This window comes from Prunus dulcis, chromosome 7, assembly GCF_902201215.1.
Source record: "Prunus dulcis chromosome 7, ALMONDv2, whole genome shotgun sequence".
NCBI classification, from domain to species: Eukaryota; Viridiplantae; Streptophyta; class Magnoliopsida; order Rosales; family Rosaceae; genus Prunus; species Prunus dulcis.
In genome coordinates, this window is record NC_047656.1 from 8456763 (window position 1) to 8528334 (window position 71572).

At 37.3% G+C, this 71572-nt stretch overlaps 6 protein-coding genes across 9 annotated transcripts; 2 read left to right on the plus strand and 4 right to left on the minus strand.

Annotated features, from left to right (window-relative positions):
* Positions 1 to 7548: 7548 nt before the first annotated feature.
* On the minus strand, positions 7549 to 10107 carry LOC117635309 (receptor-like protein EIX2). Its single transcript, XM_034369649.1, has one exon. The coding sequence runs from the start codon at positions 10105 to 10107 to the stop codon at positions 7549 to 7551; it is 2559 nt and encodes an 852-aa protein (XP_034225540.1).
* Positions 10108 to 29525: 19418 nt separating this feature from the next.
* On the plus strand, positions 29526 to 32277 carry LOC117634471 (quinone oxidoreductase PIG3-like). Its single transcript, XM_034368604.1, has 2 exons — positions 29526 to 29831; positions 31021 to 32277. The coding sequence occupies exon 2, from the start codon at positions 31106 to 31108 to the stop codon at positions 32081 to 32083; it is 978 nt and encodes a 325-aa protein (XP_034224495.1). The 5' UTR covers positions 29526 to 29831; positions 31021 to 31105; the 3' UTR covers positions 32084 to 32277.
* Positions 32278 to 33434: 1157 nt separating this feature from the next.
* On the minus strand, positions 33435 to 48137 carry LOC117635954 (villin-3-like). Of its 4 annotated transcripts, XM_034370350.1 has the most exons (25): positions 47678 to 48108; positions 47240 to 47306; positions 45115 to 45255; positions 44689 to 44788; positions 44162 to 44230; positions 43793 to 44029; positions 43512 to 43689; positions 43188 to 43320; positions 42087 to 42246; positions 41850 to 42000; positions 41668 to 41768; positions 41418 to 41576; positions 40976 to 41044; positions 40836 to 40904; positions 40591 to 40728; positions 39442 to 39570; positions 38038 to 38185; positions 37864 to 37874; positions 37621 to 37761; positions 37419 to 37544; positions 36233 to 36295; positions 35494 to 35595; positions 35043 to 35295; positions 34111 to 34346; positions 33435 to 34031 (listed from the first exon to the last, which is right to left on the minus strand). In XM_034370350.1, the coding sequence occupies exons 3-25, from the start codon at positions 45168 to 45170 to the stop codon at positions 33918 to 33920; spliced, it is 2943 nt and encodes a 980-aa protein (XP_034226241.1). In that variant the 5' UTR covers positions 45171 to 45255; positions 47240 to 47306; positions 47678 to 48108; the 3' UTR covers positions 33435 to 33917. The 4 variants fall into 4 exon arrangements, with proteins under 4 accessions (XP_034226241.1, XP_034226240.1, XP_034226243.1 ...); XM_034370349.1 differs by lacking the exon at positions 47240 to 47306 and having other exon boundaries at positions 47678 to 48137; XM_034370352.1 differs by lacking the exon at positions 47240 to 47306 and having other exon boundaries at positions 34111 to 34310; positions 45115 to 45173.
* Positions 48138 to 57676: 9539 nt separating this feature from the next.
* Positions 57677 to 58625, minus strand: LOC117634144 (DTW domain-containing protein 2). The gene has a single exon (XM_034368080.1). The coding sequence runs from the start codon at positions 58570 to 58572 to the stop codon at positions 57763 to 57765; it is 810 nt and encodes a 269-aa protein (XP_034223971.1). The 5' UTR covers positions 58573 to 58625; the 3' UTR covers positions 57677 to 57762.
* LOC117634145 (protein N-terminal glutamine amidohydrolase) lies at positions 58571 to 60440 on the plus strand. Its single transcript, XM_034368081.1, has 5 exons — positions 58571 to 58874; positions 58987 to 59092; positions 59236 to 59450; positions 59584 to 59708; positions 60039 to 60440. The coding sequence occupies exons 1-5, from the start codon at positions 58801 to 58803 to the stop codon at positions 60194 to 60196; spliced, it is 678 nt and encodes a 225-aa protein (XP_034223972.1). The 5' UTR covers positions 58571 to 58800; the 3' UTR covers positions 60197 to 60440.
* A 220-nt stretch (positions 60441 to 60660) lies between these two features.
* LOC117634143 lies at positions 60661 to 64576 on the minus strand. The gene is made up of 3 exons (XM_034368079.1): positions 64064 to 64576; positions 63630 to 63845; positions 60661 to 63526 (listed from the first exon to the last, which is right to left on the minus strand). Exons 1-3 carry the CDS (start codon positions 64502 to 64504, stop codon positions 61013 to 61015), a joined length of 3171 nt encoding a protein of 1056 aa, XP_034223970.1. The 5' UTR covers positions 64505 to 64576; the 3' UTR covers positions 60661 to 61012.
* Between the last annotated feature and the right edge of the window lie 6996 nt (positions 64577 to 71572).

Here is a 71572-nt window from a genome sequence, read left to right on the forward strand (position 1 = left end):
CGAACAAGTGTACTACTCCATTTACGTTAATTCATTCTGATGTCCGGGGACCTTCTCCTATCACTGCTCCTTCTGGTGTTCGATGGTTTGTCACATTCATCGATGATTGTACACGGATGACATGGCTTTATTTGCTGAAGAATAAAAACGAAGTGTTTTCCTGTTTTCAGTCCTTCCACAAACAGATGAAAACTCAGTTTAATGCTCAAATCCAGATTCTTCGCTCAGACAATGGTGGAGAATTTGTCAATCATGACTTTCAGACTTACTTCCAACAACATGGAATTATCCATGAACGACTTGTCCTCAGACACCACAACAAAATGGTGTTGCTGAACGAAAGAATCGACATCTTCTTGAAACCGCCCGAGCACTTCTGATTGGCGCTCATGTTCCTCGCCATCACTGGGATGATGCTATTGTCACCGCAGTTCATCTGATCAACCGCATGCCTTCTGGTGTACTGACCTTTAAAACTCCCTTACAGGTGCTTGCACAACACAGACCTCTGCCTTCTGTTTTGGTACTCACACCCCGAATCTTTGGATGTGTGGCTTTCGTTCATCTCCACAAAAATCAACGTAGCAAACTTGATCCATGTGCGCTTAGTTGTGTTTTTGTGGGTTATGCCACTCATTAGAAAGGCTACCGCTGTTATCACCCTCCTACCCAACGAACCTATGTCACTTTGGATGTGACCTTTCTGGAATCTGAGCTGTTCTTCCATGACCCATCATCCAATTCTACACTTCAGGGGGAGATACGAAGTGAAGAGCAGAATTGGAACAACTTGGAAAATAAAGAAATTCTCCTTTGTACAGAAATGATTGATCATTCCGAGTCTGGAGCACGAGATTACTCTCTGTCGAAAAGCGACCAATCGCCCATTCATAGCGATCAATTGCCTGACCCACCTGATCCATGCGAAGATATTTCTGATCCGAGTCTCACACCTACAGACAATACAGAACAACAAGATGAAGACCCCCCTCTAACTCAACAGTACCAACAGACCAATCTCCTGAGAATATCCTTGAGGTAACTACTCCTACTAGACTTGTGCATTTAGATGATAAAACTATTGGATATCAATTACCTTTCAGGAAAAATCGTGGGAAACCACCAAACCGTTATTCACCTGATATTGGCAAGACATCCAAGTATCCAATTGCAAATCATGTATCCACTTGAGAAGCTGTCTGAACCACTCAAGGCTTTTGTGCATCAGTTGTCTGCTATCCATATTCCAACCAAGGTCTCTGAAGCATTGAAAGATCCTAAGTGGGTCCAAGCTATAAAAGAGGAGATGAAAGCCCTTGAGAAAAATCAGACTTGGACATTGGAGACTATACCCCGAGGAAAAAAAGACTATCGGATGTAGATGGGTGTTTACTATAAAACACAATGCAGATGGATCTATCGAGCGATACAAGGCAAGACTTGTGGCAAAAGGATACACACAGACCTATGGTATAGACTATGAAGAAACCTTTGCTCCAGTTGCAAAGTTAAACACCGTCAGAGTCTTATTGTCCCTTGCAGCTAATTTGGATTGGCCACTACACCAGTTTGATGTAAAGAATGCTTTTCTACATGGCGAACTCACGGAGGAGGTGTACATGGACATTCCTCCTGGATATAATACTACTCAGACTGGAACAGTTTGCAGGTTACGAAAAGCATTGTATGGATTGAAACAATCACCACGTGCATGGTTTGGACGGTTCACCATGGCAATGAAGAACAATGGTTTCAAACAGTGCAACTCAGATCATACTCTGTTCTTGAAACATCGAAAAGGGAAGGTAACAGCATTAATAATCTATGTTGATGATATGATTATTACTGGGAATGATAAACAGGAAATATCACAGCTACAAGACTATCTGGCTACGGAGTTTGAGATGAAGGATCTAGGTGGACTCAAGTATTTCTTGGGAATTGAGGTGGCTCGATCGCAGCAAGGCATATTTCTCTCTCAAAGGAAATATGTCTTAGACTTGTTGACAGACACAGGAATGCTAGATTGTAAACCTGCGGACACTCCTATTGTTCAGAATCATCATCTTGGAGAATATCCGGATCAAGTTCTAACTAACAAAGAAAGATACCAAAGGTTAGTGGGAAGATTGATCTATTTGTCACATACTCGACCAGACATTGCTTATGCGGTGAGCGTTGTCAGTCAATTTATGCACTCTCCAAGTGAAGACCATATGAATGCAGTTCTTCGGATACTTAGATATTTGAAGTCTGCACCTGAAAAAGGACTTATGTTCTCAAAGCATGGTCATCTAAATATTGATGGTTATTCAGATGCAGATTGGGCAGGTAATGTAACAGATAGAAAATCCACATCGGGTTACTTCACATTCGTGGGAGGTAATTTGGTGACATGGAGAAGCAAGAAACAGAATGTAGTAGCTTTATCCAGTGCAGAAGCCGAGTTCAGAGGCATGACTAAAGGGATTTGTGAACTTCTTTGGTTAAGAAAGTTGCTTACTGAACTTGGGTATAAACCTACATCCACAATGAATCTCTTTTGTGACAACAAGGCTGCTATAGCCATTGCACAGAATCCGGTTCAGCATGATCGTACTAAACATGTTGAGGTGGATCGACACTTCATCAAACAAAAGCTTGAGGCTAAAGTGTTTCAGTTTCCTTTTGTGAAATCCGAGGATCAATTGGCGGATATTTTGACAAAGCGATTTCCAGTAAAGCATTCCACAATTCACTAGATCAGTTGGGCATTGGCGACATCTATGCACCAACGTGAGGGGGAGTGTTGGCGTGACTTGTGGATATTGACTTACTTTCCTTACACACCAAGAATTCCTATTATAATTGTAATTGATTTACTTTAATTTCTGATTTCCTACTGCAAATAGATTTAGGAATTTATTATTTACTTGCCCATTCAGGTTTCGTTGTATTATAAATATGACCTCCTACAAGGAGAAGAATACACAGAAAATTCCCACAAACAAATATTCTCTCATAGTTTTCATATTTTAGCACATGGGTGTGTCAATTATAGGGTGTATGGGTTCAGGAGGTGATAGTTGCATGAAGGGTGGTGACGACATGGTGTTATTTGGTGAAGATGTAGTAGTAAGGTTGGGCTGGAGGTTGTCATGGATTTGGTTGGGCTGAGTGTGGGATAATGTTGTAATATTTGGTGATGGAGGTATTGGTGTTGGGTGAGTTGGTGCATGCGACATGTGTGAAGGATTGATAAGTGTGGGTTGATATGTGACATCTGGTAAAGGCAAAGGTAGGACTGAGGGGTCTGGGTAGTCAGTTTGTGTGTCTTGGGTTTGAGTAGAAAATGGGAATATTGTTTCATGGAATGTGACATCTCGGCTGGAAAAGAAAGTTTTGGTAGAGAGATCATATAGGCGATAAGCCTTTTGGCCAAGAGGGTAACCCACAAAAATACATCGACGTGCCCTAGAATCAAACTTGTGTGAGGGTTTAGTGCTGGTGGCATAACATAAACAGCCAAAAACTCTCATATGATTGTAGTGAGGTGTGGTGTTGTGGAGCTTTTCATATGGTGTGCTTTTGGAGAGAACGGGTGTGGGTAGTCTGTTTATGATATAGGCAGCAGTAAGAATGCTTTCCCCCCAAAAACTAAGTGGTAGGTGGGCTTGGAATCATAAAGCACGAGCAACATTTAAGAGATGACGATGTTTGCGCTCTACGACTCCGTTTTGTTGTGGTGTTGCGGGGCAAGAATGTTGAAAAAGAATTCCCATGTCGTTAAAAAGAGGTCGCATTGAAATGAACTCACTTCCATTGTCTGCCCTAACTTGTTTAACACTACATTGGAATTGTGTTTTGACAAAGGCGATGAAGGATTTTAGTAGTCCTTGTGTTTCTAATTTAAATGTCATAAGATGTATCCAAGTGTAGCGTGAGAAATCATCTACAATAGTTAAAAAATAACGAGCACCGGAATGTGAATGAGTGCGATGGGGACCCCAAATGTCACAATGTATGAGATCAAAAGGCGCACGTGATGAAATTGAACTTAAATTGAAAGGCAATCTAGTTTGTTTTGCCATGGGGCAAATTCACAATGCTTATTAGGATGAAAAGAAATATTAGGAACTATCTTGGATAAAAATTGTAATGGTGGAGTAGAAGGGTGTCCTAGGCGGCAGTGCCATAAATATGGAATGATAGAGGTGGTGTTGGCTCGAATTTCTGGTGGTGGCTTGATGGCTGTGTGTTTGAACAGGTAGTAGATACCATTATGCTCCTTCCCCAGGCCAATCACCTTCATCGTTTTCAGGTCCTGTAATATACAAAAGTTAGGATGAAAAATGACGATACAACTCAAATCACGAGTAATTTTACTGACTGAGAGTAAATTGACCGGAAAGGAAGGTACATGAAGGACATTTTGTATGAATAAATTTGGATTAACTTGTACTGAACCAACAGATAGGATATCTATGTGTGAGCCATTAGGTAAACCAACAATGTCATGGTAAGGTGTTTGATGCAACAGATGAGAGGAGGAAGATATATGATCACTTGCACCACTATCAATAATCCAAGCTGTATAACATTTGGGATTGGGTTTACCTGTTACATTTCCACAAAACTGGGTTTTACCGAGTAAGGCCCTTATCTGATTGTACTCCTCCTCTGTGAATTGAGGAAAGTTCTGATGCGCATTCTCTGCAGTGGTGGGTTTGGTCGTGCCGTGAGCATTATTGGCTGTGAAGCGCTTGTTCCTGTTTGGTGGCTTAATTGCTTTGCCATGGAACTTGTGCCCTGGAGGAAAGCCGATGATGCAGTACCAGCGATCAACTGTGTGTATCACCTTCATAGTGTGTGCAATACAAGGATTTCCCTTTGTTGTCTTGTGATTTTGCAGGCTGCCTATTCTCTGTGTTCTTTGTGCTTTTCTTCACGTTCATGGCATGAATAGGGCCGTCACGAGTATCAGCAAACTGCCTCTGTTTTTCTTCTTGGAGTAAGAGTGAGTAGATTTTTCTAATATTGGGAAGTGGCTGCATCAAAAGGATTTGTCCACGAATGGCAGAATATGTGTCATTCAACCCCATGAGGAATTGGAGGATCTGCTCCTGCTCTTCCCTTTCAGCAATCTGCTTCAAACCTGCGCAGTTACATGAAGGTGGATCGTTGTACGATCCCAGTTCATCCCAAAAGGATTTGAGCGTTGTATAGTAGACAGCTATGGACTGTTGTTGTTGACGGTGCTCAACGATCCCTCGTTTGAGTTCAAAAATACGAGAAAAATTCCCTTGTGAGAATCGTTCATTGAGATCTGCCCAGACTTCAGCGGCTGTGTCGGAAAAGATCACCGTATTGGTCAAGGTTGGGCTAATTGAATTGAGGATCCACGACTTCACGATCTGATTGCATTTTCTCCAAGCTCCATATTTGGGATCCCCTCGCTGAAGGTGCTTTGATTGTGCCATCGACAAAGCCAAGCTTATTCTTAGCTTCCAAAGACATTCTCATGGCGCGACTCCACGTCGCATAGTTGTCACCCTCCAAAGGTCGAGTGACGATAGCGTGCCCAGTGTGATCTGAAGGGTGAAGATAATAGGGATCGTTGAAATCCGTAACCTCTGTCAACTTCTTCTATGATAAAGTTTCAGTCATGGTGGTCAATGATATTGGCGGAAGCAAAGTGAGCAATATCAGGCACCAGGATGGTGCTCTGATACCATAAAGAAACTGATAATGGAGAAAAGAATGAGAAAGGTTTCTCTGTATTTTCTTGCATCTCTGTACAACTCATATACATGGTTATAAAGGAGTACGTCTAGTCTAAAAGAGGTAAACTGTCAGACAAACATCTAAACTTTAGGACCTAATTACAGCAATTACAATTTGATTTATTCACTGAGATTCGATCCACAAATCAAGCTTTGATTGGCGTTGACTCTGATGACTGTGATTTCCAACATCCATGTGTTTCCGGCGAGGAGAGAGGTTGTGGAGGCAGACAGAGAATAGGACGTCTGGGTTGGGGGTGGGCCGGGAAGGGGAGAGAGAAGGAAATAGTTTTTTTAATTTTATAAATGTTATTTTATTATTATTATTATTATTATTATTTATTTATTTTGTTTTAAATACTTTTAAAAATTTTAAAATAAATAATTAATCACGGTTATATCCGCTTATGGACATGTGTCAAGTTTTTAAAAGGACGGTGAGGGTTCACCTTGGGTTAAAATGGTGAGAAAAAAGGCTCCCGTGAAAAATATATACAGAAAATCAAATAATATAACATTCCTATTCTATTATACAATCCCTAAACGATAGGATAATCTTTGATTCTCAACACATTAGCATTGCAAAGGGTTTAATGACCATTAAGTGCTTATTTCTGAATTGACAAATAGACGACAATGGTTGAAGCTTTAAAAATAGTCTTAGAAAATGCACTTCACACATCCGTTTTCAATAATAAAAAAATAGATGTAGTAAGGCACATACCGCGTCTATTTTTGCAAAGCAATCGACTTAGTAAGAGTAATACCACGTCTATTAGTTAAAAAAACGACGTGTTATAGCACTTACTACGTCGCTTTTTAAGAAAGTTGTTTCAAACTTTGATTTTTCTTCCAATTGAACTCGAACAACGTTGCTTTTGGGAATAAAGCAACGTGGATTATCTCAAACCACGACGGTGAATCACCACTGTGGTTTGAATTTCTAAAGTACGTTGGTGGAATAGACGTGGATTTTTTTACCTAGAGCCATGACAGTTTCCTCCGTCCTTTTTTTGGCATAGTGAAGGCTTTAAATCATGATAGTGTTGATATCTATCTTTAACTAAGGAAGTAAAAGTTAGAACATGTATAACACCAAATCAATATCAATTTGATATCTTCAACTAAGAACTAAGTGAAAATAAACCAAATCAAAATCAAAATCAAAATCAGTTGGAAAAAAATAAAAAATAAAAAAATATTTTACTCTTTTCTTTGCGAGTGGGTTCAAACCACCTCCTGATTTATAAGTGAGATAATATTCCCACGTGGTACTTTTGAACACTTCTTAACTAAATCCTTAATTCACCAAACCAAATTTGATATATCAAATCCATATTCTTAAACAAACATCCCCAACAAATCTGAAACTACATCATGAATCAAATTCTTAACCAGATTTTAAGAATGGCAGTAAATTGTATGCAGGCTCAAAGTCAAACTGAGGGTCAAAGCTCACCATGAATGTTTAATATATACATGCTCTGCTACGTACTGCATGTATTACTTCTCCTGTTCATGAATCTGGATTTGAGGTATCTAAAATCATGAAGAATCACTGAAACTAATATAAATAAAGTTTTATGTGCTCCTACTGAACCCCAAAAAGACAGTCGTCAAAGGGGCTTTTGCTTTGTACCCCGTCCAAAAAATGATTGATCGGCTGTTATTTTGTCAAAAGTACAAGACCAAATTGGTATTTTATTTAAATTTTCCCAAGAAAATATACACACATATATATAGAATGCATTACACTGTTTTACTTGGTCAAAATTATAGTACACTGCTAAACATGACAAAACTTTCTTTGCAAACGAGTCACTTTCAACTCGATTGCTAGTGTTACTTTATCTTTGGTGTCATCAAAAAATCGAAAAAAAGCATACCTCAATGATTTCTTCACGACTAATGTGCCAACAACACCCCAAAAGCCTACGATAAAGCCAAGTCCCATGCCCACATAGAACCACATCTTATCATTTCCATCTTCCTTACTGTGTTTCGCATTCGTAATGGTCAAAGTGTCATCTCCAGGGCACTTAGTTGGAAGAGGAAAGCCACAAAGTGATGGATTGCCCATATAAATGGAACAATCAGTGAACGTTTGAAGTTGGCTGCCCAAGGGAATTCTCCCCACCAAGTTGTTATTAGCCAAATTCAAGTGCGACAAGAATGTTAAAGATTCAAGGCTTTGAGGAATTTGTCCTGAAAGATGGTTGTTTGAAAGATCAAGAGTTTCGAGCCCATGCATATTTCCAACAATCGAGGGGATGTTACCAGTCAAATGATTCCTCGACAAGTTCAAGGTACCCAATAAAGTGAGGCCACCAATTTCTTGAGGGATTTCACCTTCCAAAATATTTGATGAAAGATCAATGCTCTTTACCAGCATTAGAGTGGTGTTATACACGCGTTCTTGTCCTTTTAATATCACCATGGTTTGTGGAAGATAGTAGTTGTTGTATATATCGGAAACATTATGGATGAGAGAAGTCAAATTATTGAAGCATGTGGGAATAGTACCTGAAAAGTTGTTGTCGCTGAGGTCGAGGATGTGAAGGTAGCCAAGATTGCACAATTGTCGGGGAATATGTCCAGTGAAAAAGTTGGATTGCAATCGTAGCATGCACAACATGGATACATTTGATCCTCCTATCCATGGAGGTATGCTCCCAGATAATTTGTTGCCTCCAAGATCGATAATTTTCAAAACAGAGCAATTGTGCAAAGAATCGGGAATCTTATCGCCAAAATTGTTGTTGTTGAGCTTCAATATTTCAAGAGAACTTAATATTCCCATTGAAGTAGGAATATTACCAGAGAGATTGTTGTAGGCAGCATCTACAATGGTTATCTGGCTCCACGAACTCCAAGTGTGGGGGAATTCTCCAGAAAAATAATTGCTCCTCAGGGAAAGGACTGCCAAGTTTTGCATGTTGCAAATAGAAGGTGGAATTGTACCATTCAAATGATTTTCCGAAATATACAATTCTTCCAATTTGGGCATCAGTTTGTCAAAATTGGAGGGAATTGGCGCGTAAAATAAATTGCTTTCGAGATCAAAGTAAGATGCATTAGTGGACCAAAGTGGGAGTGGGCCCTCAAATTGATTATGAGCCAAATTTAATAAACGTAACTTTGGAAATCTCATCAATTGGTTGGATGAAAGCCTTCCTCGGAATTGGTTATGAGATAAATCCAGGTATTCTAGTTGGGAAGATAGCTTCAACAACCATTCCCCTGGTATAGAATCTGATATTCCAGTTCTATGAAGGACGACTTGTACTAGTTCAGTCTGAGATTGAAGCCATACAGGAAAACCAGGACCTACTTTGTAGTTTCTAATCACAATTGTGTGGAGCTTGAAAGAAGGAACCCAATCATGAGACAAGTTGAAAACGAGGGACATGGGCTTCTCTATGTCATCAAGATTGTTACCTATTGAAAGACTTTTCAATTTGGTGAGATTAATGAAATGGGCTTCCGTTAGAATACCTTCCCATGAATTGAAAGACAGATTGAGTTCAACTAGCTCGGAGAGTTGTCCTAGACTTTGTGGAATGGACCCGTTCATGTGATTAAAAGAGAGGTCCAAGTACTGCAAACTTTTTAACATTCCGAAGGAGGCCGGCAATTGGCCTTCCAACTCACAACCAGACAAATCTAGTGACTCTAAGGAAGGAAGCATGTTAACAGCATGCAGCCAACCTGTGCTGCTACTAAGATTCACTTCATTGAGATTGAGGTATTTTAGGGAAGAGAGATGAGAAAGCCAATTCAAGTTTTTGGAATATATTTTGGATGAAGAAAAACCGACATCAAGATAGTTCAAGTTTGACAAGTTACCAAGAGAAGAGGGAATCTCTCCTGTTAGCTGTGCAAAGGAGATATTGAGATACCTCAGAGATTTAAGCTCCCCAAAGAACTTAGGAATTTGGATCCCTTCAAAATTATTCAAACTTAAGTCCAGGTAATGCAAGTGTTTCAAGCTAAGCAAAGAAGGATTTATCTTACCCCCCAAGCGAGACTGGCTATAAGCCAACTCGTCCCACTCTTCAACAGCCGTGGACTTGTCATATGTATTCCGGAGATCCATCTCGGCAACATGACTGGTGCGGTTGTTGCATGAAATCCCTTCCCAGCGGCAACAATCATGACCCACCCAAGAAGAAAGCCTACCAGACGTATCATTAAGATCTTGTTTAAAGCTCAAAAGTGCTTTCCTTTCTTCCTCAATGCATATTGGTTTCACTTTTATACCCGAGCTTGCAAGTCCAGTATCACCCAACAAGCACAACAAAAGGAGCAAATATTGGGAAATATTCATCAGGTGATAGATTTTCATTTTTCGAATCAAGTTTTCTCAATTTGATGCAGATGAACACACAACAAGTGAACTCATACATTTATATAATTATACAAGGCCACTAGCGCGTGTAAAAATCAAAACCAAAATAAAGGGTCCAGTTGCTTAAACCATTTTGCAAGTTTGCAAGTCCAACACATTTTCTTGACTTCTCATCACTATCATTGTCATCAATGCTGTTAATATTATGGCTAATTAAAGATGACTTTATAATTGGTCAGTTTGGCAAGTTCAAGCCATGGTTCTCTCTGTCTCTATAACGTGCCAGTACCAAACAAATGCCCCGACGGACTAACGTAACAGTACCAAACAAATGCCCCGACGGACTAACGTAACAGTACCAAACAAATGCCCCGACACACGTGGGTTGATACCGCATAAGATAGGGATTGAGGATACACAAGATTCCAGGCCCTTAACCCATTTTGCAAGTTTGTAAGTCCAATAAGGTACGTGGAATGGAATTATATGCATTTTCTTGAGTAAACTGCATGGTTGGTCCCCAGATGCGCATGGTTGGCTTCTTACTTACGGTTCCAGGATTTGAAAGCCGATCGGGCAAAACTTATATAATAAACTTGACGAAACGAGTGAATTTCATTAATAAACATAAAAAGATTACATAGTGAGGGGAGACGTAATAAGCCTTACCCTCAAATGCATTTATATCTACAAATACAAAAACTAAAATAAAAACTAAAAGAAAAAAAAAACTATTTCACATTAAAAAGAAAGATAAAATAAGGGACTATATTAATTTAAAAAAAGCCAGGTTTATATCAAGAGAAATGGGAAGGAGGAAAATTGGCGGAGCTAGTTTTTTTTTTTAAACGAGTTGTGACCTCATTTCTCCCCTTGTTTCCTTTTATAAACGTCTATTATGACATCCGTTTTTGGCTTTCCACCTCGAGCTCCATAGCCCTATCAATCATGTTCCATAATTTCTGAAATAGCTATCTTTGTGCGAGACAAAAAAATTTAATAATCATAAGTAATGTAGGTAATATTTTTCTAACAAAAAGAGAGAAGGAAAAGGAAGAAATAAGAAGAGGAGAGAAGATAGAAGAAAAAGAACGGAAAAAAGAAAAAAGAAAAAAAGAGGAGAGATGAGAGAAGGGAAAGAAAGAAAAAAAAAAGAGAGGGAGAGAAGAGAGAAGGAAAAGAACGAAAAAAGAGAGAGAGAGAGAGAGAGGAGAGAAGGAAAAGAATACAAAAAGGAGAGAGGAGAGAGGAGAGTGTAGGTAATAGTTTTTTTAACAAAAATTTAGGCTCGGCAAAAGAGGAGAGAGGAGAGAGAAGAGTGTGGGTAATTTTTTTTAAACACAAATTTCGGCCGGGCATGAGCCCAGCTTGCCATAGGCTAGAACTGCCACTACTTATGTATGAAATTGTTGGAAAAAAATAAAGATAATTGTTATATTTACAGAATTTCGAAAATAAAATTTCACTATAAATTTGAAATAAATATAAGAAAATAACGACAAGGAAAAATTAATAATACTTTACAAATGATTGAGTCTAGAACTTGGTTCTATCTCCTCAAGACGAAATTGCCTCCCCATAGGTGCCTTTAGGATTTGATTGGCAAACATCTCCTAGGATACAATGATCGACTTCTTGTTGAAGTAGCACTCTAATCCCCAAGAAAAGCGAACTTAAAATTGTGTATGAACTCTCTCTTACTAACTCACTATGTTTCTGAAAATACAATGCTATGAATACTCTAAAAACTAGTATTGTCGGATGACAATTGGCTGAATGAAATGTTGTAGGACCTTTTCTATTTATAGGCAACAAGGCCTCTGTTCAGAAAAATATGTGATTGAAAAATATCAACAAATGTGTCTTTTCCTGTTACAACCACAAATCAAGAAGTGCAATGTTTTAATTACTATGAAACAATGCAACTTTTCATATAAAAGTATTATTATTTTATTCACAAAAAAAAATATTTTTTATTTTTCCTCTGTTAAGAACATGACTATTCCCAATTGATACATACCAATTCGTAAAAGTCATGTACTTAAAGTCACGGGTTCCACAATTTAATTTCCATTCAAAAAATTAAATATAAATATTATAATTTTCTAACAAATCCTTACATGAATGGAAATTAATTAATGCAAATGTACAAGGTAGACACTTGAGAGAATTCGGTTGAAAAGGCACCACATCAAGATAGGTAGCTTTTGGCCTTGAACCTTCCATAGTGAAGTAAAATCAGATTTACTAGCTAATCAGTGAACATGATGTCTTGAACTGTTCAGCCGTCTTGTAAACCGAACCAATATTACTCACATAATACCTTTTCATACACATTTGGTTCTAGGTTGTGTCCTTTCGTGGACCACTCTTGGTGTTCGTCACTACTTTAGAGAATTGAGCCTTGCAATTTTCATAGAAACGGTCTAATTATAAAGAGTACCCTGCTATACTCCACTTGGTTTTCCAAGTCACAAGAATCATTAAAAGATTAACTTAACCATACACGATGCAGGGAGCATTGTATCATCATAGGAATGGGCAGGGGATGGAATCCCCACAACGCTCGCACTTTAGTCACACATAACTTAGTTGTCCCTTTGAACCTAAGTCTTAGGATCTCCAGTCAGCTAGGTTGGGTGTCCATAATGACAACTATTGAGATATAGGCTTTAGCCCCATTCCCCTCGATGATTGTTAACTAGCTCTCTCTTCAAACCTTTCGTAAACGGATCCACTAAATTATCTGTTGACCTTATATAGTCAATAGTAATTATACCACTTGAGAGGAGTTTTCTTACGATATTATGTTTTCGAAGTATGTGTTGAGACTTACCATTATACATATTATTTTGAACCCCTCCAATCATCGCTTAACTATCACAATGCATACATATTGTGAGCACAGGCTTTGGCCAGTACAAATGGATATTTTGTGTAATGCAATGCATAGTTCTTGGTATAGCTCAAATACCTAAGAACCCTAATAATCTCTTTCTAGTGATCTCTTCTAGGATTGCTTGTATATCTACTCAATTTATTAATTAAGTATGCTAGGTTAGGGCGAGTACAGTTTGTGACATACATCAAACTGCAGATTATTCGTGCATAATCAACTTCTAATATACCTTGACTAGTGTTCTTCGTCAAATGATGATTCACATCATATGGAGTCTTTGCAAGATTATATTCATACTTACCAAATTTGGCAAGTATTTTCTCAATATAATGTGATTGAGACAAGACTATTCCATCTAATGTTCTAGAGATTTTAATTCCTAGGATAACATCTGCAATTCCCATATCTTTCATATCAAATTTATTAGACAAAATTCTTTTAGTAGATTTAGTCATATCATTATCGCTTCCAATGATAAGCATGGCATCTATATAAAGACATTTATTGACATAACAATTTTGAGTGATTTTTGTGTAAACACATTTATCACACTCATTAATTTTGAATCCATTTCACCTTATTGCATGGTAAAATTTAAGATGCCATTGTTTTGGTACTTGCTTTAAGCCATACAAAGACTTAACAAGCTTACACACTTTCTTCTCTTGTCTAGGAACAACAAATCCTTCCAGTTGTTTCATGTAAATTTCCTTTTCTAAATCACCATTTAGAAAAGCAGTTTTAACATTCATTTGATGTATTTCAAGATAACGCAAAGTAGCAATTGTAATTAGCATTCTAATGGATGTTATTCTTGTAACCGGTGAATATGTATCAAAGTAGTCTAAGCCCTCTTTTTGCTTATAACCCTTTACTACAAGTCTTGCGTTATACTCGTCTATGGATCCATTTGCTTTCATCTTGCTTTTGAAAATCCACTTGTAACCGAGAGGTTTATTTATAGGAGGAAGATCCACTAATTCCCACTGTTAAAGGAAAATGTGATCCTCCCAACATAATTTCACCACCATTAATTAAATAATGGAGTTTTATTATTTTAGGTTCAACTCATTTGAGACGCAATGTCTCTTAATTACAATCCCTTGCTTCAAGGGAACACCCTTTGATTCCATCATAAAGAAACAGAACATGTGTGTTTGATTTTGTAGCTGCTCCCAAGTCCAACCTCAGGATGCTTATGTATCCCTCGCGGGAATCAAGCCACCTGTAGTTCAAAGATTCGTAATGAATAGATGACTCATTGCAAAAGGGAGGATTTGTATGAATTTGATTGAAAAAGAGTTTGAGTGAATTTAGCTGAATAAACCAGGGATTCAATTTCGATATGTGTTTTGGGGCGAATTTGGTTAAGAATAAACCAGGGATTCTATTTGGAGATTTGGGCAATTGCATCTAAATTGATTCTCTAGATTGCCTATGTACCCTTTCGAAGGGATCAAACCAATGTAGTTCGGAAATTAGATTTGTGTGGAGATAGATATTTGATTTGTGAGAATTTGGTTGATATAACCATTTGTTCAAATTTGGTTGTGGTTGCGTCTATTGGGATTCTAGACTGCCTACGTACCCTTGATGGGATCAAACCGACATAGTTCCAAATTGATATAGAAATTAATAGGTAAGTGTGGCCCACTAATTTAGAATTTGTGTTTGAGAGATTTGATTTTAATCTCATTGGAATTTTCATGGGTAGATGGCCCATAGGAAAAATTAGAAATTAATGGGTAAATGTGGCCCACTAATTGAGAATTTGTGTTTTGAGATTTAAATTTAATCTCATTGGAATTTTCATGGGTAGATGACCCATGGAGAAATTAGAAATTAATGGGTAAGTGTGGCCCACTAATTGAGAATTTGTGTCTTTGGGACAATTTGGAGATTTTCATAGGTAGATGACCTATGAGAAAAATTGGAAATTAATGGGTAAGTGTGGCCCACCAATTGCGAATTTGTGTTTGAGAGATTTGAATTTAATTTCATTGGAATTTTCATGGGTAGATGACCCAAGGGAAAAATTAGAAATTAATGGATAAGTGTAGCCCACTAATTGAGAATTTGTGTTTGAGAGATTTGAATTTAATCTCATTAGAATTTTCATGGGTAGATGACCCATGGGAAAAATTAGAAATTAATGGGTAAGTGTGGCCCACTAATTGAGAATTTGTGTTTGAGAGATTTGAAATTAATCTCAATGAAATTTGCATGGGTAGATGACCCATGAGAAAAATTGAAAATTAATGGGTGAGTGTGGCCCACTAATCGAGAATTTGTGTTTGAGAGATTTGAATTTAATCTCATTGAAATTTGCATGGGTAGATGACCCATGGGCAAAATTGGATGGTTTTGTACCATTTTTCTTTTTGTCAATGTCCAAGAAAAATAATGAACAATTCTTATTAACTCACTAATTTTCTAAAATTGATATTTGCACTTGGGCCCAAATATGGCTATGAGGATTTTTAAAATTGATCCATGAACTATATAGTAGGCAATTTAGGCCTCTGTAAATTTAATAGGTAATTATTTGGATCACCCATTAAATACTACGGGTTTTTGAGTGTTAATGGGCAATTATTTTTGACAGCCTATTAGTCTATTTCGGGCCTTTGATATTTTGACTGAAACCATGAACAGAAATTGGTTCACAACTGTGGTTTTTGTGCCAATAGAGACCAGCGTGCAGCTTGTTGGAGAACAATCAGTATAAAACCAAAATAACATAATAATAAAACAGAAACGAAATATGCTTTATTTAAAAATAATCAAATCAATACAACTGTAAAATAATTTGCTGAATACTTACTTGAATTGTAGATAGAGTCCTGCAGGTTTGCAGTGTCCTTTAGATAGTATTTCTCATCTACCCTTGTGCTTGTAGTTTGATAGGAGTCTGTCTACCAGGATTAAACTATCTCACATCAAAGCCTAAGCACTGTGGCTTTGATTTCTGGCGAACAATGATATAATTTCTCTCATGAAGTGTTAAAATGTGAGAATGATAATACTGTTCATGACAGGACCCGAACCAAATTTCGCTTTGGAATTCGAGTCGAACCATGTGCGTGTCCGACACTTGGCGAGTGTCAGGCACAATTGACCTAATTGCCCTTCTAATTGAAATTTCAACCTTGACTCTTGCCGAAAATTCGGCAGAGTCTCCCCTGTAATTTGGTCAATCCCAAAATTTCCACTTGTCAGAACGAGCAAAATATTCACACAACCAACTGCCAGCACTTCAATAAACATGCTAATAGTTCCATTCTCACTCTAGGGCAATATATCAGAGCAATTCTAATAGTTCACAGATAAGTTAATCGTTTTACAAACCATCACTTTTGAACAAGAAGGCGCGGAAGTCAAGATGGCCCGGTGGTGGATGTCCTGTGCACGCTATAGCCTGGGGGCGCAAAACATTTGAAATTGTGAGTGGACTAAAATAAGGGTTCATAAAATATCTAAAAATATACTAACCCCCATTTTAAAATATAGTTGAGTAAAACTAAATATCTAAACTACCTTTGAAGCATATTAAAACCAATGCAGTTACATATTTATATAAATATATGCAATCGTATTCAAGAGCAATAAAACTTGCATGTAAGCACTGAAATCCAAACTTGCATAAAAACACTGAAATCAAACCTGCATAAAAGCAATGTACTCAAACCTTGCATAAAAGCACTGCAATCAATTAAAACTACCACTCGGATGTACCCCTGTAATTCCATCAATTCCCCTAGCAGGTCTCGGCGACACACAGTCTATCCGAGCCGCAAATCCTGGCAGGATTCAAGGGATCGCAGTCAGCCTGATCCGCTGGCAGGTCTCGGTGACACAAAGTCAACTCGAGCCGCACTGGCAGGATTCAGGGGACCGCAGTCAGCCTGATCCTCAAATCCTGGCAGACCTCGGCGACACCAAGTCAAACCGAGCTGCAAATCCTGGCACTCACGGTCCGAGCGTCCCCGAAACTCGTGAGGCAAATGTCAAGTGCACTGACAAACTGAGGGTAAACTGGATGTCCGTAGACATCGGCATAACTGAGGGTAATAACCATAGTTGGGTACATGGTGGTTTTAAAAAAAAAAATAACATTTCTGAGAAAGTATAACATGTCTGGAAAATCTGCTGAATAACTGAATTTTCACTAAATCAAAAACTCTGCTGCCATAAGAAAATAAAAAGCTCCTGAAAAATCTGCTAAATAGCTGACTTTTGTTAAATCGGAAACTATGCTGCTATTTTATCTGATGTAAATCTCAAACTCTGTTTTTTGTAACTATTTAGCATATCAACTAAGCAGCATATAAATAAGATATGAACTTCACAAAGCATACTAGGAAAAATGACAATTAATAAAACGTATTCAAGATCAAATAATAAAACTCATTATATAAACTCATTTATATAAAATCATTTATGAAAGAAAGTCCACTCACTCCTGGTCCGAGCTAGCTAGACCTCCTGTAAGTCTCTCCTGCGGGCCTGCCTGGTCCCGGGTGCCTGGGTAAACCAACAGGAATATTTAATTAATAAAACTGCTCGGTATAGGTTTTTAAGTAAAACTCTGACCCCCGACTTCTAGAAATGCGTGCACTAACTTTAAACTCCTTTTCTGACAACCTAGGCATTTCAGATGTTTAAAATCGTCTGAAAAGACTCGAGACTTTACTAAGCGATAAACTTCCACATTGGTCGATACGGTACCCCATGGGGTCCACGACCTCCAATGACCAATCTGAGAGTTCTTTTAAGTTCCTCACATTTAAGGAACCATATCCTGCAAGTTTGGTCTGAAACTGATGATCGGATTGACCACGATCGTGAAATCATAAAACTTCCAAACCCTAGCCCCAGGGTTCGCGATTTCGGAGTATCCGGGACTCCGATTCACAATCCTTCGAATCCTACACGATTCTGAAATTATCTGGAACAACATATCTGAAATTGAGCACGATCCAATGGTTCAACAGTATTGAACCTGGAAATCACACAATATGGAAAATCCGTTCGGGGCTCAAACGGTATCCAAATTGAGATTCGCGAAATCCTACGCGCTCGTGACAACATAAGAATCGTAACAAGACATAGTGCCACTGCACTACCCTCACCCACGCGCCGCAGCATGCGCCGGAAGTAATGGGTGTCTAAAGCGATTTCGTCTCGCCGGAAAAACTTCAAACTACGGCTCCAAACTCCTACCATAGGTAAAATACCGTATTTGGAGCCACTTTTGTTCTTGGACCTACCCCAAAAAGTGACCGGAAGTGGCCGAAAACGGAGGCTGAAAATCGGCTGAAACTTCAACCTCAAAAATCCGATAGCTACACTACGAATTGATCAATTCCTACCCAACAGGCAGCTACAACAGCTCGAGAGGTTCAAGATCCATACTTGGGTCGACAAAAATGGTGGCCGGAGGAGGGAGATCAACGGCGTTGAAGTTTCGGTGACCTCCCGGCGGTTTTCTGCATTTTTCGGCCAGCACAGGCCGTGCCGCCAGCGGAGAAGGGTCAGGAAAGGAAGGGGAGACGACGGCGGTTCGAACGCCACTGGTCCCGTGGCCGGTGGTGCCCTGTGGCGGCGCCGGCACTCCCTAGAAGGCGACGGCATGAACAGCGGCGAGGAGAGAGAGAGTCGCGCGAGGAGAGAGAAGACTGAGCTGGTTTTTATAAATCCAACTTCGAAGTATTTACGGTTGTGCCACTAAGACTCTTTTGACCATAACTCTCTCGTTACAACTCCGATTCGGGCCCACTACGTGTCTATGAACTCATTTCACCGTGCTCTACGCAACGGTGTAAGTGGAATTGTCAAATTCCTTCTCGATCAAAAAGTCACATTTTTCTTAATAAAATATTCTGAGGACAAAATTGTCTTTTCGCAAAATAAAATATTCCTTAATTATGAATTTTAGGTTTGGGTTATTACAGTTCAAAAGTGTCTATCTGGTTTGGACAAATTGTCAATATATAGAGGTCTGACACCTCTTCATCCAACAATTATGTTAACTGTTTAATAGATTTGAATTTCATATTTTGGTTTTATCTAAAAAATGAATTTTTAATTAATAAAAATAAATCATTAATTAAATCAACATGATGAGGTCCAACTTTTGACCAGTACATGAACTTTATGAATTCTTTTATAAAACACCCTCTGTCACTTAGTCTTTCAGGAACCTCGTTAAGTGATGAGGTGGCACTGTCGATGTGGATTTTTTTGATAACATAGAGCAATTTAAAAGGTCACCATCGAGCTTAAAGTTAGAGGTTGCCATATCAGATTCGAGCCCAAATGCAGCTGCACGCATTGCCATCCCCAAGAAAATCAAGCCCTAATCCCCAAATCAAGCCCAAATCGTCGATTCCTCTACAGAATACAAAAAAAAGAACTCATCTTTCCACTACCAAAAGCCTTCGACTCCTGTGAATCCAGGGGTAAAGGGAATTGAATCTTGAAAGTTTGAGTTGTTGTCGGTGATGGCTTGGTGTACCAGACTTCGAGGAGAAGTGAGACTAGATTACGGTGATATTGGATTTGTGGGTTGTATTTGTAAGTTTCGAATGGGGGGCCAGGTTTTGGGTTGTGTTTGTCAGTGTTGTGCTATATTGCTTTTGGCTTTTTCCATTTATGATTTTACCATTTTATGTTTTGGTTTGATTGTTTCTGGTTTTGCCATTTGTTTATGTTGTTCCCATTAGTTTAGAGGTGATACTGCCTATTTTGATTATGTTGATAAGGACAGATTGTCTATGGTTGAAGTAGATTATATGGTTCAGGAATTGGGTTATCTGGAAGGGATTATACTATATAATTATAAATTACCTGGACATTCAAACTTTCTCACCTTACTGTGGTATGATGAAGATGTAGTAGATATGTGTGCATTAGTTCTAGAATTTAAGGAGATTGAGATATATCTAGAGCATTTAGACTGTGACGTTGAAGACCTGCCTTAAAAGTAAAGAATTCCAATCTAGTTCTGCGGTTGAGAAAAAGTGTAAAGTGCTTATTGAGGAAATACATTAGGAACATCCCCTGGCAATTATACCATGTGGAAGCAAAGCTGAAGTTGACACTAAGGTTGAGAGTGGCTGTTAGACTGGGGTTGAGACTGGAAATGTGATTGGAAATGAGGAGCACCACGTGGCTATACTGTTAAATAGCCGATCGGCTCTACCGTATAGCCACTCGGCTATACTCTAGGTCAATCCTATTTTTTCTTTTCTTTTTTACTAGGCCCTTGGCACATGCTCACGCATGTGCCACTTGGTTTTCTTTTTTCTTTTATTTTTAGAATTAAGAAAAAATAACATGGGTAGTTATGTTCCATAAAAGTATGACCTATTATCTAATTTTGTTTTAAATTTTAATTGTTCTTAATATGAAAAAAAAAATATGAATTTACCATATTATCCTCATTTAATTAATAATTTCAATTCTTAATGTTTGAATTAACCAAGAGCATTTTCTGGTATTTTGAATGTTTCACCATTCTCTATCTTTTGCTTTATATATATAGATAAATAGTATAGCCGCGCGGCTTGACTGGGGTCCTTTTTTAATTCTTTTTTTTTTTTTTTAATTGTATAGCCACGCGTCTATACTTTTTAGGGCTAACATCATTTTACCCCTTCCAGGTTTGGGGTCATTCTTGAAATGGGGCCATAGAATTTCAATTTTGTCAATTTACTCCTTAATGTTTTAAAATTCAATTTGCACGTTTCGTCAGTTTGTACATTTGGCCTTCTGTTAAATGATGATGTGGAAAAAGCAGGGTCCACTTTTTTGGCTTAGGTGTAATTAAATATTAAGAAATTATATTAGTTTCTTTTTTTTTTTTTTTGACAGACCCACCCCCTTCTCCCTCATCCCAACCAAACCCCCCAAACCCTTTACCCTCATCCCGACCCCTTCCCCCTCATACAGCTACTAAAATTACTAGAAGAAACCTCAGAATTACTCACAGGGACACCATGATCAACAACTGCCTTCAAGGCCACCAATCCGCCATTAGCTTCTTCATTAGTATCTTTAGCCTTAGGCATATGTATTTGCCTTTTTACACTCATCTTCATTTGTTGACCCAAAACCCAAACTGGATGGGAATTGGAATTGGAATCGGAGGAACTCGTACACTTGAAAGAAAGGGCGGGATTGGGTTTTGTAGAGATCTTGTAGTTGCGATTCTTCAAAGAATTATGATTAGGTTTTAAATCTTCAAGCCTCATTATCACCAAACCAATTGAATTAACAATTATCAATAGAAAAAGACAGAAAGATTGATTTCAACAAGAAAGTTGCATGAATTTGTTTCTGCCAAAGTGGGTTTTAGCTAAGCATGTGATTGATTTTGAAGGGTTTGTTGTATAATATGAGAATCAAAATGGAATGAGAGAGAGAGAGAGAGAGAGAGAGAGAGAGAGAGAGAGAGAGAGAGAGAGAGAGAGAGAGAGAGATGAGGGGTTACTAGATTCCGACGAAGTGAGATAGGAAAGAGAAAGGAAATATAGGTTTTTATTTTTATTTTAATCTATCAAAATAAAATAAATATGATTTCTTAATATTTAATTATACCTAAGCCAAAAAAGTGGACCTTGTGTTTGCCATGTCATACTGGCAGAACGTGTAAATTGGTCGAATTTTAAAACGTTAGGGCGTAAATTGACAAAATTGAAACTCTGTGGCCTATTTCAAGAATGACCTCAAACCTGGAGGGGGTAAAATGATGATAGCCCTACACTTTACATATATATAGGGCAAAATTGTAGCAATGGTCCCTGAACTAAGCCTCAACTTTACTTTTTGTCCCTTACATTGCTAAATTGTTACTGTGGTATTTTAATTATGCCTCCAGTTTTAGAAATCGTCATTTCCGTCATCTCAGTCAACTTTTCCATTTAATTTGATGACATGGCATGGACAAATCCTACTTGGCATGGGCAAAAATGTTGTTTCACACAAAAATTTTAAAAAAATAAATCTCATCTCATATCATCTCTCTCTCTCTCTCTCTCTCTCTCTCTCTCTCTCTCATTTCTTCTTTCCCCCACCTCCACCCGATTTCTTCCCCAATTTCTTATTTCCCCTCTCTCTCTCATTTCTTCTTTCCCCCACCTCCACCCGATTTCTTCCCCAATTTCTTATTTCCCCTCTGGCACAGATTAGATTGGCTGAATTTAAATTTCATGCAATCAACTTCTTGTGGCCTTGGTCTTGCTTAGTGTCTAGTCTTACCTGTTGATATTTATTAGTGTCAAATGTTGTTGTCTGCCTATCGTTGGCACAAGCGGCTAAGCTCCTTGGGGAGCAACAAACACTCTCTGCCAACATGGGTTTTCTATTTTATTCTACATGTACATCACTAGGTGGTAGACTATTGTGGTGGGGTGGGGTGGGGTGGGGGGGGTGGGGGGATGGGTTCTGGGTTCATGGGGCGAGTGATGGTCATGGGGAATGAGGGGAGAAGAAATCGGTGGAGAGAGAGAGTTTTTTATATAGATAAAATAAAATAAAATAAACATTTTTATCAATTTAAAATTAATGAAAAGACAAATATGTCCTCATTTTTAACGGAAAAGTTGACTCAGATGACGGAAAGGACGATTTCAGAAAAGTGGAGGTATAATTAAAGTACCATGGTAACAATTTAGCAAGTAAAGTAAAGTTGGGGCATAGTCCAGGGACCATTGCTACAATTTAGCCTATATATAGTGATCTTTAAATAAAAAAATTATTTTTTCCCCAATTTTTGTTTATTGATAAGAATAGTTTAGAACATTATCCATTACTACTAGACTATTACCCGAGTCTGTTGTTCCTTTTTGAGTTTTACTTTTGTAGAGTTATTACTCGTATAAAGAATTTAGCATTTTTCATGTTTAGTACTCATATTGTACACATACATTTTTTTTTATTTTATGTTTAATACACTTGTTTTTAACAAAATTTTCAATAATACACATAAAATTCACATATTATACACAAAATATTCACATATTATTGAATAAAAATAAAATTTATTTAAATATTTAAATACTAATTATTCACTAAGTAAATAATAATTAAAACATAACTACTAATTACAGTAATTAAAAAAGAGAAATTCAGATTATGCTATTCAATGGGTATAGCCGCACGGTTATACTTTCGAAAAAAATTCTATTTGTAGAGTAATTCTCGTTATAACTGAATTTCAAACGAAAGAATAACACCTTTGTCCAGAGCCAATTTCAAACGAAAAAATAAACTCCAATAAATATATACCTTTCACCTACGTAACTAGTAAACAATCAAATAACAATAACCTGCATAATCTTCATACGATTAAACATATAATCTTCATACTACCAAAAAAGAGATATATAATCTCCACAAAAGTCTTTATCCATGACCGGACTTTGTTTTGTGATGAATGTGAAGACATAAGATAGAAGAAGATAGATAGATAGATAGATAGAATGACTTTCACAGCACAAGGCGTTGCTGTTGCTTCTGGGAGATTGTGTCTGCAACGCTAACGTGAAAAAAGAAGTTGGAGTGTCTTGGAACTTCTTAGTGTGAGTTTTTTTTTTTTTTTTTAATTTTTTTTTTAAGGTGTTTTGGAATTATGGTAAAGTGATAAAGGTATTTTTGGAAGTTATTAAGGGCATATTTACATATCAGTAATGGGTATGGAAGGAAATGGAATGATTTACATTCTCGACTTCCCCTGCGTTTACTTGCAATCAGGAATGAAAAAATAAGTGGGCCCCACCTCAAAATCCTTAATCACATCCCCTCATAACTAAGTATCAGATCAACTATGGGGAGTAGTCGATACAATTCCCATTCCTATTTTCTCTTAGTAACTTCCAAAAATACCATTACCACTTTACCATAACACCCCAAACCCTAAAAAAAATAAAAACTCATGCCAAGAGACGCTCAAACCCTAAAAAAATAATAATAACTCATTTCCAAGAAGTTCCATGTATTTAATGTATGAAGATTATGCAGGTTATTATTATTTGATTGTTTACTAGTTACGTAGGTGAAACATATATATTTATTGGAGTTTATTTTTTTGTTTGAAATTGGCTCTTGACAAAGGTGTTATTAACATTATCATTGAACTGGGCTTTTACTGTTCATCTTGTTCAGCATATTGATTCCTCATGTTTGCACCGCCTTACTGGTTTGTTGTAGGATTAGTTTGGTTTCCTTAGCCAATTTGAGAATTATATATATGCTGTGGTGAAAATGTGCAGGGCATTTTAGTAATCAAATTAATTTGGATTATATATGATTCATGAAAATTAGTAAACAATAACAATAGGAATCAACCTCATTCATTTGCTAATTCCATATGTTTAGCAAACAGCTTAATGAGAATGATTCTTCCCATACCGATTCAGTAGTTCTTTGATTCCTAAATTCTTTGATTCCTTACTTTCTCTATTATTGATACGTAAACATGCCCTAAGAGAAAACAGGAATGGGAATCGTATCGACTACTCCCCCTTAGTTGATCTGATACTTAGTTCTGAAGGGACGTGATTACGGATTTTGAGGTGAGGCCCACTTATTTTTTCATTCCTAATTGCAAGTAAATACAGGGGAAGTCAGGAATGGAAATCATTCTCTTTCCTCCCATACCCATTACTGAAACGTAAACATGCCCTGAAAGTAATTTGACTACTTTCACTATCATTCTCATCCTGCATTGTCTCTTGCTTTGGTTCTGAATAAACCCCATTGCTTTCAGATGCAGGTCCTTCATCAGTCTCCTTGACTTCAGGAACTTCCTGAGATCCATCTGTTTCAGAGAAAGCATTTTCACTTTTTGCTTCAGCTGCAATGCAAGTACCCAGTTTCAGATTCACAAGAACAAAGACGAAGTCAAATCGTCAAGAAAGCAACAGATCTGACGTTAGGGCTAGTGTGTTATGCTTAGGACTAATGGGGAGAGACATTGGAAAACATCACAAGCATTGGTTTTCACTTAGATCAATAGCCAAAAAAGAACTTGCACTTTGTTGGTATATCATCCTTCTAAATTATCTTATATAACTCCAAGTAGGGTCAACTATGTTGTCTAACAGAGCAGAAAAATGAAAGCATTGGAGAGATATAAGTTACCATTCCATATATCTATCGAATTGAATTTTAATAGCATCCCTACCACTAACTTAGACAACCAAAAGAAAGAACAATAACCCTCATTCAAGTTCCTTACAAATGATGTGTCTGAATAAAACACACCACCATCCAATCAAAAGGCCTCTCAACAATCTTAAAAAAGTTCATGGAAATAGTGAAAAGAATACACGGCAATTGGTAATGAACCCAAGCGACTCAATTTTCACGTTATAATGTTTTTTGTTAATAATCCAGAAATATTTTCAAAGATGATCCTCTATTGAAACCACAATTATGAACATCAAACAACTTATTTAGTACACACCGCATGAGGTCAACGTTTGATATGGAAGAGACAATATCCATATTCTTCCTAGATTGAGTCAAACAATATGGATAGAATATTTTTCAGGTTCTATTTCATTCTCCAAAAAAATGTATTTATAGTACAATGATGTAACTCTAGTAGGGTCAAACTAGGAAACAAGATAAAAACCTAATTACACAATATCTGTACAAAAAGGAAAGAAATATAATGATAATAAACTAGGAAATAAATATCCTAATTAAGCTAGGATCTCGCTAACACTCCCCCTCAAGTTGGAGCAAAGATGTCACGCATGCCCAACTTGTCAAGCAAGTTGAGAAAGACCGTAGTAGACACAGCTTTCGTAAGAACATCTGCCAGTTGATACTCGGATGATATAAACGGAAAAGAAATAATTTCAGCATCCAACTTTTCTTTAACAAAATGTCGATCAACCTCCACGTGCTTTGTACGATCATGTTGCATAAGATTATGCGCAATTACAATTGCAGCTTTATTATCACAATACAAATCCATGGGTTTCTGGGGTCTAAACCCAAGATCTCTCAACAATCTTCACAACCATAGTAACTCACACACACCTTGAGCCATCCCACGGTACTCGGCCTCGGCACTAGACCTAGACATCACTTTTTGCTTTTTACTCCTCCAAGTAACAAGATTACAACCAACAAATGTGAAATACCCAGACGTAGAACGTCTATCAGTGACTGAACCAGTCCAATCAGCATCCGTATACCCTTCCACATCTGTATGACCATACTTGCAAAACATTAACCCCTTTCCAGGAGTTACTTTCAGATACCTCAATATGCCCATCACAGCACCCATATGATTTTTACTAGGAGAATGCATAAACTGACTTACTACACTCACTGCATATGCAATATCAGAACGTGTATGAGATAAATAAATCAATTTCCCCACAAGTCGTTGATAACGCTCTTTATCTGTAGGGACTTGATCAGGATACAACCCCAACTTATGATTCTGTTCACTAGGGGTATCAATTGGTTTACAATCTAACATTCCAGTCTCTGCAAGTAAATCCAAAATATACTTTCTTTGAGACAGAAAGATACCATGTTTAGATCTGGCAACTTCAATCCCAAGAAAGTACTTCAAATCACCCAATGACTTCATCTCAAACTCGGAAGCCATATACTTATGAAGATTTTGCATTTCTGCCTGATCATCTCCAGAATCATATCATCAACATAAATAATTAAAGCTGTCAATTTACCTTTATGACGCTTTAGAAACAAAGTATAGTCTGAGTTACTCTGCACATACCCAAATTTCTTCATAGATGCTGCAAATCTCCCAAACCATGCTCTTGGAGACTGCTTCAATCCATATAAAGACTTCCGCAACTTACACACAACACCCTCCTTAGAGGTTACAGGAATACCAGGAGGGAGATCCATGTAAATCCCCTCATTGAGGTCACTATGTAGAAATGAATTTTTGACATCGAATTGTAATAAGGGCCAGTCGCAGTTAGTAGCCAGGGACAATAGTACACGCACAGTATTGAGCTTTGCCACTGGAGCAAAGGTCTCCAAATAATCCACTCCATAGGTCCTAGTATAACCATTTGCTACCAATCTAGCCTTGTAACGATCAATGGAACCATCAACTTTATGCTTCAAAGTAAACACCCATCTGCATCCAACAGCTTTCTTCCCTCGTGGCAAAGGAACTAAATCCCATGTTTTATTCTTGTTCAAGGCATCCATTTCAACATTCATGGCATCCATCCATTTGGGGTTAAATAAAGCATCCTGCAGCTTAGTTGGCACACATACAATAGATAATTGACACAAATATGATGCACATGACTTAGACAAATGATGAGTTGACACACAATGGCTAATGAGATATTTAGACTTGGCATGTATATCAGGAGAATATTGTATTTTAGATTTCCCACGAGTGGTTCGTGGAGGTAACTGATAAGTTGACACAGATAGATCATTAGAAATTACCTCACTTGATTCACTATCACGAGTAGATTGGGGCACTGGCAGGGCAGATGGGGGTATTGCATCAAACTCATCCATACAAGAATCACTGTCATTATTTTCAGATACAGGCGACTGGTCACTTGCTTCAATATGACCGGTCGTTTCGACACCGAGAGCACCTGCTTCTTCTCCAGATATGGGCGACTGGTCGAGTTCCAAAAGGCGATCAGTCATTTCTTCACAAGGACCACAAGTTTCATCTTCATATGGGCGACCGATCACTTGCTTCAGTGCGATAAGTCGTTTCCTTCCTAAAAGCAGTATCTTCAAACACATCATTCTCCAATCCAAGACTCTCCAATTCTCTCCCCTTCTCCCCCTGAATTGGAGAGGAAGGAGAAACATAATAGGGCATTTCTTCATGGAAAGTCACGTCCAAAGTAACATGCACCTTCTGGGTAGGTGGATGATAGCACTTATAACCTTTCAGAGTAGAAGAGTAACCAATAAAAACACATTGCAGAGCACAACGATCAAGTTTACTCCGTTGATGAGAGTAAACATGAACATAGGCAACATACCCAAAAAATCTAGGGGGCAACTTGGAGACTGAGACAGAGGAAACATGGTCACCAAACACATCATGTGGAGTCTTGAAATCAAGAACCCGGCTAGGAGTACGATTAATCAAATACGCAGCAGATAAAACAGTATGCCCCCAAAGATGATGGGGAACAGACATGTCCAACGTAAGGAAGCGGGCAACTTCAAGTAACTGACGATTCTTACGTTCAGACACACCATTCTGCTGAGGAGTAAATGGGGTTGTCGTTTGGTGAATAATACCTTGAGCAAAGAAGAAAGATGCCAAAGTGTTATTCACATATTCGTCTCCGTTATTAGTCCGGAATACTTTGACCCGAGCATGAAACTGAGTAGACACCAGAGTACAGAACTCTGGAAGGATGGAAGCAACATCATGTTTATTTTTCAGCAAGAAAACCCAAGTGAGTCGGGTACAATCATCAATAAATGTGACGAACCAACGAAATCCGTTTGAAGTAACGCGAGCCGGACCCCACACATCAGAATGCACTAAATCAAAAGGCTTTGCCGCTTTACTGTCACTCAAAGGAAACACAGTGCGATGACTCTTGGCCAAAATACATGTCTCACACTTAAAACTGGACTCATCACAAGAGTGGAATAAAGATGGAAACGGACGCTTAAGGTAGCCAAATGACGGGTGTCCTAAGCGACGATGCCATAACCAAATTTGTTGTTTGTCTTTGACACTGCAACTTTGAACAGTATATGGGTCACGGGTGTTACTAGACAACTCATCAAAAAATTTAGCATCATAAGTCATATGATCAGAAGCACCAGTGTCAATTATCCAAGTATTAGAGCCAATACCTGGAATAGAATCATAAACACACAAATTTGCAGAGGCAGCAGCAACAGCACCAATAATGGAGTTATCACCCATGAGTGCAGCAGAAACTCAACAGATCACGGTAGAGTATACAACGGAACACAGCAGAGGCACAAATACGGCAGATGCAAGAAGACAGGCACGAACACAGCAGAGTACGCAGCGGAACACAGCAAAGGCACAAATACGGCAGATGCACGAACATAGGAATGACACGAACACGACAACACAACACACAAACCCAAGAGGGCGCACACGGCACATGTAGAGAAAAAAAAATGGGTATAGAACACGGGTGGGCACAATACACAGGTCACCAGAAAAGTTGGCTCTGATGCCAAGTCAAATAATATGGGTAGAATATTTTTCAGGTTCTATTTCATTCTCCAAAAGAATGTATTTATAGTACAAGGATGTAACCCTAGTAGGGTCAAACTAGGCAACAAGATAAAAACTTAATTACACAATATCTGTACAAAAAAAGAAAAGAAATATAATCCTAATAAACTATATTGGAATTATCTTCATTCATGACTTCTCCTGTGATTATTAACAAATGGGTGTTGGAAACATTCAGTTTCATGAATTTTTTATTTATTTAATACGTTTACAATCACATATGGAATCAACAGGTATGTGAGTTCTACGCAAATTGGGGTAGGCTTCTTCAAAGCCCAGCTGCCTATCAAAAACCCTACTAGCCCATCAATCAATTTCAGGCTTGCTTGCCTAGACTTCCCCAACCAGAAGCCCAGTCTATTACGCAGGCTTAGCTTAGCTTATCCGTGAACCTCCCTTGTTGGGTTCTTCACCTGTGTTGTTGCCTTCTTCTTCAGTTGAATCAGTTGTTTGTTCTTTCAGTGACAGCCTCACATTCCCACTTATTTTCCCAGTTTGGCAGTTTCAACCCAATCTTTCAGCCTTGAATTGCTTCCAAAGGGCCAAAAGGTATTTCTTCTTTGACATCATAGTTTTTTTTTTTTCCTTCATGTTTATAGTCTCATTTCTTAGTTATAATCTCAAAGTGGGAATAATTTTTTCTTATCTATTTAATTTTGGGTATATATGTTATTTATACAGATATATATATATATATCAGTGTCAGTTTCAATTTTCAGTGGAGTTTGAAGAAAAATTGGTCGAACTATAAATTTTTTTAAGGTTTCTGTTGAAAAAGCAAAATTAATTTTTTAAACAGTGGCAGCTGCTTACTCTCTTTTCTCATAATAAAGTCCACATTTCTAGTTTAAGTGTTACTTGATCTTAGTTGCTTAGTTCGAAACCAACACATCCCTTCTCCCAAGTTTTTTTTTTTTTTTTTTTTTTGAAGTCATAGATTAGATCATAAAAGGTTTGGTAATCAGGAACTCAGAGTTTGAGCTGAAATTTAAATTTACAAGTCTAATATAGACTATATAGGACATAAAGAGGAGTGAGAAATAAAGTTTTGTTTAGGAAATGGTGGTTTGGAGGAAGATTGGTTTGTGTGAGACTGAGAGATTGTCAATGGTTTCTTAAAAGTCCATTCAGAATTATTTATGTAAAGAGTTCTTTGTAAATATGCAGTTGATGCCTTTCATGGATGATAAAACGAGGAAGTTGCTTTGCTGATGCAACAGGGAGGAATTTGGGAGGATTGTTTGAAGTGGATAGGATTATTTAGTCCTACAAATTTAGAGAACTGTATTGGATAACGCAAGTGCAAAGGTTTTCTTTTATTATTTTATGTTTCCAGTTAAAAACCTGTAATCTTTTTGAGTACATCCCCACACCTCAATCCTCACTGAAACCACCAAATCAAACCCAAGCTGCCCCATTCTTTTGGTTGAGTTCTGTAGTTATGGTTTTTCAGTGGGTCTTAGTGTTGTTTGGGTTCTCTCTATTCATTAGACTACTTCCTTTCAGAATGTTGAGGTGCATTTTCTCCCTATTTTTGTTCTCTTTCCGAATTATAGAAATAACTGGTCCATATTGCATATATTACAAATTACTGGCCTTTCAAAACTTTTATATTCCTAGACAATAAACTCATGGGCTATTCTAATTTATCAGGAGTTATAGATGAGGTCTTGGATTTGTATTATTGAATCCATGATGTATTCTTTCATCACGCTTGTATTTCGTCCTTTTTACTTAGGAATCATTTGTGGAGCCCCCTTCAGTGGAAGATCAAGTCCAAGAGAGAGAGAGAGAGAGAGAGAGAGAGAAAGAGTCCAGCATCAATGAAGGCTGTAGTGATAACCACTCCAGGTGGACCGGAGGTCCTCCAACGACAAGAAGTTGAAGACCCAGAACTCAAAGGCGATGAGGTCCTAATAAAAGTTGAGGCCACGGCGCTGAACCGAGCCGACATTCTTCAGAGGAAGGGCATGTACCCACCACCCCCAGGTTCCAGCCCATACCTGGGTCTTGAATGTTCTGGAACCATTGAGGCCGTTGGGAAGCAAGTGTCATACTGGCAAGTCGGTGACAAGGTGTGTGCTCTTCTTAGCGGAGGAGGGTATGCTGAGAAGGTGGCAGTTCCAGCTGGACAAGTCCTTCTTGCTCCACCTGGTGTTTCTTTGCAGGATGCTGCTAGTTTTCCCGAGGTTTCATGCACTGTTTGGTCGACTGTGTTTATGATGAGTAGGCTATCTGCTGGCGAAACATTTTTGGTTCATGGGGGCTCCAGTGGAATTGGTACATTTGCAATTCAGATAGCTAAATACTGGGGAGCAAAGGTGTTTGTCACAGCAGGAAGTAAGGAAAAGTTGGCTTTTTGCAAGAATCTTGGAGCTGATTTATGCATCAATTACAAGACGGAGGATTTTGTTGAGCGGGTAAAGGAAGAAACGGGTGGCAAGGGTGTTGATGTTATCTTGGATATCATAGGGGCAGAGTACTTTCGGCAGAACCTTGACAGCTTAAGTTTTGATGGGAGGCTTTTTGTTATTGGGACGATGGGTGGTGCTGTTACAGAAATAGATCTTCGTATTGTGCTTTCGAAGCGCCTTACCATCCAAGCTGCCGGCTTGCGATACAGAAGTCCAGAAAACAAAGCAGCGATTGTTAGGGAGGTGGAAAACAATGTGTGGCCTGCAATTGTGGCTGGCAAGGTGAAACCTGTGGTCTACAAGTATTTTCCATTATCTAAAGCAGCAGAGGCTCACCGGCTCATGGAAAGCAGCAAGCACATTGGAAAGATTCTGCTTCTTCCCTGATGATATGAATGTTAAGTATTTTGAACTCAAATAAACAACATGGTTCAGAGTCTTCAGACCTTGTGAGCAGCTGGGGTCTATCGTCTAGGATAATGTTTAATTTGCATAGCTTAAGTTGTTTAATACTCTTGTATTATGAGAATTAAATCAAGGTTAACGGATAAATTTCGGGATATTTTTAGGTTTGGTTTTAATGCGTTTGATTTAACTTTTAACATAATCTTGTCGTTGAGATTAATTTGGTCATGGCTGAAAAGAGCCTTACTCGAAAAATAAGGTGAGAATAAAGGTCATGGCTGGAACAAGATTTAACATGGCCACAACATATGTTGTTGAAGTTAGAACTAGGCTCTTAACACGAATAATAAAAATTAGTTACCCAAGTAGCCTGCAGAGAAAAGCTTTCAGCAGTACCATCCATGTTAGGTTTGTTATGTCGTCTCTGTAAATTGAGAATAACTATAATATTAATTGCAATCTGTAGTGAGATCAGCCTAAAATGAAATGATTAAGAGGCAGGAAGATACATTTCTACCATTGTAGCAGCACCAAACAACATTCTGTACGCCACCAGGATGGTCAGGTTCATCCCATCCTGGGATGCTAGTTTATACAAAATATTCAGAACCGTGTACAATATTTGAACAGCTATCATGACGGCTATGGACTTCATTTTTGAGAAGAAATCATCTTGGAAAATGTATGGACTTAGGAGAGGTAAGCAAGGTTATTTTCAACCTTCAACCAGGTTTTAATGATCATGTGTTACATCCCTTTTGTAATTGAAAACCTGATATTTGGAGAATTTTTTTGGAGTGGGTTGCAAAGGTTTTTTTTCTCTGGGATTTTACAATTATAATGTTTTTTTTTTCTTTTCAAAAAACCAATATAATAACATTATGCAAATTCAATATCATTCTCGGGAACTCTCGTTATCCCAAACAATTATGGGAGCTTTATATTCACTATTTTCAACACTTGATACATAACCATGATTTCATAAATACGAAGTAAGAAGTTAACTATGATTATGTCTATGAACACGTGTCAAGTATTAAGGACGGTGAAAATACACCTTGAATTAAAGTGGTCAACAAAACATTGCCAAGTAAGAAATCGGAGAACTTAGTACATACAAAAAGTTAGGAATTGGTTGGATCAACTACTAATTTTAAGGTAAGACCCATATATTTTTTGGTTGATTATGTCTAGTAATCGCAGAGAAGTCAGATATTGAAATAGTTTCTTTTCTTCTCATACCCATTCCAATAAATAAACATGCCATTAATTATAACTTCTTATCTAATATGTTTAGAGATGATTTTATTTTCATAAAAATATAAGCAACAAGTTTCAATGTATAATCCCAATAAATTGCAAACCACAAGCAATTTCCCATTCCTTTATAATGGTCACAAGTATATAAAATACAAATGTATTACATATACAACCCCCCTTTTAACAAACTAAAAAATAAAATAAAAAAAATAGTTGGGAAACCCCAAAATGAAATACATATGGAGCAAATAAAAGAATTTGACCTGCGTGCTGTCCATAAGACTATCATCTGTGATCACTACAAGAGCCAGCAGCAGTTAAGAAAGGAAAAATAAGATAAAAATCACTCTTTAGGCAGCATCTCAATCAATAACGATACTAACCACAACGCTATGTTCATCAAGAGCAAAGTGCTAGACAGAAATCCAGGCACCACCATCACGTACCAGAAAACCCACAATTACCCCCACAGAGAAGAATTGATCAAAATGAATGAATTGTAAGTTAGGAGGCAAATAAACACAGAAAAAGCACTCATTCTAACGAATTTCGGCCTCTAAAACAAATCAGCTTTCTTCTTCTGCATGTCTTGCTTCCATTTTGGCTGTTGATAGAATGCATCTTTCATCATCCCAAATATGGTCTGAAACTCCTCATCTGATAGATAAGCCTGAAAACCAAACAGAGGAAATGTCACTATGATTTCAAAACATATACTGATGAAATGAAAAGATTCACAAAAGACCAACCTCTCTTCTCTTAAAATCAATGCCGGTTACTGGATTTTCCGATTTAGCCCTTAGTTGGTCATAACTGAAAGTACTTAGACTACTTTCACTATCAATCTCATCCTGCACTGTCTCTTGCTTTGGTTCTGAATCATCCCCATTGCTTTCAGATGCAGGTGCTTCACCAGTCTCCTTGACTTCAGGAACTTCCTGAGAACCATCTGTTTCAGAGAAAGCATTTTCACTTTTTGCTTCAGCTGCAAGTACCCAAGTGTAACAAAAGTTATACAGTTTCAGATTCACGAGAACAAAGACAAAGTCAAAATTGTCAAGAAGCAACAGATCTGAGGTTAGGGCTAGCATCTATTATGCTTAGGACTAATTCCTAGTTTAAAAAAAATTTACTGAAGAGAAAAGGAGGAGGAGGGGAGGAGAGCAGCATTGGAGAACATCACAAGCATTGATTTTCACTATAGATCAATCGGCAAAAATAGAGCTTGCACTTTGTTGGTTTACAGCCTTCTAAATTATCTTATATAACTCAAAAGTAGGGGTCAACTATGTTGTCTAACAGAGAAGAAAATGATTTACAGGTCACCATTGTACGAAGTAGAAAGCATTGGAGAGATATAAGTCACAATTCCAGATATCTATCAAAATTGAATTTTAAAATAGCACCCCTACCACTAACTTGACAACCAAAAGAAAGAACAATAACCCTCATTCAATTTCCTTACAAATGATGTAAATACAGAATAAAACACACCGCCATTCAATCAAAAGGGGAAAAAAGAGAGAGTATGCTTAAGAGAGATGTATAACAACAATGAAACTCACCATGCAGGACTAGTGGCTTTTATTGGGGTCAGCATAAAAGAAATTACAGAAAGAACCATTCTCTAACATGCATAGAATTTCATGTAGGTAATCAGAAGTATTTCTTCTTTCCTTACCAGAAGCACTAGTTTCTGAGGGAGGACTTTGCACAGGAGAGGCATCGGGTGTTAGCTTAGTCTTTTCAGCTTTAAGAACATTTGAAAGCGCAGCAACTGCTGCAGCTCTTTGTGATCCTTGACCTGTTGCAGAAGGCTTGGGAAGAGAAGGTTTGGTTCCAGAGGATGAACTAAATGCAGAAGATAAAGCAGCTAAAGCTTCTGCTCTTTGCCTTGGTCCTCCTTCACTCGATCCGTTGGACTTATCCTGGCCCTGTGATTGCATGGAAGTTGAATTATTGAATATGAGGCCTTGGAACACATTCCAAATCATCATCATGTAACAGACAATCTTATTGAGCATGGATCATAAAAGAATATAAAAACAAAGAGGTGCTGAGAAACAAAAACAATAAAGCAAGACTAGTATTGATTCATGGAACGAACTACTGGCACAACCAATTTTAATTACCGTATGGGATGATTTTCCGGAGGATGGATTGAATGCAGATGATAAAGCAGCTAAGGCTTCAGCTCTTTGCCTTGGTCCTCCTTGATTCCCACTGGACTTGTCCTGGGTCAGCAACAGGGATCCTTTCTCCGTGAATTACAGAAGGATAATATATGGTAATGCTAAAAAAAAATTAAGAAATTTGATAGATTTCTACCCTTAATGTAGTTAAATCATTTCAAACTGTTATAAATAAAACATGATTTCAGTAATCAACTTGTAATTTAAGAAGTTCCAATAGAGTGAGCTGAGCACATGAGATCTGTCTACAAACTCACCACTTCAATCATCATTCCAGAACCCTAAACCCCACCCCCTCCAAATGGGCTGCTTGGGTCCAAAAAAATGAGGAAGAAAACGAAAGCTTGAAGCCTTAGAGTATTCCACTTCCTTACCATATTGCAACTTTATAATACCCAGAGGTATTTAGCATAGTTAACAGAGATTTATTGTTTTTTTCTTTTAGTTTAATAGATTGAAGAGGTGCTGGTAGGAATATTGAATTATAAGGTGAACCCCTAGAACTGTATAGCCTATGTTTTTTATTTATTGAAGGACTATGAATGGGGTTGCGAGAATCTTTGGACATAATATGGTCATGGATCCCTTGTATATACTAGACAATTTATTACAAAGCATTTTGCACAAACGTATCAGAGGAGATTACACCGCAACATGTTTGATAATATAGATTGCTTACCTCCACAGCATGGCCAATCCCAAAGAGAATTGACACCTTCTTTTGGAATGAGTTTCCTTGAACCTACAGTTTAGTATACATATTGTAAGGAAAATATATATAGAACACACTAGAATAATCAATCCATAATAAATTACTTTGAACTAAAGCAGTTAATATCCACAGCCTTTTTAAACACATTACCCCATTTTCCTTTACAGTTTACTAATCAAAGTAATTCTTACATCACAAACTAATTTGGACACTCTGCCTCTAACACACATAACCAAAATTCTGGCATCACAAATGCGCTACCAAGAGTTACAGAATCTAATCGCACTTTAGATGATCCCTAACACAATTATTCCACTGAAGAATGAAGTAGATCACCACCAGTTACCACAATGAGAATTTAATCAACACTTCGTTATCCAGAAAAAAGAAAAAAGACAAAAAAAGAGCATTGATCGACTAGTATGTTATTACAAAATTACACTTCTGCACTTTTTTCTTTTCTTTGAGAAGATAGACTTCTATATATATACCTCTATATTTATAAGTCATGATATTCTACTATAGATGCTTCAAAGTCACTATACTTTCACCATGAACTCTTTGAATCAACTTCCTGATATTACCGTAATGATCCCTAAAACAATTATCTTCCCATCTAGGCAGTTTATCACTTCCCTCGTTTTCTAGATTTGAACTTTTAATTATCATTTTCTGCATTCTGCACATGCTTCCAACATTTGATTTGGTTCTAGATCAAAAGACTAGTGTATCTCAACTAATGGGTTAAAATGAAGAGAAAAGGTAAAAATCCTTCCAAATTACAAAAAACATTGTTACATTGAACTTAATGTGTTTCGTTATTCCTTACTTCACACTAAGAATTCCTTAAAATTTATCTATATGGGTATATTGCACGCACTGCATAGATCTCAACCTTGCATGCACATGGTGAAATAAATTTTTTCTTAGTGCTATTGAAAAAATAAAAACCACAATCCTACCAAAAAAAAAAGAAAAAAGAAAAGAGGATTAATGGTATAATATAACTTCAGGAGTGGGAAAACATCTTGCAGGATATAGAGGGCCCATTGAGTCACTGACTGGCCATGTATATATATATATATATATATATAGAGAGAGAGAGAGAGAGAGAGAGAGAGAGAGAGAGAGAGAGTGTTGTTTTAGGACATACAGTGGCTTTTGCATGATCCCATGCAAAGTATATTGTGAAGAAGCGAGGTTCATTTCCTTCAGTAACTTTATATAATGGTACATTATGAGGCAGCCCCTCAAGAGATGCCGCCATCGCTATGTATTTCTGCACAAATCTTTTTATAATGAATGAATAATGCAACAAAAGGAAACATGTGAAAAATGTTAATATTAAGGCATACCTTGCCAATTTCAAAAGCATTTTGCTTTTCTTTCAAGTCTACACATTGACCAACCCAAACAAACACTTCAGCATGCGTGTCAAGTATAAGGATATCCTCTGTCAACAGATCATCTTGAGTAAAGTTGTAAATTTCTTCCACCTGTTGAATTAAATACAGAAAAAGATCAGAAGCCAGTAAAAAAAAAAAAAAAAAAAAAAAGAAGGAAATTTCAATTACTCTTAAAAAGGTCATATAACTCACCTGAAACTTTCCTGGGGAATCCACATGGAAACGGGAACAATCAAAATAAACACAGTTAGAACGGAACTAGCTTTACAAACAAATTATCCAACTTAGAGATCATTTTATGTCAAATGTAAATTCAACAAAGAGGAAAGCTTAAAGTAGCATTTTATTATTAGCAGAAGTTTCCACCTTTGTTGAATGAGAATGTGAATAGGTGGGGATCTCTGACAATCTCCTGAGAAACTTTATTACTGGTGTAACTTTGTTTCCCTCCTAGAGCAAACCAGAAGGCTGAGCTCTCAGTTCCCTCTTTAGCATGTTTTAAAGTGACTCCTGGCTGTATTAGCAAGGCGCATAAGGCCAAATAGAAAAACAGAGTATCTTTTGGCAAAACAAAAAATGAAAAAAAAAGAAAGAAAAACAATGCATATAAGGCAACACTGGAAATTCAAGGTCTGTGATTATTCAACGACTATTGAGAAACTGCATAAGCATACATAGAAAATAGTGTCAATCCAACGTATAACATCTATCATGTACATTCCTAATCAATTTTACTTGGACGATTATCTTATTCTTGTACAAGTGGAAACAATGTCAGTCCTCAGTATAACATTGTTAATTAAAACCTGACTAAAATATTTTACCAAGCCTACTTGGATAACTCTTCTGAATGATGAATCTACAATAATTTCATAGGCAGATAATGTCACATAAGATCCAGAGAGAGTAGAATACTTTATAAGAGTATACAGTGGCTGTTCCAGGATTCGAAAGCCGACTGGGCAAAACTTATATAATAAACTTGACGAAACGAGTGAATTTCATTAATAAACATAAAAAGATTACATAGTGAGGGGAGACGTAATAAGCCTTACCCTCAAATGCATTTATATCTACAAATACAAAAACTAAAATAAAAACCAAAATAAAAAAATAGAAAAAAAAAATTTATTTCACATTAAAGAAAGATAAAATAGGGGACTACATTAATTTTAAAAAAGCCATGTTTATATCGAGAGAAACGGGAAGGAAGAAAATTGGCGGAGCTAGTTTTTTTTTTTTTAACGAGTTGTGACCTCATTTCTCCCCTTGTTTCCTTTTATAAACGTCTATTAGGACATCCGTTTTTGGCTTTCTACCTCGAGCTCCATAGCCCTATCAATCATGTTCCGTAATTTCTGAAATAGCTATCTTTGTGCGAGACAAAAAAATTTAATAATCATAAGTAATGTAGGTAATATTTTTCTAACAAAAAGAGAGAAGGAAAAGGAAGAAAATAAGAAAGGGAGAGAAGAAGAGAGAAAGGAGAGAAGATAGAAGAAAAAGAATGGAAAAAAAATAATAAAAGAGGAGAGATGAGAGAAGGAAAAGAAAGAAAAAAAAAAAAAGAGAGGGAGAGAAGAGACAAGGAAAAGAACGAAAAAAGAGAGATAGAGAGGAGACTGTAGGTAATATTTTTTTTTAACAAAAATTTGGACTGGGCTAAAGAGGAGAGATGAGAGAGAAGAGTGGGTAATATTTTTTTAACACAAATTTCGGCCGGGTATGAACCCAGCCTGCCATAGGCTAGAACCGCGACTGAGAGTATACCTTCAAAAATTCTGCGAGTTTTGCTAATAATTGTTGCTGCTCAATGGTGCATTGATTTCCATTCCAAGCGAAAATTGAGGAGCCAGATTGCAGAAGGAAACACTCGGTAGAATTCAATGATGCTGCGACCTAAACAAAAATGACATCTATATTACACATATTGACAAGAAGCAGAGATTATTCAGAAAGAGCAAAAAGTATGAAGATGATGTCCAGCAGTGGAAGAAGTCCACCAACTAAACATAGCAAAGAAAACATTCTATCAGAAGCATGTAGTTTCATCTTAACCTTCCTACTACATATAACAATCACAGGAAACACATGCCAAAAGAATTCAACTGCAGCCACCTAATCAGCATGTAGAATTTTTGGACCATTATTCCACTCCAGCTTCAATATTATTCTCTCCCTCTTTCTCTCACTTGCCCAATTACAGCATGTTAAATCCATTATGTAAATTCCTTTAGTGACTTCATCCTTAAACCTGAATTAATAAAAAGCTTAATATTTGAATGTTACAAACTTATAATTCATTGACAGTGCAAGACACAAAACCCAAACCTTCTCAAAAAAATAAAAAATAAATAAATAATGAAAAATAAAAAAACCCAACCCATAATTTAAAATTAACTTGAAAATAGAAATTCATATTCACTTTGTTAAATTATAAATGACCAACCAAGACTAGCTTCGAAAGGGAAACTGAAGAATAGGAAACAATATGCTTAAAGGAAATCAAAAGAAAAAAGTGAAAACAATCCCATTGAATATTTCTCTCACATAAAGCAATCTGCACCTTAGAAAATTTTAAAGAAAGCATACTAGTAGTAATCAGATAAATTTTTCTACATTGGGAGTGCAAGGGTAATTTTCTACATTGGGAGTGCAAGGGTAATTTGTAGCCAGTTTTTTCTGTTTTTTTGGCTTTTATAGTTTTAGTATGCATGACATATGTGAAACCCGCTACATTTTGTTGCATTGAGTCCTCCCCACCTAACCAGCAATGAAGTTAGCTAAGCAATGTTATAAAGTAAGTTGCTTATCACTATCTGAAGTCACTACCCAAAAATTTGTGAAGAATGCCCTAGGTCATTGGAATGTGTATTGTCATGTAGGATAAGTGATTACAACATATAAATTCATTCATACCGCATCAACTTGCACTGTTTTATTGTTATGAACGGAAGTTCCAGATAACCGAAAGAGTGCAACACAATCCTCTGTATAAGTCTCATCCGTCAAACCTTTCTCCTCAACATGTTTTTTGTAAGCAGAGCTCAAGCCACCCTGAAGTGGAAGTCAATCAAATTAAAAGGATAATACTAAACCATTTTGGTATGAATATAGATTCCTAATATGAAAGAGAAGTTTTTTCACAAGACTAAACAGTATACCTTCAGGACCACCATAGGCTGAAAGAGTGCTACTAACTGTGGTGGCTCTTTTCCTTGAAATAAGTGACCCTGCAAGAAGCCCCTGTTATATGCAAGTCCAAAAGACATATTTTCCAACATGACTACAGATAATACGATACCTGAACTGGTCTTCCCTTCAGTGAGTTGGACATCGTGTTAGCCAAATGAGAAGCAATTTTCTGGTCCTCCTGAAATGGGTTATATAACAAAAATTCTTTAGCAGTAATGCTGAGGTTTCTCAATGGAGCACAGAAAAAAATGTAGAATGCCACTTTCACAATAAAAGGAAAATTAAGATAGAAAAATAATTGGACTGGAAACAAGGCCATGACTAGTCCTATTTATGGTCAAAACTAGTGTTTGACCATGAATAGCTTGACAAAAGAGGAGAACAAACATAGCTTGACAAAAGAGGAGAACAAACACAGAGCCTAGACCAAGAATCCCAACATTGCTGTACTAAATCTTTCACGATGGTGAAATCCCTTCCAGAATATACAAACCACACTTAAACAAGAATATCAACATTGCTTTACTGAATCTTTCAGGATAGTGAATTACCTCAATACTGTCCTTTCCAAACCAACAGCACAAAAAGTAATCTTCTTTTCTATCACCAGAGTGGTACGTGTAAAGAATGATGTAGCAATCTCCACTATAAAATTTACCAATATCCTCCTTAGGCAAAGGAGTTTTGGCACCACCATTGATAAACCATACCTGAAAAAACCAAACATCCAATATTCCAAAATATCAACAAAGAAACCTAATTAAATAAGTTATTACTAGAGGCATGATAAATATACTAGACCTCCATCTTTCCACCTCCTTCAAGCAAAGTTGGGACCTCCTCAGTTACGGAAGCACTTTTTGCAATGCCCTTTAGACCAACGCCTTGTTGCTTCAGCAAAGCTAGCAGACCATAAATATACAATAGTAAATAAAGCTAACCAGAAAGTATTATTATGTACTTTACAAATGAGTTATAATTACCTGCTACTTTTCCTCTTCCCTCCTCAGTACCAGAAGTTGCTGATCCTGATGGCCAAGAATCGAAGTTGGACTTGAATGAATGTGTCTCATAACCTTGAATAACCCGGGTTATTCGTGTTGATTTTGGTCTGTTCTGACTAGCAAGAAATTCCTAGGAAAAAATTCAGAGTTATATTTACATGTATCACTGTAAATGCATATGCTCACCAGCATGAAGAAACAGATGCATGTCACTACCTCAGCTGTTTGGCTAACAGCTTTTCTGTCCTCCACTTGTGTCACCCGGCCAACCCAAACAAATACCTCAGAACCACAGTCCAGTAAGTAGCATTTGTTGTTTTCAAGCAAGGATTTGGACAGTTCACCTTCTACGGCCTTCACTTCACCACCAGTTATGCTTCAAAAACCAGTTATTACAAGTTAGAACTTTAAGAGGATAATACCAATGTTTAACATATTGGCTGATATCTTCGTTTTTCAGCACACCGAAACTTGGTGGAAAGCGAACCCTTCCACATTTTCCCCAAAATTCGGTAACATAACAGTGAAATTTTTGTTTTTGACTGTCAGTGGAAACTGAGGTTTCTTTACCTTAAACTTCAGTTTCCTCAATATATACCGACATTTCCACTAGAACTTCCTTCAAGTGATAATTATATGCACTAAGGTAATAATAATAATAATAATATAACTATATGAATTCTTGGTCCAGTCAACATCTCAGGCTCTGAAAAGGAACCAACTAGAGTTTTGACAAGTGTTAACAACAACAAGGGAATGGGGGAAAGAGGGTTAAAGAGAGATCCTTCTCTCTAGAATCCAGCACTATCTCCCCACCCAACCTTTTCCAGCCTCCATGCTGATGAATCTTGAGCCACAGCTTCTCATAGTGCACCATTCCATACAACAAACTCTCTTCCAACTTCTAACCCCCTTCTGCCTCAATCCTTATCTCCCAAACACTTCCCCCTCCAGGTGTTCCCTCTACTACCCATTATTCCCCTTCCCAAAAGAATCAATATGAGGCTCTTGCAGAAACAATTAGATATTATGTGAAGCATGAGGACTTATAGCAAGACTGAGTCCAGAAACAAGTGTGAGGGAAAATTAAGATAATCTCACTGTTTTGAGTTTGTAGATCAGAATATACTTCCTATGCACACCTACCACATGCAAATGCAAACACATCCAAAGGGCACACTTCACAGACATGTGAAAGTGCACTGAGTGTGTGTGTGTGTGTGTGAGAGAGAGAGAGAGAGAGAGAGAGAGAGAGAATTTACCATTTACTAAAGAATCGACACTTTAGACCAAAAAAGTAACGGAATATGAGAATACCTATAAAGTATAGGAGGAGTGGCCTCTGGAACTACATCATCTTCAGTGGTTACCTTCTTTCCAATCGGAGCAAAACCGCCCATTAGGACCCAGAACTCACCAGAGTCGGACTCTGTATCTAGCTTCCCATCATCTGGCATGGTGAACATAATTTTCAACAAATGAAATAAGTAACTGGTGAGAATGGGCAGCACAGATAGTAAACATGTAAGGCAACAATTCTGGTTGGATAAAGCAGGCTTTTCCAATACCAGAGGAAAAGGCAACACAGTGAGAGTTGTGTGGGCTTGTATATATACAGAGATATACCGTATATGCACTTACCAACTATTGCAACATCACAGGTCCCATCGTGATACTTTTCCTTCAAAAACTGGATTACTTCCAAAGCCTTCGCCCTTTCCTGGATATTGGAATTTGCTCCATTGAACTGAAAGACCTTATTCTCAGTGTCCAGGATGAACACATCATCATGATTCAGTGAAGAACGCGCAAAAGGAACCTACAGAATTAAAATGCAAGGTGAATTCACTTTAACCTCCAGCAGAATTACATCGAAGAAACTTAATTGACCTCTAAACTCGCATGTAAACAGAACAGGATACCTGCTTCATTCTAACAACTCGTTTTCCTTTGCAAACATACAATCGAGTTTCAAATTCTTCTTCCTCAACCTTTGTAAATCCAGATGCAATACCCCCTTCCAATGGTATAATGCAAGGTTTGAAGTATGACAAAAATTTGTCAGATTCATGGCCTTGAATTTCTCTATGTTGCACTGCACGTCCTCCAAGAACTGCATCTAGTTCAACAGTTTTAATAGCTGCTGTCCCAGCTTCATCCTACAGTAAGAAGTCACGACATAAAGCAACCATATTTTCAAGTCAGCTCTTGCTCCTATATATAATATACCAAAAAGTCGAGTCATGTTCAAGCTTTATGCATGTGTGTGTCACACACACAGAGAAACGCACCTGACTTGTATCTTTCCCAATCCAGAAGTGTATGTCATAGAGATAAGCACCTCCTTTGTTTTGTGTTGTCTACAAAATGACACATAAGCGAGTGAAAACATATGAATGAAAAAAGCCTCCTTGAAGGAAATCTAAAGTTCAATCTGTCCTTTACCCATTCCTCATCTTCCCCTTCCCCCTTCCTTACCCTCCTTCCCCTTTCTTAAGGTGGAACATGCAAAAAATGGCAGTGGATAAAAGTATTGGTAGAGAGCAAAAATGTGCACCGTACTTTTATCAAACCTTTTAAACCCCAGAGCAGAAGCTGATTTCATAACTTTCACTCAAGTAAATTGGGTGAACAAAAATGCTATTCAATCATGATATCAACTTATCATTCACCCCAAGACAAATTGAACTTGTGCATTTCCCAAAATAAAAATGTTACACTGACAAATTTAGTTTTTATTTCAGCATTCTTGCAAGGAAAAATAAAACATAAATAGTGGCATTGAAAATAATTAAAGAGTGAAAATTTGAAGACAAACCTGCAAGACTATATAAGAATCCCCCATATAGAATTTTCCATGTTCAGATTTTGGCAAAGGAACTGGCTGGAAATTCTCAATTCGCCAAATTTCAGTCCCTCTAATATATGTTAAGTTTGAGAACCTCAAATAACATGTTTAAGATATTTAAAATTACATATGCCCAAAACTGACTCCAATTACAACCTACTTTAACTTTTTGTCTATAAGAACAAAACCTTGACTCAACTATATGGGATCAGCTACATGAAACTTGGCCTCAATTCCATTATATTTTAGGTCATATTTCATTTTAAGCCACTATCACTTTTCTGTTGTGGAAGTAAAATAGTAAGATGTTTGTTTGTCTCATTTGTTATAGCGTTTAGAAAGTACTGTCTCCCAGACTCATTTTTATTGAGTCACCATCTATGATAAAAAGGATACACTCTTTGACCTGCTCCCTGAAACGCTGGATCCAAAGCTTTTGCAGAGCTAGACATTGCCTGAAATCCTTTGTAAGAATGTTACTTTCAAGAAAGGCAGAATTTCTTTGAATTGCGTATCTAGAAATTCCAAAAGAGTTCACTGCAGGAACAAAAAACAAAAAACAATGAAAAAAAAAAAATTAACTAAAGGTGCAAGGTCTGAGACTTAGGAGCTTCCAAAATTAAACTACTAAGTTTCCTGATTTTTCAAGAATAGTATAAAGATCAGCATTGATGCTCAAATCAAAAGTTAGATAGAGATGCTTCAATAATTCTTATCACTGGTACAAATATCAGCATTGAGACTCAAAGCAGAACTTCAATGGAGAAGCACCAATAAATCTCAGCTCTATGAGAATATCATATGTTTAAATTGCCAGCACTTACCACTTCTCACCTTACTATATATCTCATAAAGCTAAACTAACAACTTGTTTTCGTATACAAATAACTTCACATCAGACTGGCACAAGTGCTTGCTAGAAGAGAGAACGAAGGTCAAGTGCTGCACTGTATTTGGAATTTGGTTGTCTAACTTGATCAGTATGTCTCAGTCTTTTTATATCAAGGTCTAGCTTATGTTTTTCCCATTGAACCTTGGATCTGATTTTCAAGATACTCCACTTGAGATATTCAGCTATGAAAGAGGAAATCAAGTTGGACTTTGAAACATTTTATAGCCTCCCCTTCCCTGACTGATTTCTCAAGTGAGATATTTCCAAAGACATTTCCCGATAACATTATTTTCATGGACTCCCCTTCCTTGGACTATTTCTCAATTAAAATATTTCAAAATGCATTTCCCAATCGCATTAGTATCACAGGCTTCTCTTCCAGAGGCATTTCCCAATCACATTAGGTCGTATCTGACTCTCATAAGCGACTCATTGCTTACATCTCTTGCTTCTCATATAGCTGGAATTTGGTCCACATACGCTTTCAAAATACTTAGAACACCTCTGCTCATTTTACGCAAGACCTTCCTCTTCAAAATTTGTCCCTAGTAACTTCTTTTAATGGATAACCTTCCATTCATTGTGATACAAATACCTAAATTCCACCCTGTTTGCTGCCTTGACCATATTTCTCGAAATATGTCCCCTTTTTTCACCATTCTTTTTCATAGTACTTCAGCCACAGATCATGCTGTCCTAAGATTTCCCCATCTTTCAATCTACTCGTTGGTGCCACAAGTGGAGCCCCGAATTAACCTAAAAATACTCCTTGAAATTACTATATAGATGTTACTATCTTTGTATAATAATGAAACTAGTTTTGACATGTAAGTGCGGTCCTTCCTATGAAGTTCACACTTAGATGATCATGAATTAATTTTATATACTCCTATGGGAAAAGCTTCTAGATGACAAGTTTCGCCTCAAAGTTGGTCCAATCGTTCTAATATAAGTTTATGTTCATATATATATATATATATATATCATATTGGATTACAATATATTTTCTATCTGTTTTGCCCATACAACTTGGAGCACAAACCTATTCAAACCATTGGCTTCAAGTACACACAAATACTGAAGAATCATTGGTAAATTCTCAGCCAACAACGGTCATCTAATCCAACTCAGCTCCTCTTCTTGTTTATCTAAATAACAAAAATTTGATATTTTGAAATAGGGTGTATATAATCCATCCATGAAACATCTGCTAGTTGTATAGATGCCATATAAATAAGTCTGAAACCTTGTATCTAATTACCGAAACCACTAATGAGAAGAATCCTCAATCTTGTCTGGATCATACCATTCCTGAATCCAACTCAACAAGAACACACAGAAAATAGCTTCCCAGATTTCAAAGTCCTTCCAGTATTCCAACAAGTGAAAAAGTACCCAATAACTGAAATGTAACTGTGATCAACATGACAACAGTAATGGCAATAGGACAGCCAACTAAATTAGTATCAAATCCATATCAACATTTTTTAGCAGATATACTACATAAGACTGATCAGGAACGTGCCTGATTACACAATGGCAAAATGGAGTGAGATTAAAGTAAAGTTTTACCATATGAAAGAATCCAGATAATGTTTCATCAAAAGGCATTGACATTAGTTTACATACCGAGCTAATCATTAAGATCTTCTAGTCAATCCCTTACTCAATCATCTCAATTCAACCGATTCAAGCTCTTGACGAATTCAAATCAAGAAAAATTCATGAAAAGAAAAGGTGAGATAAAACAATACCAACAAGCCCAGATGATCAAACAAGTAACAAGCAATCAAGAGGGAGAAAAACCAACATGGTCCATCAGATCAAATGATCACAACACATACATAAATAAACGAAAACAATCAGAACCCATTAAATTTAATACAAAACCGTAAAGACCCAGATAACAAAAAATGAAAATTGCTAACAAAATAAGCATGAGAGCAGAACTGGAAGAATTGTGAAAAACATAGAGATCCAGATAACATACAGCAAAATTGGTATTGATGGAGCTGAATAGAATATGAAAACTGAGGAGGTGATCGATCAGAGAGAGAATTGACGTACCTGAAATGGGATCTCTGTGTGTAATTTAATGATGGCCGGTGGTGGGGAGAGAGAGAGAGAGAGAGAGAGAGAGAGAGAGAGAGAGAGAGAGAGAGATGGGAAATGGGTATGGGAAGGACGAGCTACCAGAGCTGGCAATAAAGAGAGAGTTGGAAAGAAAAGTGAATTATTGTGCTGCGTGTGTGCGCTTCTCTCTCTAACTTTTGTAAAGCCTTTTGAGATTTGTAATTCACAGAGAGAGAGAGAGAGACAGAGGGGGAGAGAGAGAGAGAAAGAGAAAAAGAGACAGCTGAGTTTCAGACAGAAAGAAAGAAGGTATGGAAATAATATGAATAATGAATTATGAAGAAGATGATGATGACGACGACGAAGACCAACCGAACGAAACGAAACGAAACCGAAACGGAATGACAGGGAGATAGAGGTGAGTTTGGTTTCTTGGCAGACAGAAAAAGTCGTTATTTAAGGCAAAGATCCGGTGACGGGGGCACCGGCCATGTTGGCTCTTTGCTTATTTGGAATTTCTTTTTTTTATTTTAATTATTAATTTTGTCTAAATATAATAATCTTTTTTTGTACAATACAAAGAATATAATAATTCGGATTGTTAACATTACACTTTTTCCCCTTCTTTATCTTTTTTATGTGGAAATTTTGTCTACTTTTTGCATGTTGAAGTGGGGAATTCTATGGTATTTACTATTTTCTTTGATGCATAAGAAAAAAAATGAAAGGACGAGAGGGTTTGTAGCTCAATTGATTATCTTTGTCTCGAGCACTTAAATTCGAATTTTCCTCCAATATCATTTATGTCAAAAAAATTATTGTGTGAGAAAAAAGAAATCAAGCATATATATAAAAAGAAAATCAAGCATATATAACATTGATTTTTATTTTTCTACCAGTAGAATTTTTTATTATTATTTTCTCTTATAGTGAATTTAGTTATGGAATGGAGGAATTTTTCATTTATGTGGGTCACATTTAATTCAACCACTTTACCCGCGTAAGCTCAATAAAATTCATAAATAAATAAAAAAACATTGGTACAATATTTTGCTTAGAAGCTAGATTTTTTTAAACTACCTTTTTTTTTTTGTACTCATTCTTTCACTACACAGACACAATGTTTTACCAAACATGACAGTGATAACATCTCTGACCAAAAATTAAAAAATAAAAAATAAAAAACTTCAAGCAGACTTCACAATATTTTTTTTCTTTTCTCTACTTAATTTGCCAAATGATTATTCCGAGTTTGCAATTTTAGTTGGGATGTCTATGTCAGAGTTTCTTTGATCATGTGTGATCGTTAATGGAGGCGCACCAAATTGTCTTAATTTTGATGTTAGACCGCTCCGTTATTGTAATGACCATTTATGGCTAGTTTGTATTGGCCTTTTGTGGCTAGTGGCTTTTCAACTGAATTATGAATGAAATCCTAGAATTTAAACTGCCAAATGATAAGAACATATATATCTATACTTTTCCATATTATAATTTATGAATTGAAATTGCTCAATTAATTTGTAAATTGATTAGATAGATAAACTAGAAGGGTGTAGAAGGTTAATGGGGATTAGTTCAACAGTTTGCAAATGAATTCCAAGGTGTGCATAATGTTGTACCAATTAATAATGCAACAAAAACTATAACAAAGTTGTTTTTTATTTATGATGTTGTTGAAGTGTTTGTTTAAATGTTTGCATGAGGTGTGTGTAATAAGGGTTGTTTGTTCATATGAGAGCCAAATCAAAACACATGATGATCCAAGATCTCATCAACCGACTTTAGTCTTAGGTATTTCTCTTTAGACATCAACAACTATTGTCAGTTCAGTTGTGAACTTATGATTTTAGTTGTACCCATTTGTTGATGTTACTAAACTGGTGGTAGGTAGGTGTCTTGAACGGTATTGAAAATTGATCATTTCCAATAGGCCATTTGCCAAACCACGAGTATTATATTTCTATCCTTACCATGGGTGATTTGATTTTCGATTACTCACTACAAGCGTTTGAAATGAGGATAATCTTATACGACTTATGCCCAACATGCAGTGTCGTATGCTCCTCATCAATGCGTGATAAGGAGCATGTTAGTTTCCTATGCATTGCCAAAGATAATACGCTATGATGATATAAGTACGTGTTATATATATTCTATTTAAGTGTAAAATCTATGTTCCTACATGTACCAATTAAATATAAAGTAAATTTAGATTTTGCCCATAAAAAAACTTTCACTTTTGAAAAAAGCCAAAGCTTTTTCAAAAAAGACAGAAAAACCTCTCAACTTTCAAACCAAAGACATGCAAATGTAAAGGATTCTTTAGGAAATCAAAAAATAAATAAGGGCAATTTTGTCCATTTTGACTTCTTTTAAAAATTTTCTCTCTCCTTTGGTTTTAATTTGACTATTATAAGAAGAACAAAATAAAACAACAAAACATTTTTTATCGGTGAACAAAACAAAAAATAAATTTTTGATATAATGCACACGACATGTTATGTTACTCTCCATATAATTACTTAGGTGGAATTTTAGAGAAATTGTAACTGCATATTACTTATTCTACAATATTGATTCAATATGATTAGGTCAATACTCAATGGGTAGGATTGCATATTACTTATTAATTATATTCAACATGAATTTTGGAAGGACAGAATGTAATATAAAGACTAAACCTTGATCATAATCTTCCAAAATATTCCCCACATTAATCTCAAGACGTTAATCGACAAGACTTTGAACTATTCTTATAAGTGAAGCTAGGTGCTACAAAATTCATCCCAAAAGCTAGTTTATGCATTAGGCTTGGTTTATTTAATTGGTCAGCTCGCCCTTTTTTCAACCATTTGGCTTAGAGAGAGAGAGAGAGAGAGAGAGAGAGAGAGAGAGAGAGAGAGAGAGAGAGAGTGGGCTTGTTTAATGGTGGGGCACTAGGACCTTGAGAATGTCCAAAGAATCGATATCTTTTAATTAAAGAAAAAAGAATTCCAATCAATCCACATTTTCTTTGGATAGGTCAGGATAGGCATGAGAAATAAATTTTAGGCTTATTTGTTGTAATACTCTTGTGGTTTTCAAATCATCTCAATTTGTTTCTTGAAGTTTTAAATGACTCAATCTCCCCTCTAAACTTACATTTTGTGACTAAGATTGTCTTATTCCATTAATTTTCAGATAAAAATCGTTAAATTTGATGACGTGGTATATGTATTTTGGTAATTTTAACTATTAAATATTAAAAATGCTTGAAATTATTCAAAATCAAATATGTAAAATAATTAAATAACGTATTAAAAAAATAAAGAAACACAAACCCAAAGTAATGCATCATCTTCTTCGGTTCCATCGCACCACCACCCCACTGTACATCCCAACAACATCAGTAGCTGCCCAAAACCACCAAAATGATCTTCCCACACAAACCCAGTCGCCGCCTTTCTAATTCTGATCTCCAGCCGTCTTAACCCAACACTTACCCCTGCCCTGCGTGATCCAGTCGCCCCACTCTCCATCGAAACCTCAACTCAGCCACAGCTCCCTTGCAAGATCCATTCAACCAACCTAACAAATATAAAAATGGATATGAAGAAAGTGGATATGAAAAAGATTTTGGCCGGCTTTTCCAATTGGGTTTGTGGGGGCAGTGGGAAGGTGGAGCAGCTTGGTTAGTAGGCTGGAATGTGGAAAGGCTGCTGTGGTTCTGGAGTGGTGAAAGAGAGAGCTGAGCAAGGATGCATCTAAAAAAGATCTTGTCCTTTGCTTCCCTTTACAACTGTTGGGTTGTCTTCCCTTTTCAATCTTTCATTTTCATCTTCTTTTCTGAATTTAATGGGTGAATAGCGTGAAGTTTAGAAAGATACATGTGGTGTGACAAAAGCACTTCATTTTTAGAACAAATTCTGAGAAGCAAGTGTTCTAAGAGTTGTTTGCCATTAAGAAAAGTGGGCAAAAGGGTGGGACATTGGAGCAATGGAATAGGGAGGGGGAAGGTGGTTGCGCAATTGGGAGGGCCTGCTGGGTTTTTAAAATAATTAATCCATGGAAAAAAATATTTATTTTTAAACTACCTATGCCATGTCAGCAGAGTTAATGATTTTCATATCAAAACTAATGGAATATGGCAACCTTAGTTACAAAATGGAAGTTCATGGGGGAGATTGAGTCATTTAAAATGTCAAGAGGCAAAATGAGACAATTTTGATACAACAGGGGGTATTTCAACAAATAAGCCTAAATTTTATATATCTTAGTTTTTTGGACTAACGTCAAAAGACTCCCTGAAGGTTTGGGGTCATTCTCGATATTAAAGAGTCTTTTGACGGTAGCCCAAGTTTTTTTTATGCGATTTATATATCTTAGTATAACTACACTTTGAATAAATAAAAAACATATAACTTAGTGGTACTTCTCACTCTAATATTAATAGAGATCTCAAATTTACTTTGTCGAGTTGAATAAAAAAAAAAGTCAACACTATCAAAAATTCCATATATATATATATATATGTGTGTAATACTGAACAGAAATTCATTTGGCCTTTAATTCGAGGGGAACCATAAAATGAAAGGGCACTGATACAATGACAAAGATGTCACAATAATAATCCAAGAAAAATGAAAGGCCTCATACAATGCAAGGCAATTGAGCCAAAATGATAACCCAGCAACATAAGTTTTTAGGTGGCTATCACGTGATGTGATAGAACTATGGTATTCTAAGCTCTCTTTTTATCTAAACCTTTTTGGCCACCAATAATTTCCTTTATATCTTGTCATCTCTCGAGCTAAATTGACCAAATACAGCTATTTATATATGTACGGGCCATTGTTGTTAGGTAAGGTGTTGCATCTATATGAAATTGATTTTAGGTCATCATTCGAGGATTATCAATTTTTTTATAATTAAAAAAAATACAAATCAGAAATTGTTTGGTTGTGTAAAATGCGTAAACAAACAAAAACGTAGTTCCTTGTATAAAACTAAAAAAGGAAATGTGGATAATTAAATGGATAAACTATTTTTTTTCTTCATTAATAATCATTGAAAGAGAACTTAAGCTTCAACTGTTCCGATCGTTGTATGAACATCCTTATTGGAGAAAGTCTATGCTAAACTAAAAGCTTCTTAGTACAAACATATTATTGAAAAATACAAAATTATATCAAGGGAAGAGAGGAGATTCAAACTATGACTGCAAAACCTAACAAAATACGAAACTTTTAACTAATAAAATAATCAACAAACATATGAGTAAACCATACACCAAAAAAGACTAAAATTCTAACTCCCTCTTTCCCAAAAAACACTTTACGGTCGATTCACTTTGAGTGGGAGGAAATCACTATTCTTCCTCCCCTTTCTTCCTCTCATCTCCTATTCTATCTTCCTCTCTTCTCCTATTTTCCCCAATTTTCAGAGACAGAAATTTTCCCCTCTTTGTCTTCATTTTGTAATGATTTTCTTCCACTCATCATATGCGGATGCGTCTCAGCATCGGATCTCCACATGAGTTTCAGTGTCGGATCTCTACAACCATCCTTTTAATGGTTTCTTTATGTTTGGAATAAGTCACAGAGATTCTTTGAGTTTTCTGTGTAGTTTTCACTTCTCCTTTTGTGAGAATTTTTCACCACTCTTTTTTTGAGAGCTTTATTTGTATTGCTATAGCTTTGTTTTTTCAAGATTTATCTATTTTCGATTATTCTAAGTATTCTCTTTTAGTTGGGATGCTTATGCCATAGTTTCTTCAATCCTGCGTGATCATTAGTGGAGAAGCCCTAGATTGTCTTAATTTTTATGTTAGATCGTTACGTTATTGTAATGGTCCTTTGTGACAAATGATTATTTTTTTTTGCTAAATTATGAATGCAAATTTCTTAACCCAAAAAAAAAAAAAAAAATCATACACCAAAAAGATATAGAATAAATGAACCAAGAAGAATAATGAAAAAAAGTTAGTACCATTTACTTTATAAGGTCAATAATTTTGAAAGTTGAGTATGCTTTTATCCAATATATGACTCAACTACTTGAGGTTGTAGTAAGGCACTCATGCCTGCCATGTTAGATATATGCCTTGGAAATCAATATAAAAATGAAAAATTCTAAGGATATAATATAATAAATACAATCAAAGAGGCCTGAATATTACTTTAAGATACATAATGTGCACAAAGTAACAAGTCCATGAATAAAGATATAAATGGAAAGTAGTCTAAATAAGTTAGATTCACGAGACCTTTCCATCATAGTAATATTGAATCCTAAATTGTTCTTGGTCATAGGATCACCAATTGGACAATGGTAATCTGCAAAAATTGGTACACACTATGTCTGCTCAATTGGGAGGATGATTAGTCTCAAGTCATTCGTGTAGAGACACTGAGATAGGTGTGTAGGTGCTTTATAGAGATAGAGTTCATTGAACGTGATCAACACAAGAATTCTTGTATGAAAGTTTTACTTAAAAGTGTCAAACAAAGAATTCTAAGTTGCGATAATGCAAATTAGTTTGTAGACTTGAGACATCACAGTTTTCTTGTGTATGAGCTGGTTGTTTTTTAGAACACTGTACAGTTGTATCAAAAGGATGTGACTTAAAGGTGTTCCTCAAGATACTCAGCATATGCACAAAGGTATGCGAATGTATAACAAGTAATCTCTACTCTTAGTAGGAAGAGAGAATACTCTAAAGATATGATTCATTGAATCTTTGGCCAAAGTATATGATGAGAATTGAATCAAGAACATTTACAATTGCATTCAAGTGAATCATATAACCTAGAGATGTCATGTTAGGGATTTGACACAAGTTAACCAGATCCCAACAACACGACATAGAGTATTGTAATAGAGAAGGACCGAAATGCATTGTAATCACAAACTAATTAGGTTCTCTAAATGAATTGTATTTAGCTTGGGTAGCCATGACATACTGCTAGGTATAAAGGGATACAATTAGCCTTTGCCAATAAGGAGAATTATATAGAAGGATACAATTTGCATTCGGTTTAGAAGTAATCATTCTTACCCATGGCCTCTCTAATTAGGACCTATAAGATCGCACACCAAAACGGTACGGATCGAGAATTGAAAAAGAGAATAAATAATTTTGTGGCTTGGTCAAAGTCAAAGGTCAAACTGTTGACCGAGACTTAACGCAGTCAACACAAGATTGACTAAGACCAATGCTTGTTAGACAAGTTAATGATTTAATTAGTTAAGTCATTAAATCAATTAAACTTAAACTGGTTAGATTAGTTTAATGAATTAGTAAAGTTATGGAACTCTAGTTTCGGTCCTACATGACTTTTATAGGAAAATCGACGTTATTGATTTAGGCAAAGTGTGACACATTATGGGATTAATGTGGTAGACCAAACTAGTCAAAAATGGACAAGGGGTGAGGAGTTGCGGTACATGGGGTCTTTAGTGGCACATATCTAACAATATATTTCTATATATTCATAGCCATATCACCACACCTCCTTAGGGTTTCAAGTTAGACTTTTAGGAAGAGATGAAAACATCAAGCCTCCTCCTTAGTCTCCCCTTGGCTGGCCACCATAGATGAAGAAAAGGCTAACACCCATTTTCTCTACTTGAATCCTTATTCTCTTATTCTATTCCATCCTTGGTAAAGATTTTTTGGGGAAGCATAACCTCATTGTGCCTATTTGGAGAACAAATTTGAGAGTCAACAACTAAGGGACCATTCCCTCTACTTGAACGCCATCCTTGGTTTCAAGATTCGCTCAAAGGGTATGTGTTCTTAATCCTCCTTGCAATATTTTCTTAAAGAGTCATTGGTGCTACTTTCATAAACCTATAAAGATTGGGACCTAAGATGAGATTAGTATGAATCTCTAGCTATTTCATTGCTTTCGCTTTATTTGATTTCATAATAGATATGCATATGCTAGATGGTTTGTTCTCTCGTAGCTTATTGGGATTTTAGAAATCCCTACAATATAAATTCCCTTCATGCCAGTAGGGTATAACTCAGTTGGCTGAGCTCTTTGGCCGCAAGCCCTATGAGCAGAGGTTCGAAACTCCCAGGCACCCAAGAATGTTTGTGTGTAAATCCCCCCCTCCCCTAATCGATTGTACTAAAAAAAAAAAGGTGTTCATGACTTACCCTAAGTTTCTCATCACCTGTTTGCCAAAAAAAAAAGAGAAAAAGATTTTCAATCACCTAGAAGACCAGGCTTAAAGCATCTCTAGAGACATTGGTACGCGAGCTCTTCTCTTTCTTGAAAGATCTATTCTGTGTTTCTTCGTACTAAATAATCATCCAAACTCTTCATTTTAAACTCAAATTGAATTCGAGCATCTCCAAAAGTATGCAAATGAAGTAGGTAAATATGTACTTTAACAACTTAAGTGACATGCTCCCTACCCATTTGTTTCATACAAAGTTGATCACTCTAATGAACTAGGCAAATATGTACTTTAACAACTTAGGTGACATGCTCCCTACCCATTTGCTTCATACAAAGTTGATCACTCTAATGAACTAGGCAATGCAATTTTGCGAACTATTATTGTATATGAAAAATACTTGGTTTTTCAACTACCAAATCAAAAGTGAATGAAGATGATATTTTATCATAAAAAATAGGTGGGGGCCTGATATACCAATGGCTTTTGAAGTATGCAACATTGTATACGTGGTGGTAGTATGTAGGGGTGGTCACAATTTCGAGTCAACCAGACCAACTCCCCCAACCAGATCATAGAGGGTTGGCCTAATGAGTGGGTCTTGAGTTCAAAAAATAATAAACCATTTTGTATGGGTTAGAACCAAAACTTAAAAATGGGCTTAATTTTGAATTAACCCGACCGAATCGCCAAACTCGATCACAAAAGGATTGGGTTGGGTTGGGTTGGCCTAATTATGAGTGGGTCTTGGGTCCAAAAAATCATAAACCGCTATATATCGAGTTGGAACCAAAATTGACCCAACCCAACCAATGCTCACCCCTGGCAGTATGTATATTTTGCCTACTCCGTTAATTGAGGAAAATGCTAACATAACTATTCAAACCTTGTTTGAGTACTCCTTTACATACTCCCTTAAAAATGCTCTAAATAATTTCGTATAAGACATTTACTATTCAAACTCTCAATATGTGAGCTTTCACTTTAAATCTGTTTTTTTATTTATAAAAATGATGTTAAAACATCGCATAAGAAATACAGAATAACAAACCCAAGAATGTGATGAATAACATTCCACTTGTATAAACACTAACCCTACCATTCTTCCTCGCATCTCCTTTTCCTCACCATTCCTCTCGCAGCCTTTCCTCCTCCATGCAATATGGTTGTAACTTGTGCACCAGAAAAACAATCCGAAATAGAAAGTTCCTTGACACCATTAATTATAATCTTAGTGTGACAGCTTTTAAGAGCAAAAAAGTGAACATGTCATGTGGTGTACATGCACATTTTGATTCATTGGTCCACACCCTCTCTCTTCCTGCACGTGGGAGGTTCTCGTCTCAATTTAGAAATTTACAACTACATAAGAGAAGCTTGTGCTCACAAAACATTACCAGTAAAACAAAGTTCATGGACCATCACAAAAGCGCAGCAACAATTTGTGATGTGTTTCAGTTTTTTTTTAAAATTTATAAAAAAAGCAATCACTGTTGTTTCTTTTTTTTTTAGTAAAAGAATACAATAAACTTTGGAGACACGCCTAATTGGGTAACCTACTTCAATATTTAAGTATTTCTTTGATTTCCATTTTCCAATTTATATGCCTTTTTAATTGCACACAAGAACAGTTGTCCACATGATAAGCAATGGAGAGGATATATTGTGGAAGATTCAACAAGGACGGTTTGGTCGGTACACAATCGGACACAAAAAAATACGAAAATGAAACCGACATTACGGTTTTTTTAATTGCAAGTTTTCTTTGATCCAATAGATTTTCAGTTCAAGGAAGAAAAAAAAAAAAAAAAAAGGTACCAAAAATTGGAATGGTTCGAATAAGAAAACACTTTTACAAAAGAGTGGCGGGTCAGCCCAATTTACTGACGGGCTTGGACTCGGGTGCGGGCCTAAAGTTGCCCGTGACCCGATATCAGGTCACTCTCGCTTATACTCTCGTTCTTACTCTCATTCTTGAGCCGCTGTTTCTCCTTGCCTTTCTTCAACAACTTGGGCCTGGGCTTTGCGGGCGTCTTAAGATACCGGGCCTGCGAAGCCACCATGTCCCTCAAGACCCTAATAAGCCTGGCCTCAATCTCGACCCCATTGGGCTCAATCACACCCAAGGCCCTGGCCACAGCCTCCATGGTACTCACGCACCCACCAAACGGCTCCTTCCGCAAAACCAACTCCGAGTCGTAAATGCTCCCACCACTCGCACTCTCATCCACATCCAAACAAACCCTGCTCGCAAACGTCGACAAAAACCCCTCACTGGCTTTGACCATCTCCCTGGCATGTTTCCACGTGGCGTCGAAGGCGATGAGCACCAGAGGGGAGTATGTGGGGACGGGTGAGCTGGGGAGGTCTGATAGGCTGACGGCAGGTGAGGCTTTGGTTGGGGGGAAGAGGTAGATGGCGGGCGGTGATTGGTCAAGGAGCGGGGAGAGGCCTGGCTTGAGCTTGCGCGCAACAATGGCCGTGGAGTTGGAGAGGCATTTGGTGAGGATTGGGGTTGTGGAGAGCTTGTGATTGGCTTCGTGGGGGTGGTGGAGGATTATGATTTGGGTCTGGGTTTTGATGGGCTGGGCCGGGAGAGAATGGCAGAGGCAGACCGGGCCGGGTCGGGTGCAGTTGCTGCATATGGGCCTGGGCCCACGAGACGGTGGATCGGCGGCGGCGCTGTCGCAGATGTGGATGTCTTCTTCTGGTTCCATCATTCCATGTCAATGTTAAATCATGGACCTATGAGGGGCTCGCTTGCTTTATAGAAGGAAGGTTAAACGGTAACGTTTTGGGTTTATATATTGTTGGGTTCGTACACGACATGTCGTTGTTGGGGTGGGTGGGTGGGTGGGTAGTAGTTAAAAAATCTGATCAAATTTGGAAGAGAGAGAGGTCAGCTGACAGAGAGAGAGAGAGCGGCAGAGAGAGAGAGAGAGAGAGAGATGACAACGTCAGAGTTGGAAGTAAGCGGCAGCTCGTGGGACGTCTCTCAATTTCAACACACCCCTTTTTACTGGTAAGCCTCGGTTTTGTTTTGTTTTGTTTTGTGTTTCTCTGCTTTCTTGTGCTAATCATCTGGTAGGTAGAAAAATTAATTACCTTTTTCTTTCTTGTGCGTGTTTGTGAAGTGAGGAGAATGTGTACTTGCTTTGCAAGGAACTGGGCACAAAGGGCATAGCAGATGCCCAAAGTTCTGATCTTTTTGTTGTTTTCATTTCCAATGAGAAAAAACAGGCATGTGCCCTTGTACCCAAGTGACTTAATTGATTTATTTGTTTTTAAATTTACATATTTTGTCATTTTATTGGATGCTATAGTTTCCCTCTTATTGAATTTACTATTTGTTTGCTGTGGTGCAAAATTAAAAAATGTTGAAGATCCCATTGTGGCATCAGAAGGCCAGCAGCCGAGCAGATGGGATTGTTCTCTGGGATTATCATGTCATTTGCATACAGAGAAAAGGCAGAGGTGACTCACCCTCCCCACACTTGGTGTGGGATTTAGATTCAAGTCTTCCATTTCCTTGTCCCTTAGCACGCTATGTCTCCGAAACTATCCGGCCCGACTTTCAGACCTTTTCTGAATTCCAAAGGTATTTCATCACTTGTATTGTATGTGTATGTTATTGGCTCGGTCTGTGCCTGGCTCAGAGTGTGGAAATTTAACATGCTGAATATGTGATCAGTAAACATTATTTACGACATTCTCTATGCCTGGTGCTGCAGGTATTTCCGGATTGTGCATGCCCCCGTGTTTCTCCGTTGCTTCGCATCTGATAGGAGACACATGAAAGATTCTGTTGGCAATTGGCTACATCAACCTCCCCTCTACCAGCCCATTGTTGCGGAGGGTAAATGTTAAATTCTCCTTACATTTTTATGAAGTTTGGTGATGGTAAAATCATTAACAATCAGAACAACTAGATTGGAGCATACCACTTCTAACAAATTTTAATTTCCAATAAACAAACAAGCAAACATTAGCGTCATTTGAATTCGTAAGCCTCTAACGCCTTGCCTTTTCTGCTTTATATGAGATAGAGCAGTCACTTAATAACAACTATAATTTCTTCTCTTCCTCTCCCTGTCAAAATTTTTTGCGAACCGAGGTAGTAGTGATAATACACAACAGAAATGAAATTTAATGTTTTTTTTTTTCCTTCTTTCCTGTATTTGTGCAGATGGAACTGTTCACAACCTGAATGACTACTTCGACATCCGTGCTACGGATGCAGTGACAGGTACAGGAGCTGATATGACCAATGAAGTTTTTACCAAAAAGCTTGGTGTGGTCATAACAGAAAGCCAACTGGAGGAGTTCTTTTCGCAAATTCTTTGATGTATGGAAATTCTATTTTCAGCTGGACTAGCACATATAAAGCATTGTTATTTCCTGTATCCTGACCGAGTTTTTCTTGGTGTATCACATTTGGGATTAGTTCATTCCGGCTGCGTTTTTCTTTCGCCTTGGTAGTTCGGAAAAGTGCAATTTCCCTTAAACATTGTATGGATTGTATGGAGCATTGCATTTTTAACTTCAATGACAAGAAAGAAAGTTCTTGCAGTGGTTTGCTGTGAGAGAATTCTTGTATGCAGTGGTTGGTTGCAGCCAAAGTCTCTGTAATAGACAAATTCTCGTTTTCCTCTTTGGAATTAGAGGATGTTAAAAGCCAAAGTGGTAACCTGTGAACTTTTTAAGTCATCTGTTAACCTCGACGCTGCAATTGCACGCTTGTATTGCATACTGAAGAAAACATTATGGACTGCGCCAGGAGGTGAATAAGAACTTGTTTACTATTGTCATTGCGAAATAATTCTCTTATTGCTGCCGCCACAACCAAATATTAGCCCCCAACATCCGAGTGCTGGAGCTGTTTCAAATGACAGAGAGCTTGATGAAAAGCTCTCATATTTCCCTATTGCCCCATCCATTCTTTAAATACTAAAAGGACAAAATTTTGAACCTGGGGTTTTCAACCTAGCATATAAATACAAACATTTTCAACTGCAATTAAAATGAAAGCAGCGCCTCAGCCTCAGCATATCCGAAGTTTCGCCTGAGTATTTCCTAGTCCCACAGCAGTAAAAATATGTAGGATCTTGTGGTGCAAAGCAGTCTCAAAGGAAAAGTAAAGGAAGACCTTGTGCAACTATATCAACTCTTGGTTCGTAACACCTTCACAGCACTGTCTACCGTCCTAGCCAATTCAACAGCTGCTCCAACATAACTATGCGGTGTTAACTTTAGTAGATTAGACTTTGCTTCGTTAGGTAATTCCAAACCTTGCATAAAATCTACTATACTTTCCTTGGTAACTGCTCTTCCTCTGGTTAGTTCCTTCAACTTTTCATAGGGCTCAGGAACACCATATCTTCGCATAATTGTCTGTATTGGTTCAGCAAGAACTTCCCAAGTAAGGTTCAAATCCTTACTTATGCAACCTTCATTGACCTGAAGCTTTGATATTCCCTGAAGTGTGCTTTTGTAGGCAAGAAGAGAGTGCCCTAATCCTAGACCCATGTTCCTCAAAACAGTTGAATCTGTCAAGTCACGCTGCCAACGCGAAATAGGCAACTTCATGCTCAGATGACAAAAATTTCCATTAGCCACACCAAGATTGCCTTCACTGTTTTCAAAATCAATAGGGTTTACCTTGTGAGGCATTGTTGATGACCCAATCTCACCAGCCTTAGTTATCTGCTTAAAATAACCCAACGATACATAGTCCCATATATCTCTATCAAAGTCGATCAATATGTTATTGAACTGGCTAATTGCATGAAAAAGTTCTGCCATATGGTCATGAGGTTCAATCTGCGTAACATAGGGATTAAAACTCAACCCAAGAGATGTTACAAACTCTTCAGCAATTTGGGGCCAATTGATATCAGGATATGCAATAAGATGAGCATTGTAATTTCCAACAGCACCAGCAAATTTTCCCATTATCTCCACCCGAGAAATCTCTCGTCTTTCTCTGCTTAATCTGACAGCAAAATTTGCCATTTCCTTTCCTAAAGTTGTGGGTGAAGCAGGCTGTCCATGAGTACGAGAGAGCATAGAAATATGAGCGTTGTCTTTAGCCATGTTACATACTGCCTCAACCAAACCATCCATGACAGGAAATATGACACTGTTCATGGCTTCTTTCAGCATTAATGCATGGGCAAGATTGTTGATGTCCTCGGATGTGCAAGCAAAATGAAAAAATTCAAGCACCTTAGCTATTTCTGGATGTGATTGGAATCTTTGTTTCAAGAAGTACTCCACCGCTTTCACATCATGATTTGTTACTTTCTCAATCTTCTTTATTTCTAATGCATCATTGGTACTAAATCCATCAATCACTTCTTGCAAATAAGACCGAGCATTTTCACTAAAGGTAGGTACCTCTGTGACTTCAGGAATTTGTGAAAGCCATAGTAACCATTTGATCTCAACTAGAACACGGAAGTAGATTAGCCCATACTCACTCATGTAAGGCGCCAAGTCCTTGACTTTACCCCAGTACCGACCATCCAATGGTGACAAAGCCATCAAATTCACAAGCTCAGATTCACAAGAAGATTTACCAGATACCATCTTGATCTTCTCAGTGGAAACATTGGTGTTTTTTCTGGTGGCTCTAACAGCCGTGTCTACCATCCTGGCCAGTTGAACAGCAGCTCCAACATAGCTATGCGGTGTCAGCTTTGACAAAACGGTCTTTGGTTCTTCAGGTAATTCCAAGCCTTTAATGAACTCTTTTATTCTTTCTTTGGTAACTGTTCTTCCTCTTGTTAGTTCCTTTAGCTTCTCATAAGGCTCAGGAACACTATATCTTCGCATAACAGTTTGTATTGCTTCAGCAAGCACCTCCCAAGACTGGTTCAACTCCTCACTTATGCGAGCTTCATTAACCTGAAGCTTTGCTATTCCCTGCAGTGTACTTCTGTAAGCAAGAAGAGAGTGCCCCAGTCCGACACCCATGTTTCTCAGAACAGTAGAATCAGTCAGGTCACGCTGCAAACGTGATTTAGGCAACTTCTCACTCAGGTAGGAAAGATTTCCACTAGCAATACCAAGATTACCTTCACTATTTTCAAAATCAATAGGGTTTACTTTGTGAGGCATTGTTGATGACCCAATTTCACCTGCCCTAGTTGTCTGCTTGAAGTAACCCAAAGATATGTAGCGCCATATATCACTATCAAAGTCAATCAATATATTATTGAACCGGTTGAATGCATTAAAAACTTTTGACATATAATCATGAGTCTCGATCTGAGTAACATAATGATTAATACTCACTCCAAGAGATATTACAAACTCTTCAGCAATTAGGGGCCAATCAATATTAGGATATGCAGCTAGATGAGCATTGTAATTTCCTACAGCACCAGCAAACTTCCCCATTATCTCGACTTCAGAAATTCTGTGCCTTTGTATGCTTAACCTAACAGCAAAAGTTGCCATTTCTTTCCCCAAAGTTGTGGGTGAGGCTGTCTGACCATGTGTGCGAGATAGCATGGGAACGGAAGCATTATCCTTTGACATGCCACATATTGCCTCAATCAAATCATCCATGACAGGCAATATAACATTGTTGATAGCTCCTTTTAACATCAAAGCATGAGCAAGATTGTTGATGTCCTCAGATGTGCAAGCAAAATGAAAAAATTCAAGCACCTGAAATAAGAAAGCATTAAGTGCTTCTCAAAAACTTGAAACAAAGACATCCAAGAGAATTGTATCAAATACAAAGGAAATAACTAATAGAAGGAATGTCTACCTTAGCTATTTCTGGATGTGAAATGCATTTCTGTTTCAAGAAGTACTCCACCGCTTTTACATCATGGTTAGTCATTTTCTCAATCCTCTTGATTTCCAATGCATCACTGATGCAAAATCCATCAATAATTCCTTGCAAGTAAGACTGAGCATCTTCACTGAAACCGGGCACCTCCGTGACTTCAGCGATTTGAGAAAGTTTCAACAACCATTTGATCTGTCATACATTTCATAAATATAAATCACACTTTCACCCAAAAAATAAAAATAAAAATAAAAATCCACAAAGAACCCAATTAACCAAAGAAAATAAGACTTGTGAAAAATGTGATATTTGATACTGAAAGACATAATTGTTATGCTTCTAATAGATTAGAAAACTCAATTGCTCTAATAGAAACAAACAAACAAAAATGCAATAAATAAAAGAAGTACCTCAACTAGAACACGGTAGTAGATGAGACCATATTCACTCATGTACGGAGCCAATTCCTTGACTTTACCCCAATAACGACCGTCCAACGGCGACAAAGCCGTCAAAATCGAATGCTCGATTTCAGCAGAACAATCACCATTTACCTTCTCCTCCGTGGTGACGACGTTAGTATCATCTTTAATGGTGGCTCTTACTCTTAGGGCACAATCTCTGCGAGAGTGTGGCAAAGCCAAAGAAGGATATGAATGATGAAGGCATTGAAGGCGGCATGAGGGGTCCAGTGGTCTTTGGGATTTGGATCGTACAGAGGTGATGCACGAGAGCTGGTTGCTGCTGTTCAGAAGCCTAGACGAGGAAGAAGAGGCTCCCAATTCCATGAACCGGAAGGTGTTGTTGAGGTCCAAGACGACGGGGCAGCCACACTTGGAGGAGGAGCTCATGTTCTTTCGCGGTCTTTTCACTTGTTTGGTTCCGTTCCGTTTGATTCTCGCTAAAACCCTAGTTCGGTTACGTCTCTCAATTTTTGACACCCGTACATTCTTGGAAGGCAAAAGTTCACTTTTGGTTCTTATATTACCCGGTGTTATGGTTTGTTTACTAATTAGGAATTTGAATTCTCATTTTGGAAGAATTCACTTCTTGAGTGAGATGTGGTATTTTAATTCCTGTAGAACTAACCCATTAGGAATTTATCTTTTTTACTCATTATATTCTCACACAATTTTTAAAATTCCAAATTTGTTATCTACTTTAACCTAACAATGAGGATATTTTTGTAATTAGAACAACTCCTACCCCAAAATTTCAATAGGAATTCGGAATCTAATGCTCATCAATCCAACTATTCCTCAATTTAATTCATCCTAATCCAATTACGGATTAGTAAACATGCCATTCCTACGTTGGTCCTAGTAATTTCAATTTTGTCAATTTTATTTTTACCATCCATTTGGATGAAGGAATTGAAAATTGGAGAGAATTATTAAATGAAGGAAATTAGATATCCATCGTTTAAATTTATGTCAATTAATAGGGTAAAGAAGGTATCGTTAGATTGGTAAAGAAGGTATCGTTAGATTGGTAAAGAAGGTTTCTTTGTTAATTTACTCTAGGAACGATCACGTTTACTCAACAAATGAACCCCTTACGTTCATGGAGTAAAATACCCTGTTCATTGAGTAATTTACCTAACAAACGAGATGATTGACCTCACAAACGACTCTTTGTCATTCGTTGTGTAAAAGGTATCATTGGATTGGTAAAGAAGATTTCTTTGTCAATTTACTCTTAATAACGATCACATTTACTCAACGAACGTTCATGAGGTAAAATACTCGTTCATTGAGTAATTTACATAAGGAACGAGAAGATTTACCTCATGAACGACTCTTTGCCGTTGTAGTGTAAAAGGTATCGTTGGATTGGTAAAGAATGTTTCTTTGTCAATTTACTCTAGGAACGATCACATTTACTCAACGAATGAACCCCTTATGTTCACGGGGTAAAATATCCAATTCATTGAGTAACTTACCTAAGGAACGAGGAGATTTACCTCACGAATGACTCTTTGCCATTCATAGTGTAAAAGGTGTCGTTGGATTTGTAAAGAATGTTTCTTTGTCAATTTACTCTAGGAATGATCACGTTTACTCAATGAATGAACCCTTTACGTTCTCAGAGTAAAATACCTTGTTCGTTGAGTAATTTATCTAAGGAACGAGGCAATTTTCAGCGGAGGTATGATTTTCAAAGGTATTGTTAGTTTTTTAGTGGATGTGCAATTTTTAAAGACTAAAAGTTCCACAAAAAAAGATAGACAACTAAATATCCTTATAATTTAAACAATACTAATGTTATTCATAATTAATTGAAGAAATAAGTAATTATGAATAACATTACAATTAACCTACAATTGTTGCCGACAAGATTTCATATTATGAAAACGTCGCATTATATTTGTATCCCTATTAAAGCCCAATTAAATAAAGAGGACTCCCGATCCCATTTAAATAAGAAATTATGGATGCCCTATTAAAAGCCCACGAAATGGCAGTAGGTTTCCTTTTTTCTTTTTTTTTTCTTTTTTTCTTTTAAGCCTGGTTCAAAACCATGTCGTTTTGACCAGTTTTTTTTTTCTTAAAAAAAGAAGTGCGCAGCAACAACGCTTAAAAACAAAAACTTCATTTATGCATTTCATCGAACACCTACACTGCAACTCCAAAGCTGAGTAGAGGTGCAATATGCAACACCATTTATGGATTTTCGGGCGAGGGGAGGTGTAGCTGCACCTCCTTGTGCCTTAATAGGTTTGCCACTGATTTGATGATGACTTTTAAGTGTTACATTGTCTTTATGAACGTGATATTCAAATATCAGTACATGGATGAACCTCACAACAATGTGGATAAGAGCATGTCCAGCCGTAGAGGCTGGCCCAGGCAAAAGGCAAAAAGGAGCCCGAGTCCAGCTCCAGCGCAAGCAATCCAGCCCGGGCAAGCTGCGGGTCCCACGAGCCCGGGCAGGCCCAAGGGCGATCAGATCGAGCCCGACTGACGTCAGCGCTGTTGGCGCGTGAGCAACCGAATTTCGCCACGGTGACGAATTTTTTTCAGAAATCCTACGGTTCTCATTTTTTTGGCCAAAAAAATTTAAAAAAAATCCGAAAAAATTCGAAAAAATTCTGAAAAAAATACCAAAAATGTATGTATTTTTTCCCTATAAATACCTAACCATTTTATCTACTTTCAACACCAAATCTTCATACAATTTCTTCTCCATACAATATTTTCTACTCTCCACTCACATAATTCATTTTCCACACCAAATCTCCATACAAACTCATCTCCTTCCAATATTTTTTACTCTCTACTCATATTTTCCACTTTCCACACCAATTCCATACAAACTCTTCTCCTTCCAATATTTTTTACTATCCACTCACATTTTTGTACTACTTTCCATTTGTAGAAAATAAACAAATGGCATCTTCTGTTGAAATCGGAGGCTCGTGGTCAACCCAGGAAGATATTGCATTGTGCGAGTCTTGGGTGAACGTTAGTCATGACCCTATCACGGGCAATGAGATGAAGTTCCATCATATGTGGAGCAAAATTCATGGAGAATTTTGTCAAAGATCGGGTTCCATTCGGACCGAAATGGCTTTGTCTAGTAGATGGAAAATTCTAAACAAAGAGTTAGGGAAATGGAGAAATGCCTTGACAAAAGCAAAGGAGAACATTCGGAGCGGTGCGAATCTTTCCGATGAGGTAAAATATTTTTAATTGCCATTTTAATCAATTTAATGTAACTTTTTTTTTATTGCATATTCTATTTATTTTTTGTTGCACAATGTTTATTTTATTTTTGCATTTCCTAATTGGCTTTATTTATTTACATAATCAATTTTATTCTTGCATTTCAAAATAGTTTATAATTTCATGCATAATCTTTATTTTTGTTTTTGCATTTTCAATTTGTCTATATTTATTTACATAATCAATTTTATTCTTGCATTTCAAAATAGTTTATAATTTCTTGCATTGTATATTTTTTTAATGCACTTCCAATTATTTATTTTGAATAGATCATACAAGCACAAATGTGGTTCGGTGCCACGGGGCAAGGGAAAAAAAGTTTTGTGCATTTCCAATGTTGGGAAATTGTCAAAGATTGTTCCAGATTCAAAATTATTCCTACCGCACCCCCGGTTGTGTTGCATGAGACGCCGCTCCACGAATCGCCATCAACCGATTCGCCATTAGACTCCCCAATGGAAACGGAGTCACCACTCCCACGTCCGCCGAGACCTATTGGGAGAAAGGCGGCAAAGGCCAAGAGAGGGGCCACTTCAAACATTGATTGTGTTCAAATATTCGAGCAAATAGCTAAGAACAACTCTCTAAGATTGGAGAGAGACTTGAGGAGAGATGAAGCGGACAAGGCACGATTGGAAGCCTTTGCAATTGAAAAGCAACATGCAAAAGAAAAAGACGACGATGAAAGAGAGATGAAAATCATGGCCATGGATACGAGCCATATGTCTCCTGAAACAAAGGCCTATTGGAAGCATAAACGAAGGGATGTGATGAGAAGAAAACTTTTCCATGACGACGGTCCTAGCAATACGGATTGGCTAAATGATGAAAACCATTAGATTGTATTGTTGTATTTTTTTTATAATTGTTGTATTTTTTTTAAATTGTTGTATTATCCTTTAATTTGTTGTATTGTTTCTTTTTTATTCAATCAAAAAAGCATTCTATAATTGGACTACTTATTAAAAACATTTGAGCATTCCTCACAAAGATTAATTAAAAACAAACCTTCATTTATTGCAAACAACACACAAAACAAACCATACATAAAAGCATAATAATAAAAAAGACCTCGCAATAATTCCACAAAACACACACACAAAAACAAAGCATAATTAAAAACAAAGCATAATTCCAAACAAAGCACGAATCTAGCCTTCATCCATTGTGATTGCCTTTCATCTGCCACAAGTGCTCGATCAAGTCAACTTGACGTCTTTCGTGAACATATGAAGATTGCATTTCTTGATAACGATCAATCATGGGGTTGTTGAATCGACCATCGTGAAGTAACGGTTCGGGCTCCAATGGTAGTCCATTTGGTCCCATCGGCCTTTCATATATTCTTGTCAACGCCGTGTTCATAGGATCGGGTTCAAACACCTCTGGAGCATCGTAGTCATACTCATCCTCCACAATCATGTTGTGGAGGATGATGCAAGTCATCATAATACTCCTCAGCACCTCCTCGTCTAGCATCCGAGCAGCACCCCTGATAATTGCCCAACGAGCTTGCAAGATACCGAAACACCTTTCCACGTCTTTCCTGTAACCTTCTTGAAAGGAAGCAAAGCTTCTTTCCTTCTCGGATTGGGGATTCGGAATTGTTTTCACGAATGTCGTCCACCTAGGATAAATTCCGTCGGCAAGGTAGTATGCACCAGAGTATACGGTATTGTTGATTTGGTATGTGACCTGAGGGGAATGACCTCGCAATACCTCGTCGAACACCGGGGATTGACCAAGGACATTGAGGTCATTCTGAGATCCGGCAACCCCAAAAAAGGCATGCCAAACCCAAGTGTCGAATGAAGCTACGGCCTCCAAAATGATACTTTTTTGGCCCTTCCGATTCCCATAGTCTCCTTGCCACGCAGTAGGACAATTCTTCCACTGCCAATGCATGCAATCGATGCTTCCGATCATTCCTGGGAAACCTCGAGCCTCGCCTTTTTGTAGAAGCCTTTGCAGGTCCCTCGGAGTGGGTTTGCGAAGGTACTCCCTCGTGTACAAATTTTCCACTGCATCACAGAATCTCACCAAGCACTCTAGGATAGTAGATTTTCCCATCCTTGCAATCTCATCCACCTGCTCTGCAGATGCCCCATAAGCAAGCATCCGCAAAGCAGCTGTAAGTTTTTGCTCCGGGATAAGACCCAAAACTCCAACAACATCATGCTTTTGAATGAAGTATGTGTCGTAATTACAAATATCATGCATGATTTTTTGGAACAAATGTGGCTGCATTCTATATCTCTCTCGAAACTTATGAGCAGGATATAACGAATTTGGGATAAAGTAATCCTCCAAGAGATTCTTACCCCGAGACTCTCTGCGTCTGTCCACATTCGGGGCACGACGACGATGGTGTTGGCTTGATTGATTCATCATACACACCGCCGCTACTTCAAGCATTTCTTCCTCTTCTTCATCTTGCGTCCCGATCTTCTTCCTCACGTCTACGCCGGATTTCTTCCCATTCTTTCTGTTGCCTCTCCAACACCCTCCTGAAGTTTGACATTGAGAGTATAATGTGTTTTGTAAAATCTGAGAAATGAAGGAATATATCAGAGATGGTGTGAGAGGAGTGGTGTTGATGGTGTAGTTATATAGAGGGATTCAGAAGATAGAGATGACACGTGGCACAATTTTAGAGGGTGAAAATCTTATCTGAAATCTGAGATCACTATTTGTAAAAAAAATATCTGAAAATCTTATCAGACATGGGACACGTGGCACAATTTTAGAGGGTGAAAATCTTATCTGAAATATGAGATTATAATTTTTTAAAAATATCTGAAAATCTTATCTGACATGGGACACGTGGCACAATTTTAGAGGGTGAAAATTTTATCGGAAATCTGAGATTATAATTTTTATTAATGAATATCCAAAAATTTTATCTGGAATAAGACACGTGGCAACCGAGATTCACATCCGAAAATCTTATCCGAAAATTTACCATGATACCACAAGGTGGATGGGAGTCTATCTCATCGTTTGACAATACCAACAAGGCTTTAGATAGACTCTCATCATACTTCAAATCTCAAAATCGTATTTCCACAAAGCTAGTACTTACTTTGGGGTTTAGGATAGCTTTATCTCAATCCAAGTACGTCACTTACTGAACCCTCATACCATTTTTAGTGCTCGAACATTTTGTTGGTTAGGGTGAATATGAGTTTATCACATCACTTGACAATACCAACAATGCTTTATTCGTTCCTAGAAGTACTTACTAGCTTCGTAGATATATGATTTTAAGTTTTGCAGAGTCTACCTTCATCAGTTCCATCACAAAAGTAAAACCTCTTTCTCCTTATGATAAATTATTGGTTCTTATTTGTGTACTTGGGTGCTGGAGTGTGTAATTGCCAGTATTATTATGGGGTAAACTCTTCAGACGTAGGTGTTACTTAGGTGGAGTTCTTTCTTTGTATGCTACCTGATACGATTTACCGTCCACGCAAGTAAGGTTTAAATCACATAAAATACTTGCAAGAATACAAAGCTATTGTAGTATAGATGCCCATGCAAGGTCATTCTCCTCAAGGACTATTTAGCCACTTATGTAAAAAAAAAAAATTCCAATTAACTACCTAAAATTAAAAGTTAAGAAAGATGATTATGAAATTGTTTGATACGAAAAACAAATTTAAAAAAAAAAAAATTACGATTGAAGGAAAGAGTTTTAAATGCCAATTTATAAAAGCACTAGGGTTTCACTATCACCTAGTAATCCTATGAATTTTTACCAATTACTTATGATTTGCACATGCCACTTTGAAGGTTGGTTTTCCTAATTTATATTCTACTTGGAACCTCTAACATAGAACGTATATCCAACATGCAACCCGTCCGGACGTTCGGATCAAATCTGAACATGAAAGCCTCATTATGTTTTGTGAAAAACCCTTTGAAAAACCATGCAACCCTTAAGACGTGGTGTTCATCTTAAATGAAATTATAATTATTAATCACAAGAAGCTAGCGTCAATTTCAGGGAACCTTCCAACCAAAATTGCATCAAATTACTTTTCTAAAGATCCTAATAGTGATCAGGCATTAGGACAATTAGATAGTTTAAAACAGTGATTAACAATTCAAAGTATGCATGCAATCAATCATAAAAAATTAAATAAACATTACATATTCATGCTAAGGTTCAAGGCTTCACCCTAGCAAAAGAAA

What these genes read in the sequence shown, in the direction of transcription:
- LOC117634471 (XM_034368604.1), top strand. Translation starts at nt 31,106, where the DNA reads ATGAAGGCTGTAGTGATAACCACTCCAGGTGGACCGGAGGTCCTCCAA.
- LOC117635309 (XM_034369649.1), bottom strand. Translation starts at nt 10,107, where the DNA reads ATGAAAATCTATCACCTGATGAATATTTCCCAATATTTGCTCCTTTTG.
- LOC117634143 (XM_034368079.1), bottom strand. Translation starts at nt 64,504, where the DNA reads ATGAGCTCCTCCTCCAAGTGTGGCTGCCCCGTCGTCTTGGACCTCAAC. An exon ending in ACTACCGTGTTCTAGTTGAG is followed by an intron (nt 63,846 to 64,063) that starts GTACTTCTTTTA and finishes AATGTATGACAG; the next exon opens with ATCAAATGGTTGTTGAAACT. An exon ending in CACATCCAGAAATAGCTAAG is followed by an intron (nt 63,527 to 63,629) that starts GTAGACATTCCT and finishes TTCTTATTTCAG; the next exon opens with GTGCTTGAATTTTTTCATTT.
- LOC117634144 (XM_034368080.1), bottom strand. Translation starts at nt 58,572, where the DNA reads ATGATGGAACCAGAAGAAGACATCCACATCTGCGACAGCGCCGCCGCC.
- LOC117635954 (XM_034370349.1), bottom strand. Translation starts at nt 45,170, where the DNA reads ATGTCTAGCTCTGCAAAAGCTTTGGATCCAGCGTTTCAGGGAGCAGGT. An exon ending in ACTCCTCCTATACTTTATAG is followed by an intron (nt 42,247 to 43,187) that starts GTATTCTCATAT and finishes TGGTTTTTGAAG; the next exon opens with CATAACTGGTGGTGAAGTGA. An exon ending in CCGGAAAATCATCCCATACG is followed by an intron (nt 35,296 to 35,493) that starts GTAATTAAAATT and finishes ATGCAATCACAG; the next exon opens with GGCCAGGATAAGTCCAACGG.
- LOC117634145 (XM_034368081.1), top strand. Translation starts at nt 58,801, where the DNA reads ATGACAACGTCAGAGTTGGAAGTAAGCGGCAGCTCGTGGGACGTCTCT. An exon ending in CAACACACCCCTTTTTACTG is followed by an intron (nt 58,875 to 58,986) that starts GTAAGCCTCGGT and finishes GTGTTTGTGAAG; the next exon opens with TGAGGAGAATGTGTACTTGC. An exon ending in TTTCCAATGAGAAAAAACAG is followed by an intron (nt 59,093 to 59,235) that starts GCATGTGCCCTT and finishes AAAATGTTGAAG; the next exon opens with ATCCCATTGTGGCATCAGAA.